This window comes from Diabrotica virgifera, chromosome 5 (genome assembly GCF_917563875.1).
Source record: "Diabrotica virgifera virgifera chromosome 5, PGI_DIABVI_V3a".
NCBI classification, from domain to species: Eukaryota; Metazoa; Arthropoda; class Insecta; order Coleoptera; family Chrysomelidae; genus Diabrotica; species Diabrotica virgifera.
In genome coordinates this window covers 257,256,539-257,328,627 of record NC_065447.1, presented here as the reverse complement: position 1 = coordinate 257,328,627, position 72,089 = coordinate 257,256,539, and the positions used below count along the sequence as shown (strand labels likewise).

Here is a 72,089-nt window from a genome sequence, read left to right as displayed (position 1 = left end):
ATCACCATCTGAGCGTCAGCGAAGCACATCGTATATATTGCCTGTGCCTGTGTATTGTGAATATAATAAGAATATTGAAAAATATAAACAGAAATAGAAAACTATATATTGTGTAGTTTTGTAATAAATAAATAAAAAAATATTTCCCCAAGGAACAGTGTAACAGTAAACCTTCTGTGTAAATTTTCTAAATTTGAACTTTTGTGAAAAATAAAGAAATATAAATACTCATATCAGTATGTTGTTTACATATTGAATTTTCATCACTACGGATTAAAATCCATTAAATATTTAAAAATGTTTTACATTGTTTATCTCCAGAGAAGTAACATAACAACGACCACGCAAAAGTACAATGTTTTGCAAAATCAAAGCTTTATGTTGCATTGCTAATTAAATCTGTCAGTCTTGTGCCATTTGTTTCAAACGAACTCCAACTCAAGTGTCGATCGATGAAAATCATCCAATGTAGCTGTGTATATTGAGAGTTAAATGCAATGCAGTGCCAAAAATAATAAGGATTAGATACTTATGTTGAATCTCCAACTCTACTAATATTAAAAGTAGATATAAATTGGTTTTTTGTGACGTCATTTAATACACTATATGAACTTCTTTTCTTCTTCTTCTTCTTCTTCTTCTTCTTCTTCTTCTTCTTCTTGCGACTAGGATTACTCCTGTTTGTCTGCCTCTTATTCTGTTTCAGTTGTTGTTGACTGTACATTGTCTTTCCACCTTTTCGGCGGCCTTCCAACGGGTATTCTGCTATACGGCCTGTTGTTTTTACAGATGTTTGCTAATATTCTTTTCTATCTCATTTATAATGGGACGCAAATAGTGGAAACAAGAATATTTCAATTTTGTTGTGTAAAAAAGGTTGAGCTAATATTGATTTAGTGTAAAAGTCTCCAACCTCGTTAAATGCCGTAATTCCATGGAAAATGTCTTCCTTATCATACCAACATACCGATGGAGGCTACGGCCCAATGCAATGAAAACCGAAGTATGATGTTTGTACCTAGATAATACCCAAACCAACAAAAAACTCTCCGTTCACTTTGAAAACGATTACTGACTCATAACTCAACACCAAAATATCATCTTGGAGTGGCTCTTGACAGAACTTTCAGTTTTAAATAAGACCTACAAAAAACGGCAGCAAAACTGAAAAAGCGAAATAATATAATCCAAAAGTTATGTGACACCACATGGGGTCCTCAGCCTACGTACTTAGATCATCCGCTCTCGGACTTGTATACTCGGCGGCTGAATATGGTTCTACCGTATGGCTCAATAGCAAACACATTAATATTATTGATACCCAATTAAACCAGACAATGCGAATGATCTCAGGTACAATTAGACCAACACCGAACTATTGGCTTTCCATTCTCAGTACCATTCTCTTAGAGAATATCGAAAAATCGAGGCTAACCATCGACTACCCATCCACCGTGATAAGCTTGATATCGAAATAAACAGACTGCGCTCCAGATATCCTCCATTGTTAAGGGTCACCTCCTTATATAAGGAACATTTCGACCGCATCAACGCTTGGAAGAAGACAATGGGAGAGCGACCCACCACAGGAAGCACACCAAATGGCTTGTATCGATCAGAAACCGCCAGGATTTGAACTGCTCCGAAATAAATGGACAACGCTGAACAGAATAAGAACAACCTGCGGTAGATGTGCTGACAGCTTACATAGATGGGAAAAAGCTCTTACTCCTGAGTGTGATTGTGGTGCCCAACCAGAGACCGTCGGTCACATTGTTGAAGAATACCCCGAAGGCCCGAAAGCAGTTCACTGAAGTTTTTGATGGTGACTTCCTGAATATGATTGAAAATATTTCAAATTATATTAATATATTAGATATTAGATGCTCGTTTGTAATACTACATGTAACGTTTTACATTATCTACTTTTAATTATTGTTTTTATTGTATCCTATAGGTACGTTAAATAAAAATACTGGCGATTTTCTTCAACTGCAATACCTGAATAAACGATTATTTTGATACAAATCATTATACTTACGGCATTCAAAACCAACATTACCTACGGGTGAACCTTCAAACTCGCACGTGAGCCTTAATTTATGGCTACGAAAGGTATAATTGTGTTTCCTTTTTTAAGTCGATACTCTTTTTATTACGTTACCTTACTAGGACAACCGGTGTCATTACATGTATCTCAAGATCTTGTTCTAATTAAATGATTCAATATAACATAAAAACTAAACAATACAAGACATTGATGGCGAGTTGACGGCGAGTTGGGTAAATAAGAGGGTATATATAAAATAATTATATAAATTTAAGGTATTGCTCGTTCAATGCACGTAAAAAGTCATTAAAATACTGCATTTATTTAAAATTAAAATTTCTGTTTTATTAGTATGTTCCTCCTCCTCCTCCTAAGTGCCTTCCCTATTGAGGTTGGCGACCATTATGGCAAATTTCTATCTGTTCTGGGCTTAATGAATTAAGTCATTCCCTGTTGTGTGGGTCCAATCTCTGATTGGCCTAATAAAAAAAAATCAAAATGTAATTCCGTACAGGTTGGAATAAATTTTATATCAAAGTTTAGGTGAATACAAAAGATATTTAAAAAAAGTATCCAAATCATATGAGGGGATCATTGTTTAAATAATTAAAAAGTGTTCATTTTTGCACAATATTTACTTTTTTAACTGCTGAGGTAATTTACATTTTACTGAAGGTCCTTAGAATTTATTCTACAAAACTGAAGGATAAATATTTTACTCAAGATTTACTAAATTAAATTTGACCCCCTATTTATTTAAATAATTATATATAAAATTTAAAAATCAAATTTGCAAATAAATATGATTTGCGTTTTAAACAAGCACTATAAGTTATTTAATTTAATAGGAGAAGTTGCGCTATTTTAGCGGTATTAAGCAAAAAAAATTGGTTAAAAAATATTTAATAATTTATGAGATATTTAATTTGATTTTTAAATGTTACTATATTTTCAATTGCAAAAACGCGGTTGTTACCAAAAAAGTAGAAATCTGTGTAAAACGTCATTACTTTTATTTTTACGTATGTTTTCGATAAATGTATTGATAAATTCAAATTTCAATTTAACTCCCCTCTAAAATGGCATTTGAAAATTGTTCTAATTTGTTTATAATTTGTTTTTTTGATAACGTCGCGGGGATTACACATTTTAAAATTCTGTTCAGATAATCGGGTTCCTGGGAATTTTTCACTAATTAACAAATTTTTGTCGTTTTATCTTTTTTCTTTTTTTTTTTCCTTATAGTAAAAGATATATGCAGTTTGCTTATAGAGGGAGTTTCATTAAGAATGTCCAATCTTTGAGTTTTAAGTGATTTTGGTTAAATCTTAATATTTTGAGGTCTAGATAGACAACTCAGAGATTGGACATTTTTAATGAAACCCCCTCTATAAGCAAAACTATATCTTTTACTATAAGAAAAAAAAAGAAGAAGAAAAAACGACAAAAAAATGTTAATTAGTGAAAAATTCCAAAAAACGCGATTATCGGAACAGCATTTCAAAATGTTTATTCCCCGCGACGTTATTAAAAAAACAAATTATAAAAAAATTAGAACAATTTTCAAATGTCATTTTAGGGGGTAGTTAAATAGCAGTTTGAATTTATCAATACAATTATCGAAAACATACATAAAAAAGTAATGAGATTTTAAACTTTAAACAGGTTTTTATATTTTTTTGGTAACAACCGCGTTTTTGCAATTGAAAATATAGTAACATTTAATAAACAAATTAAATATCTCATAAATTATTAAATATTTTTTAACCAATTTTTTTAGCCCAACTTCTCCTATTAAATAAAATAATTTATAGTGCTTATTTAAAACGCAAAAAATATTTTATTGCAAATTTGATTTTTAAATTTTATATATAATTATTTAAATAAATAGGGGGCCAATTTTAATTTAGTAAGTCTTAGGTGAAATACTTGTCCTTCAGCTTTGCAGAAAAAAACCCTAAATACCTTCATTAAAATGTAAATTCCCTCAGCAGTTAAAAAAGTAAATATTGTACAAAAATGACCCCTTTTAATTATTTAAACAATGATCCACTTATATGATTTGGATACTTTCTTGAAAATATCTTTTGTACCAACCTAAACTTTGATATAAAATTTGTTTCAACCTGTACGAATTTACATTTTGATTTACATGTAGTGTAATCTTATTTTACTAGACTAGATGCACTGTTTTATTGTTAGTTAAAAGCCTAGCCCTGTGGTTATAAGGCTCAAAGCATCTTAAACCACAGAGAAAATGTCAAAGCATATTATGGACTGCAAAATTAACCGAACACTCAGAATTTTCTAGCTCTTTCAGGACGACACACTCAGTGAAATACAGGTTAAAAATAAAGTAAATATATTTTGGAAATTTATATACAGTTCAAACTTAAAAATATCAAAATAAAATGTGTCTCTCTTCGTCCGGTTACGGAGAAAACTCCCTTGATGGGTGTTTGCAAAAGAAAAATAAAATTATATTTATTATTGTCAACAGAAAATATCCTTACACTTCACTCCAGTGTAAGGCACAAACAATCAAAATACTAATAATTACACGGACATCCATACAACTCCAAGTGGAGCTACCATAGCTATTCACTCCACTGCTACACGGTTTCAGTCTGATTACGTGCGGATCTCTTCAATACGAAGTCCCACCACTCAGGTTGGCCTACCTGTTCACTACACTGGCTGGCCAGAGAGTCCAGAGCTGATCGCCGCAAGACTGTATGTTTGATACCTGGAGGCCCGAAATACAACACCAACATCTCATTCATCTTCTTCATTCGCCTCAAAACCTCTGGTAGAGGGTAAAATGTAGGTCTCGGGGCGATTCTTTAACAGAAAGATCACGTGCAACATATATTGCGTAGTGTAGAGACTCTCGCCTTTTAGGTTCACCTCAAAACCTGGCACCTCAAGGCATACCTTCGGTTTTTCCTTTGTGTGTAAGGGCATCCTGTACGCCCATACAGGATGATGGGCGGAGCATTCTTTACAACGCAAATGCTTCAGTAAGTTTTCGAAGTAGAGTGTTTGATGCAATACAAAGATTTCGGGGGAAACTGGACCACCTTGTTAGCTTCAATGATGTCCATAGAAGCACTGTTTCAATATACCATTCGTAGACGCTTAAATGAACATGGAGTAATATCCAGAATACGTTCCACGGGATCTTAACGGATAGGGATATTAACAACCGATCATCGGAGACAAAACTTCGCACGCTCGCTCAACATCTTAATTGGGGTGTTGAAGAATGGGATGCGGTACTCTTCACGCAGGAATCAAGATTTGTTCTTCTTGTAGTTTCTTCTCCTATGGGAGGTTGGCTATCATCACAGCTATCCGTACCTTATTGGCGGTGGCTCTGAAAAGATCTACTGAGCTGCAACTATACTACTTTCTTAAGTTTGTCATCCAGGAAATTCTTCTTCTACCTATGGATATTTTCTTCTTAATTTTGCCCTGCATTATAAGCCTTAATATCTCATATTTTGCACCTCTAGTAATGTGGCCCAAATATTCCAGCTTTCTTGTTTTGATGTTCTTTATCACCTCGTAATTCTTTTGTAGTCTTCTTAACACTCCTGCATTCGTAACTCGTTGGATCCATGGTACTTTCAAAATCCTTCTGTAGCTTAAATGCTTCGAACTTTTTATGTTGTCTACTTTCAGTATCCAGCTTTCCATTCCATACAACAAAGTCGAGAACACGTAGCATCTTAAGGCTCTTATTATCAGCTCCAGAGGAAGGTCTCGATTAACAAACAGTTTTTCATTTTTATAAATGCTTTTCTTGAAATTTCGATGCGTGTCCTGATTTTTCTACCTTGGTCGTTTGTTTTCTGTTACCCAGGTTCCCAGATATTTGTAGTTATTCACTATTTCTACTTGTTTTCTCCCGATATCTAGTCTTACTACTGTGTGTTGCTTAGAAATAATCATGAACTTGGTTTTCTTAACATTCATTTGTAGTCCATATTTTATACTGACTTGATGTAATCTATTTACTAATCGTTTCAGTGCTTCTAGTCTGTCTGCAAAAATAGCAGTGTCGTCTGCGAATCTTATGTCGTTCAAGATTTTTCCATTTATTGATACACCCGGTTCTTCCTCTGATATTGCTTCCTTAAAAGTAGCTTCGCTGTACTGATTGTATACCAATGGAGACAACACGCAACCCTGTCTAACACCTCTTTTGATTTCTATGGTTTCCGTTTCGACATTTTCTATTTTAACCTTTGCTGTTAAATCAAGATTTAACTGAGACTTATCAGATGGGTGGCCTAGGATTTGGAGAAGAGCTGGTGAATGTGTTTTACTACTAGAGTTCAATTTGGTGGAGTTTGGTGAGTATGCGTGTATATGTATAATTCGTAGAGTGTATGTGCTTTAACAGGTTAACGAGTTCGTAATTATTATCAAGCTCAGTTGGGTCGCCCTGTATAGGATGATCATAATGGCGTTGCGCTATTCCATCAATATTTACTTTGAAAGAAATATACAAATTTGTTGATCTGTTTATACTTAATTTGCAAATATTCCTTCAACTTCTGATTCCAAGTTTAATTTATGTCAACAATCATTATACATATAAAATTGTTGTAATTATATAGGCACCTAATGGCATTGCAGATAATAACTGCAGTACTATCACGAGTTTGAATAACGAAGCTGGATTATTTTTAATTTAGTACGCAACTCACCAATGAAACCATCGTTTGTTATTGAAAATGCAATGAAAATTCATTGAAAACCTAACAAGCACGAAGGCTATTTGCAATGTATTGGTAAAATGCATTTTGTAACAATTAATATTCTGACCATTGTACATAAATGTTTCATCGTGTAACGAGGAAAATGTTCTTTATTTTTTAATTTTGCCTCAACCTTAAATGTTATTGGAAAATTTGTAGTTTTCTTTTCTTCTTCTTCTTCTTAGTCTTCTATCGTCCACGTTTGGACATAGGCCTCTCCCAACTCCTTCCATCGGTCTCTATCCTGAGCAACATATTTCCAATTCGTTCCGGCTACTCTTTTAATATCATCAACCCATCTCATCTGTGGTCTTCCTCTCGGTCGTTTACTTTGGTAAGGTCTCCAATGTTGTATCGTGGCATTCCAACGTTGGTCTTTTTGTCTAACAGTGTGGCCTGCAAAGCTCCATTTAAGTTTGGCAACTTTTGTTGTTATGTCCTCGACTTTTGTTTTTGATCTTACCCAGTCGCTCCTCTTTTTATCTGACAGTCGTATACCTAACATTGCTCTTTCCATAGCTCTTTCTGTTGTAGCTAGTTTATTCATATTTGCCTTGGTTAGGGTCCAGGTTTGACACCCATATGTCATGATAGGAAGGATGCACTGGTTGAACACTTTGGTCCTCAAATATTGATGTATTTTGCGGTTCTTAAGTATCCAACCAAGTTTTCCAAATCCTGCCCATGCTAGTCTTGCTCTCCTATTAATTTCCGCACTTTGGTTTTCTTTGTCAAGTTTCAGGATTTGGCCTAGGTAGATATATTCCTGGACTTTTTCTATCTCACTGCCATTTATAGTTATGCGTCTGGGGTCATCTGTGTTTGTCATTATTTTTGTTTTCTTCATGTTCATTTTTAGACCGACGTATTGGGAGCTGCCTGCGAGTTCCTCTATCATAATTTGCAGTTCCTCGAATGAGCTCGCTATAATCACAGTGTCGTCAGCGAATCTGAGGTGATTTAGCTTCTTGCCATTAACGTTAATGCCATAGGTTGACCAATTTGTCGTTTTGAAGACGTCTTCTAGTGCTAGGTTGAAAAGCTTTGGCGATATTACGTCTCCTTGTCTCACGCCTCTCTTAATAGGGATGGGATTTGTATTTTCGTCTAGTTGTACTATCATAGTTGCATTTTCATATATATTATGTAGTAGTTGTCTATATCTCGAATCTATTCTACAATTATTAATAGCTTGTTCTATGGCCCACATCTCGATACTATCAAACGCCTTTTCATAGTCTACGAAGGCAAGAAATACGGGTAGTTGGTATTCATTTGCCTTCTCTATCAATGTTCTCATTGTCAGCAGATGGTCTGATGTACTATATCCTTTGCGGAAGCCAGCCTGTTCCACTGGTTGGTAATTGTCCATTTTGTAGGTCAACCGGTTGTTAATAATTCTCATGAATAGTTTGTATACTTGACTGAGCAACGATATCGGTCTGTAATTCTGTAGGTCACATTTGTCCCCTTTTTTGTGTAAAAGTATTACTAGACTTTCGTTCCAGTCTTTAGGGATCTTGCTATTATGGAGACATTTATTAAATAGCTCTGTTAGTATAGGGATTGTTACTGTCTTGCTTGTTTTCAAGAGCTCGGCAATTATACCGTCCTGTCCTGGAGCTTTATTATTTTTTAGTTCTTTTAAAGCTCTTTCTATTTCGAATCCCTTTATATTTGGTAGTACTTCTGATCCCACGTTTTTTATTTTTCTTTTGACGTTCTCCTTTGTTGATTCATTAGGCTGGCTTTGCGAGCTGTACAAGCTTTTGTAGAAGTCTTCGACTATTTTTGTTATTTTATATTTGTCCTTCTCTTCCTTACTATTGGCGTCTTTAATTTTAATGATTTTTTGAACACCCAATGCGGGTCTTAGACATTTTAAGCCTCTGTTGTTTTCAATGACTCGCTCTATTAAGTTCTCGTTCCATTTTTGTAAGTCGCGTTTTAGTTCTTTTCTAAGTTTACTAAGGTTACTAAAAGTTTCTTTTAGTACTTCTAAAAATTGTACGAAGAGTATTATTTTATGGAAACTCGCTTGTTTTTCAAAGTAACAATTCGACAAAAAATTACGATTTTCACAATATATTTTTCTCTTCTCAACCAACAAACCCGCCAACTAGAGGGGAGTTCATTAAGGGGGGAGCCGAAAAAAAATCTATCCTTAGAAAAACTCGAAATAGTCAGATTAAGATAAGGTAGGTAAGTTAAGTACATGTAAAACAGTGTATATTTCAAAAAATTTTCGATGGAAATAGGTGAGGAAATGGGTGAGTCCCAAACTTTCACAAGAAAAAAGCGAATATTTCGCGTAATGAATGACATATCGAAAAACTAAAAAATACGTACTCAATACTTTTCAAAAATTTATCGAAAAATACCAAAACGGTAAATTTAATATTTTAAATACGAATGCCGCGATATTTCGCGAAAAAAACATCAGATCGAAAAACTGAAAAATACACTTATTCAATTTTTTTGAAAAATTTATCGAATGGCACCAAACACGATTCCCCACGGATGTGGGTGGGGGGTTACTTTAAAATCTTAAATGGAAGCTCCCATTTTTTTCTTACGAAACATGTCAATATTTACATGCGAAAACAGGAGATGACCCTAAAAATGATTTTTTGTCTCCTACAAAATTCATGAAAAAGCAGATAGGAGGTATTGTTACATCACCGACAATATTCCAGAAGTATATGTGGCCATACCAAATAATACATCCTTGATAAATATAAACATTTTTATTGCACAAAATCTTGTCATATATTTTTTTCCATAACCAGCACTACGATGATGATTCATTGTATTGAATTGTACATTACAATTACAATCTGGTCATTACTGACCAATGAGCAATTTTAATTTAACCTAAATTACTACTGTTCCTTGAAATGAAGAGCTTACCCCATAGCGTCTCTTATCTAATATAACAAGATCGTGCACTATTCTAACATACACAGGCACACAAGCACTATGCTCTGCTTTTCACGATCACGTATCACTCAAACTAGTTCAAAAAGCTTTGTCCTCTTCAATCTTCTAGTTTGCTCAGTAGTATCGAGGAGCTGGATTTCCTCAATATTCTTGTACTTATGAAGTTGTTGCTTGTGACTTACAACTTTAAAAACAAATCCAGCTGTAAAATATTTATGTGCCTAAAAGCTTTTGTATGCTTTCATTTTTTTCTTACGAAACATGTCAATATTTACATGCGAAAACAGGAGATGACCCTAAAAATGATTTTTTGTCTCCTACAAAATTCATGAAAAAGCAGATAGGAGGTATTGTTACATCACCGACAATATACCAGAAGTATATGTGGCCATACCAAATAATACATCCTTGATAAATATAAACATTTTTATTGCACAAAATCTTGTCATATATTTTTTTCCATAACCAGCACTACGATGATGATTCATTGTATTGAATTGTACATTACAATTACAATCTGGTCATTACTGACCAATGAGCAATTTTAATTTAACCTAAATTACTACTGTTCCTTGAAATGAAGAGCTTACGCCATAGCGTCTCTTATCTAATATAACAAGATCGTGCACTATTCTAACATACACAGGCACACAAGCACTATGCTCTGCTTTTCACTATCACGTATCACTCAAACTAGTTCAAAAAGCTTTGTCCTCTTCAATCTTCTAGTTTGCTCAGTAGTATCGAGGAGCTGGATTTCCTCAATATTCTTGTACTTATGAAGTTGTTGCTTGTGACTTACAACTTTAAAAACAAATCCAGCTGTAAAATATTTATGTGCCTAAAAGCTTTTGTATGCTTTCATCTGCTGCTTAGAGTAGTAACTGTGAGACTCCACCAGATATGTAGAAATATCTATAATAGTAATTTGGTGAAATGCACTTTACTGTAATAAAATCCAATTCTGACTGACTTGTATATGGATCTAAATCCCCAATTATTTTCAGCTTCAATAAATATCTGAAACAATAAAAGAAATAATATTATTGCTTGCAAAATTCATCATTATTGATAAATATCAGGGAAAAATGAACAGTAAATAAAAATTGTTTCCCCTACCTTTCTCCAACATCTGGAGTTTCCAATAATAATTTCCTTAAATAGTCACTTTGCATTGTGGTAAAGTTTATAAAGTTCACAAAAAACAGCAAACCTATGTTCAGTAGTGGACGCGTACAAGTTGATGATGTGCAGCTAAGGTACCAGAATCAACCTCAAGGATTCTGGTAGAGGTAAATGTTCACTGAATATTAGTAGTAAGAACATCAGCAAAAACAAAAATACCCTACTTTGCAAGTAGCAGCATATACCATCAGAAGTCTGGTATCAGAAGGTATCTGGTTTCCCTAAACGAGACATCTATAAGACCACATGGCTCTCATAGACCAGTGCAGATAGCTCTAAAATGGACCAAAAAAAAAATAAAAAATTAATAGCAGGATGAGACCAATTCCAAATGAAAGTACACATATTAGCTAACATGTGGAACATTTTTCACCAAATCTGGATGAGGGGAACATGGGTTGGGGGAGCGATTTTAGGGGTGAAAACGGTTAATTACGATTTGCGGCAAAACGGCACATCCTGTCGAAAAAAGTTAAATTGCAAAGTTGTAGGCTATAAGAAGATCTACAACTTTTGTAAATAAACATTTTTCACATAACCTCAAAATATCCGAGAAAATTGGAAAATTCGATGTTTTTGATTTTATTTTTTTTCTCACTGAAAAAAAATTTTTTTTTACCAAATATGGTGGAAACTTACCTCTTTATGTCCCAAACACGCTGGAATTTTTTTTGTGTAAAAATATTTTTTAAAACTCTTGTTTTTTATGTTTAAGAGAAAATGTAAGCATTTTTTCAATTGAAAAATCTCCCGAAATTTTTTTAGCTTTTTTAAAGAAGTTGGCATTTTTTTTGTTTAATGAAACCTCTATTTTCTGATGGTGTAAAAAAATATATACGTTACTGTGAAAAATTTTGTCACAAAAGGCAAAAATCGGAAATTTATTTTCAACCCCTCACCATTTTCAGATTCTCAGACGTAATATAAGTTGCATAGCTGCGGAAAGCTGCATAGAGGAAACTGCAGAATCTGTAAGCATTATCGAATTTGATGAATAAATGCCATCAAAGAAGCAAAAACTTAATTAATTGATGAAAAATTGGCCATTAAAATTATAATAATTACTTTCTTTTGTATTAAATAAACTTTTTCGTTAAAAAAGTTGTTGCGACTTTTAATTTGGTTCATGAGAAAAGAGTTTAAATAAAAATGTAGTTTATAGGTAAGTAGGCCGACTTTAAAAAATATATAGTTTAACAAAAAATAAAAAACACGCTTTAAAAGCACTAAAAATTTAAAAATAACTTTTAAAATTAAAGCTAGTAATATTTTATTTTTAAATTGTTAGTGCTTTAAAAGCGTGTTTTTTATTTTTTTAACTATAATTTATTCACAAAATTAAAATCACAGACAACGGCATTAGTGTAGTAAATTTTTAACAGAGGTTCGTTGGTTCCTGCTCGCTATGCAACTAATATTACGTCTGAGAATCTGAAAATGGTGAGAGGTTGAAAATAAATTTCCGATTTTTACACCATCAGAAAATAGAGGTTTCAATAAACAAAAAAAAATGCCAACTTCTTTAAAAAAGCTAAAAAAATTTCGGGAGATTTTTCAATTGAAAAAATGCTTACATTTTCCTTTAAACATAAAAAACAAGAGTTTTAAAAAATATTTTTATACAGAAAAATTACAGCGTGTTAGGGACAGAAAGAGGTAAGTTTCCACTATATTTCGTAGAAAAAAAATTTTTTTCAGTGAGAAAAAAAAAAAAATAAAATCAAAAACATCGAATTTTCCAATTTTCTCGGATACTTTGAGGTTATGTGAAAAATGTTTACTTACAAAAGTTGTAGATATTTTTATTGCCTACAACTTTGCAATTTAACTTTTTTCGATAGGATGTGCCGTTTTGCCGCAAATCGTAATTAACCGTTTTCACCCCTAAAAACGCTCCCCCAACCCATGTTCCCCTCATCCAGATTTTGTGAAAAATGTTCCACATGTTATCTAATATGTGTACTTTCATTTGGAATTGGTCTCATCCTGCTATTAATTTTTTATTTTTTTTTTTGGTCCATTTTAGAGCTATCTGCACTGGTCTATGAGAGCCATGTGGTCTTATAGATGTCTCGTTTAGGGAAACGTAGCACTAAACAATATACTTTCCAGCATCAATTTTCCTGTATATACAGTGCTTAAGGCGCTTGACTTAGAGTCCTCTGTATTTGCCCGTGCTTTTGTATATTCAATCCAATTTTAATTGGTTTCGTTACTTGATACATCTACTTTTATTCTCTTGTAGTCAATTAGATTTGCAGATTAAATTTGTTCCCTAGATTTTGTTGTCTGATTGAATCCAATTAAAAGAGAATATTTCAGTAAATCAAGTACAGTAATTAATTAAAATGAATCAATGCAAGTCCATTGCAATTGGGCCTTGTTATGCAAAAAGCAACCAACCCACATTTTTGAGGAAAACAAGATAATGTCACATATCGATTTAAAAATGTGTATTCTACATTGTGTAAAAAGCAACCAAGCCATTCTAAATATTAAACCATGAAAAATACTACTCCAAAGTATTTCTGTTTAATAATAGTTCACTTAAGATTTCGCATAAGACAACCAACCCACTTGGATTGTTTGTGTGTATCACTGGACTGAACATATTATTAAGTACATTGCACTGTCGAAAAGTACCAGCCAAGTGGGTTGATATTGTTATGCCGATTACGTTTCCTGGAATGTTGCATCTTTTTGTTTTTACGTGTAGGTACTGACCAATATTAGTTCGTGCTTAAATATTAAAATATTTGTTGTGTTATATCTATTATATTATGAAGAAATCTTTGAATCTTTAATGCGAAAAATATGTTTAAATCAAGAACTGTTAAAATAATTAAAGCGGCTCGCGAAATTGCAGAAAATGGTAAGTTTCAGGATTAAGGCTATGTTTATCTTACTTTTTAAATATTATGGTTTGTTGTTTTGACTGATTATCGCATATTTTTTATTTGTATTGATATTATGTTTAATAGGAGAAATTCTACTGTATGGTATTATTGAGTTGACTGAAATTATTCGGTTTTATTCATGGATTTTGTGGGTTGGTTGGATTTTGCGATTGCATTTTATTAGATATATTTCCAACAGCAAAAAGAAACCAACCCTCAATATGGCTATTTTTTTTGTAAAAATTTATTAGGATAATTTTGATACTACTCTGATAAAATTGCTCTAAAATTAAACTATTGATTAGTGAAGTTATCGTTTAAAAAAATACGACGGAAAATTAAATATTTAGAAAAACATAAAAAGTTAATTTTCTCTTAATTTACAAATTGAGGGTTGGTTGCTTTTTGTTTAACATGGCCCAATTGAAAATCATTGTTTACCCTTTTAAAGCAGTTTGTAGCAATTATTGATAAACGATTTCTGTAAACAGGGAAGAAAACTTGAATAGAAAAACAAAGCGATTAAATAACAAAAAGTTTTATTTAGTTTTTAAAAAATTATTTAAATTATGTACAGTGAGGTCAATGCTTATCGTACTTACAATATTAATTTTTCATATATAAATAGTATCACAGTATGCAGAATGTATAAATAAACTGTCTCGAAAACAACAGAATCTTGTAATAGACATGATAAAACATCTAGAATAATAATATATACAGTATATTTCAGTGTTCTATATACAGAGTGAGTTTTTAAGTTATTTAGAAAAAAATGGGTAATTGATTTAGAAAAAATGTAGGCAATGATGTTCTCCAGACTTGGATTATATGCCGAATTCTACAGAGTGATTAATAACTTCGTCATAACGCAAACAAACTTTTTTAAACAGGACACCCTGTATATATACAAAATTAACTTTTTTGTTTATTCTGTAGCCAGTATCTAATGGAATTTTCGACCAATGTTTCACTAAAAACTCAACCTGTATGAATATCAACACATCGTTAGAAATAAATAAACATACAAACATTTTGATCATTAAAGAAATCAAATGTAACCATCAAGTAATAGGTCATAATTACCTAAGCATCATTGTCTCCTAAATATGAAAATAAAAAAAATAGTTCTACAATGAGTATTATTTTAGTCATTTTCTTATCATCTGGTATTAGTCCTGTCGCCAGGGGGGTACAACGGCCTCCTGTATTCAGATGGACTTACCCAAGTTTTTATTATGTATTTTGGCCCGTAGAACACGAATTTTTTGGGTAACAGTTGATCCGGATGTCGATAAGATTGTTATAAACAAAGAAGTTGAGGAATTACATAACAGCGATTTCTCGCAAAACAAAACATGTTTTTGTATTTTTTGGGCCATTCTAACCAAAAAATGTTCCTACAAGTTTTTTCGTAGGATGCATAGTTTTCGAGATACACGCGGTTGAACTTTCAAAAAATCGAAAAATTGCTATTTTTGAACCCGAATAACTTTTGATTAAAAAATAAAATAGCAATTCTGCTTACCGTATTTGAAAGTTCAAGTCAAATTCTATCGGTTTCGAATATATACATTGCTAAAAATTTATGTGTTTATTGCTAAAAAAAGCTATAAACACATAGTGTTTCCCGTGCCTAATACATGCGTTTACATGCATGCTACGTAGAAATAGCCTCGCTTGCACTTGTACCTACTCTACTTACTCGTTCGATTTTAAATGGGACATCACTCCAGCACTAGGTGTTTATACTTTTGTTTAACAATAAAATAATAACTTTTTAGCAATGCAAATAACTAAAACCGATATACTTTGACTTGAACTTTCAAATGCGGTAAGCAGAATTGCTATTTTATTTTTTAATCAAAAGTTATTTGGGTACAAAAATTGCAATTTTTCGATTTTTTGAAAGTTCCACCGCGTTTATCTCAAAAACTATGCATCCTACGAAAAAATTGGTAGGAACACTTTTTGTTTAGAATGGCCCAAAAAATACAAAAACATGTTTTGTTTTGCGAGAAATCGCTGTTATGTAATTCCTCAACTTCTTTGTTTATAACAATCTTATCGACATCCGGCTCAACTGTTACCCAAAAAATTCGTGTTCTACGGGTAAAAATACATAAAAAAAACTTGGGTAAGTCCATCTGAATACAGGAGGCCGTTGTACCCCCCCCCCCTGGCGACAGGACTATATCGTAGCTTGTTTTAAACATATCCCACTGAGTGTGTAGCTTGAATCCACACAGAATGAAAAATCCTGAAATTCTACACTGGTATCGATACGTAGATGATTGTCTAGTTTTCTTAACAGGACCCTCCACATCAGCTGAGCTATTGCTTTCTAAAATTAATCAAATCCACCCCAACATTAAGTTCACTATGGAACTTGAATCATCCAATTCAATTAACTTTCTCGACCTCACCATCACCAGATTGAATGACCACTTCGATTTTAGTATTTATAGGAAACCAACACAGACTGATCATGTCATACCCTTGTCTTCAAACCATCCAATGTCACATAAATACTCTGCCTTCCACAGTTACATACACCGTCTAGAAACCATCCCCCTATCTCAATCTAACTACACTAAAGAACTCAACACTATCAAACAAATTGCTTTCAATAACGGTTACGAACCAAACCTTATAACCAAACTCCTTCATAAGAGACAACTGAGGGTTCTGAGGGAGGCTGCGTTTCCCAGGGATCTGACCACCAGACCCATTTATGCTTCATTACCTTTCCATCAAGAGAGCCTTTCCGGTGATATCAGTAATATTATCAAGAGATCAGTTGACAACATACACATCTCTTTTAAAGTTTCCAATAATTTAGGACAATGTCTTTCCAACTCCAAAGACCCTATCAACTACATGAATCGTAGTGGGGTTTATAAACTTCAATGCTCTGACTGTGATGCTACGTACATAGGAAGAACTTGTAGGTCACTAGCATCTCGTTCCCTTGAACACACAAAAAGAGAGAACACCTCCACCTTTTCTCAACATTTAAAACAAAACAGTCATACTCTTAACATTCCGGAAAATGTTTCTCTAATACACAACATACCTCAAAAGAATTTCTTAAGACTGGACCTATACCCCTTTTAACTACAGCTTTTTCAAAAATAAGGACTTTGAACCGATGAAACTTACAGATCATATGATCAATACATACGCGAGTAAAAAACTTGTGAAGAGGTAACAATTAAGTTCATTTTAAATGCTAATTAGGGGGTGTATTTCCGGATTTCTTACCAAAAGAAGGGAATAACTTTATTTTGAGCAAATATGAACCTACTTTTAATTAGCTATAACTCTGCTTCTGCTACGTATAGTTACCTAATATATACATCCTATTTTTTACTTTTTTACGTGCTATATTTTTGATAAGAATTTTCTTTCGACCAAATATTTACTTTTTGAGTTATTTGCGAAAAACCGTCTGAAAACGTGGTTATTTTGTCAAAAAATTAACATATTCACTCGCAAATAACTCGAAAATTATTAACTTGGTGATAAAACTGTATAGAACAAAAGTTACTTAGAATTAGTCATTTTATCCATTTCCGGACTTATTTGGAACATATATTTTTCACCCGCAAAAGGGAGGGCAAAAGTACACATCGGCACAGTATCACTTTTTTTCTTTGACTTGTTAGCTATGTGTATGCCAAATTTCATGTCAATCCAAGCAGTTCTTTAAAATTTAGAGGTTTTGCAATATTTTACCTTTAAAGAACGTACTATAATATGTATAAACAAAAAAATGATAGACGCTAAACCACTAGAAAAAAATAGTACATTGATTGGGAGTACGGTCTCAAAAGGAATTGTTTGGCATTCCTTTAACAAAATTCTTGTTAGAAGTATTTTTGATAAATTGAAAAGTGTTCTACTAAAAGAGACATCGAAAACAGACCGCAGCAGGGAAAAAACTGTAAATATTCTAAGCTCTCTACTATGGTCTAAAGCAGGGGTGGGCAAAAGGCGGCCCGCGGGCCGGATCCGGCCCTTTTGCTTACTTTATCCGGCCCGTTAAAAAATCCCGCAAGCTTTTTTTAAGAGCATAGGCGCAATGCTTTTTAAATGCATTAATTTTTTTCGAATCCTGAGAAAATTATACTGCCGAGGGTCGAAAGTCCCTGAAAACTTCTACAATGCTTATTTTAGTAAGTCGCAGGAGTGGACAAAAGGGAAAAAAATTAGTGTGATTTTTAATTTCAAATATCTCATTCCAAAGAAACTTTTTGTTTATTCTAAGGGACTTTTGGCCCTCGGTAATAATGTAATCTTTCCCTCTGCGTTTAAATTTTTCAAAAATATTTATTAGTTTTCTCACGATTCGAAAAAAATAAATGCATTTAAAAAGCATTGGTCTGAAATTTTGCGCCTGCGCTCTTAATCTCTTTTATGCAATTTTCTTGAAATCAACTGTATTAGTGTTTGTAGTGTTCATATAAATAATGAATCTCTATCTTCTGCTTTTCTTAAAAGCGTCTGTGTGTTTAACCCGGTCCAGGCTCGAATATTTTTCGGCCAGGGTGTTTGTCGTCTACAAGGACCCTTTTCCTTCGATTTTACCCTTCATAATCAGCTGCTGCAACAACTTACAACAACGTACTTATCATTTATTAGTATTTTCCTTTTCTCCTTGCTGTCCTTCTCCCTTTAATGATGGTCAAAGTTCTCTGTTCCTTTTCCATTCTGTGCAACACCATTTTGTTCGTAACATGATTGGTCCATGGTATTTCCAAAATTCTCCTAAAAAGCCACATCTTAAAAGCTTCCAGCTTTCTCACTAAGTCAGCATTAACAATCCAATAAAGAAGAATAGAGTAGACATAACATTTTTATTATCATCCCGGTTTTTTATAGGGTTCTCCGCCTTCCTGTTCCCAGTTTCCAGCTTCGTCCGTCGTTGCAGTCGCCAGGGTGAACGTTCCTTTCCGAACACTGTCTTCTGAATGCCACCCAGCCAGGATTGTTTCGGCTTTCCTCTCTTCCTTTTTTCCGTGGCGTTCATTTTAAAATTTGTTTTGGCATCCTGTCGTCGTCCATTTTTTCTACATGACTATACTATATCAGTTGACACCTTTGAATTTCGACTATGATGATTGACTTGACCTAACATTTTACCATGCGATATCAGATTTGTATATTGAATTTTTGGTTGCTCAGAAATTTCCTCATCTTCAAAAAGGCTTCTGTTGAATTTCTGAATTTAATTTTTTATCTGGATCCCTGTTAAGGCGTAATATAATGGACCATATTAAAAATTTCGTAATTTTACTGAGAACAAATTGTTCTCATGTACACACAAGTACGACAATTGATTATTACTATTATTTATTAACAGTCAAATGTATTTGTCCAAATGCTTTAAAATGATACAGTATTTATGTCAAAAAACTTTCTTGGACGGAGAAAAACCTCCACCAAAAACATTAGCGTGTGCGCAGCGTACATACTGGATATAGGTCTCCGGCCCGGGAGACATTTTGAAAATTTCATTTTGGCCCGCGTTTAAAAGTATTTGCCCACCCCTGGTCTAAAGACATTAGACAAACAACAAAGTAGACAATCTATCGAACCTTGGTAGGGCCTATTATGATTTATGGTAAGTAGTAATGGATTATCTAAAGAGAGCGTGTGGTATATCCAAAAAATCACATCAGGAATGAAGATATTATAAGGAGGACAAATACTGTATATTCCAGTATAGATAGAATTGAAACGACACAACAAGTGTGTTGTGGTCACGTAAACTGAATGAATGAAGATAGATGGGCAAAAATAGCTTTAAATTACATACCGCAACAAAGAAGAAGAAGGGAAAAACCTTCAGTTGCCTGGGAAGAAAATGTATGGCACATAATGAGAGATAGAGCCTTAAAAAAAGACGAATGGATGAACAGAAAACAATGGTGGTTGAAATGCGAGGAGCGGCAGAGGTTGTAGGAACCTCGCTTATAGATAGATAGATAGAAAAGTGTTCTTTGCAATCAGCAGTGCCAAAATAGGTTAGAATACAAAGGCAAATACAAAAAAATGTAACCTATCTTGTAACTTCTATAAAGAACAAGAAGTTGACTTGAACACAATAATTTGTTCGCCATAACACAATTTTAACTATTACTACATTCCCTTGTCGATTTGGTATGTTTGACTCCCTTAAAATAATCTTGGATCTCCTCCAAGGTCTTTCCTTTCGTTTCAGGAACCATAATGAATATTAAAACAACAGCAATGGCACAAATGGTAGAGAAGGAAATAAACGGTACATGCATACCGTAGTGATCTCTGGTAACTTGAAAGAACTTTGACGTGGCAGTGGCAATAATAGCAAAGTAAATCTCAGCAAAGCCCAGAGCAATTGATTTAATATCAGCGTTAAACACTTCGCTTAAAATGATGATAGGAATACCTTGGAGACCGATACTGAAGAAGATAATGTACACCAAGAGAGCAATGACTGGAACCATCGCGAAACTGCTAACATCTATTACCGTTTGTAAGTAGAAGTATATTCCCTCTACCATTAAAGTTATTCCTACTCCAGCTACAGATATCAATATCAAGGGCCTTCTTCCGATTTTATCAACGACGGTAGATGCTAGTATTGTAACTACTAACTGCGTTAGGAAGAACAGATTGGAAGCAAGTTTAGCAGACATAAAATCTCCGGAAGTGTTAAATATGTTCTGAGCATAGAAAGATATCGCTGAGTTACCAGAAAACTGTTGTGTTCCTCGGCATAACATCATTATGAGCACAGCTTTTCGATTTCTCTTTAGTGTGAATAGATGTAGCGGATTTATGCGCGCTTTTGTAAGGTCGGCCTTGACTGCTTTATCTATTCTGTTCAGTTCTGTTTCAACGTCAACGTCACTTAATCCTCTTAAAATTTTGAGGCTTCTCCTGGCACCTAAAAATTTTTTAGTATGTACTAAGGTCGTTCGAAAAAGTTTATATCTTTTAATATTTTACTTTCTATTACTCTAAAGTATTACAGAAATAAAGAAGGTTTACTTCTAGGAAAAACAACAGAAAAATTAAACTGATGGGAGGAATACTTCGTAGATCCTTTAAATTTAAATGCAGACCTAGATGTCCTAGAGGTAAATGAGAATTGGCAAGAAGATGAAAAAGGGACGTGCAAGGAACCAACTTTGAATGAAATCAAAGAAATAATAAAAGATCTAAAAAATAACAAAAGGGTAGGGGAGAGTGGTACCCCAGCTGAGATTTTTAAGGAAGGCGGGGACAGATTTAAGGGAAGAATATTCCGCTTGATATTAGCAATTTGGTAAAAGAAATAAATACCGAAGCAATGGAATAGCTCTGTTATACTTTGATGTATGCAAGCAAAATGTGGATTATGAACCAGCAGGAAGAATAGCAAGTAGAGATCTGGAAATGAAAGGTAGTCAGAAAAATTATCGGAAAAATACAGATGGCAGATAATATTTGGAGAAGACCAACAAATAAAGAAAGAATGAGGATATATGCAACCAATGCACACTGTCGGTAATATCGTACGGTTCCCAAACCAGAACTTTGGCTAAAAATTCTGCAAATAAATTGAGAATAACCCAAAGAAATATGGAAAGAGCCATGTTAAAAATAACAAGAAGAGATATGGTACCAAATAGGATAGTGAGAGAGAGGATCAAAGTGACAGATGTCATAGAAAAAATTGCACAAGCCAAATCTAGATGGCCTGGAGATGTAGCACGTTTAAATGATAATAAGTGGACCAAGAACTCATAGAATGGAGACCTAGAGAAGATAAAAGACACCAAGGTAAACCACCTAAAAGATAGATGGATGACTTGAGAAAAATATTGGGAAATTGGATACAGAAGACACAAGATAGAGAACAATGAAAAAATATGGAGCCAATATCCAACATCTGTTGAGGAGTGCTAACGATAATGATGGAAAACCAATAGTTACGGCAAAAATACGAGCATAAATAGCTGGATGGCTAGATGAAGAATGGAGAAATGGAGAAAAATGGTTGGAAGCTGTAACGCAAGACTTCTCATAAATAGGCATTATAGATTGGAGAGCAAAAGCTCATTGGCCGTAAGATATAAATTTAAATGAACTGGCTAAATAGATCACGAGACTAAGGCCAAAAAATACTTTACCTACCTTCTAAATTATTCTTGACTATGTAATAATAAGGAGACTCGGGCATCCACATGAACGTTAAAATCAATAGTACAGGTATAGCGCCGCCTACAATTGCGGTGTGTTGTATACTCAGATAGGATCCAACGAAGTTTACTCCTAAAATTCCAAAAATGAATGAAATACTGGTCCACGAGGCAAACATGCCTCTTTTATTTGCATCTGATACCTCTCCAGTGTACATTGGAACAGAAGAGAAGCTCCAACCATCTGATATTCCAGCGATGAATCTACATAAAGAAAATACATGTTATAATAAATATTTTATTAAATAGTGGTTGGATAGTGGTTAAAGTGACTATAAAAAAATAATTTTTTGTCCATTTCCTTGAGCTAGAAGAATATATCCTTTTGGAGACTACAAACAGCAGAATTATATCTATTTTTGTAAGATGTATTATATTTATTTTTAGGTGTCAACACCATGCCTTCTCCATTTATGTCCATTCAGTGCTTTTTTCCTTAAAATATTAGGTGATTTTGAACCATTGAAACCTCATAGCAGGATAAAACTTCTACTTTTTCTGGTTTAGATCCCACTACAGATTTTCTGCTCAACATCGAGTTACTTCTATACCCTTTGTATTTACGAGCCATAAATCCTTTAGGTGCACAATAGTGGACAAAGGCTGTATACTCTCAGGTGCTCCACATTCTATATTTCCCCACATTCACAAAGTGCGTCGTTATCTGTCTTAATATCCCATTTCATGAGGTTCTCTTCTGAGATTGCCCAGTCCAGATTCATTCCATTAGGTGGTTCTGGGTGAAGGGGGAATAGTTTGGGTGGTTCGTCCCTGACGATTCTCACAAACCTTTTCCTTGATTTAAGCCGGCTGATTTTTAGAGGTTCGTCAAACCCGTATAACTAGTGCCTTTCATCGAAAGATTGGCCACATATTGTGAGGCGCATCTACGGTCGTCTCCTGCTACCCGTATAGTAAAGGTCAGGGGTAGATTTCATGCAGCCAGTAGTTCTACATGTTTCATTTAATGCCGTGATGACTTATTGGGCGTGTCTAGATCTACCCCAGACAGGGGACAAGCTTATTCCCTTTCTGAAAAACATAAGGACTAAGCTGTTGACTTTAAGACCTGTGGTCTGTTGGTCTGTGTCCATTGAACTGGCAAGAACCACAAGTTCTTATCGAGCAGGGAACCATGTTGCCGTTTGAGCACTCCTTACACATTCAATCTTTTAACATCGACTTGGAGTCGCAAAAATATCATATAAGTATCATGTAAACCATATTTCTCGACGTTACCAATTTCATAAGGTTGCTAGTTTCATGTACTAAGCAAAAGCAGAACGCACTGAAGATGATCTGATCTAGATCGAAAACGTTTTGCGAATCCTTTTGGATGACTATTAATGGTTTTTAATAAACTTTTTTTATACCATTGTAGAAACGAAGTTTTACTTCTGTATGATTTTTTAATTATGGTATACAACTAGCTACTGGGATTATCCCATTGATTTTGTTAAAATCAAAAATCTTGTCAAAATACTGATTTTCATGAAATAAAGATTTTATATTAGATTTTGTATTGTACTTCCAAAAAGATGAGTATTTAAAAAATCTTTGATTATACAACTAAATTTGTAAATTTGTGATAAGATACGTCATGATGGACCTTCACCTTAAGGTGATACAGTAGCGATCAACAGGTAGCCAAAACGCGTTCCAAGATTGCGGCTGTAATTTTGAATATTTTTTCGAGATATTTGGCACAAGTATTCGTAATATAATAAAGAATGGCGGTACAGAGCCCAATTTGAAAAATATATTAATATGTGGAAATTACTCTGTAATTAAATACAATATTAAAAAAACAAGCCTGTACCAAAATTAAGAAGAACAAAAAAATACACTTTCTTCAAATAAACTTTTTTATCCGATGCCTAGATTTTGTGTCATTTTGGAACTACTAATGAAATAAAAAATTTTAGTTGTTCCAAAATGACACAAAATCTAGGCATCGAATAAAAAAATTTATTTGAGGAAAGTGTATTTTTTTGTTCTTCTTAATGACGGTAGAGGCTCTTTTTTTTAATATTGTATTTAATTGCAGAGTAATTTCCACATATTAATATATTTTTGAAATTGGGCTCTGTACCGTCATTCTTTATTATATTACGAATACGTGTGCCAAATATCTCGAAAAAATATTCAAAATTACAGCCGCAATCTTGGAACGCGTTTTCGCTACCTGTTGATCGCTACTGTTTCCTCTTAAATCTTGAGACTTATCTCAATAATATCTTGCGATATTATTTTCTAAACCTGTTGGCCGATTTAACTGATTTTTTGAACCTGTTATAGCCTGATTCTTTAACAATACCACTGTAATAATATTGTTGCTAAACAGGTAAATTTTCATTGTATACCAGGTGTACCAATTAAACTGTGTTTTTTTCTCAAAGTTTGCATCACCCTGTGGAATATTCTAGCATTTATAAAATACTGGAATTAAAACCCAACTATAGCCTCAGGGTTTCTTAACAATTTGTTTTTTTATTCATTCGTCTATGTAGGATAATAAAAAGGTACTTTAACAACTAGACATGTTCTTCATCAATACACGGTGTTTCTAAATAAGTGCGACAAAGTATAGGGGGTAATTCTGCATGAAAAAAATAATGACAGTTGGCTTTATAAACGTATATTTCGTTTCCGAGATACAGGATGTTAAATTTTTCCTTACAAACTGACGATTTATTTATTGGTTTAAAACCAGTTGAGATATGCAAATGAAATTTGGTAGGTTTTAAGATATAGTTATTGCGGATTTTCTGACATAAAATTAAGAATTTAATATTCACCATTGGCGTACATACGGGTAATAGGATCGGTCATATTACCCGTATGCGCATCAATGGTGAATATTAAATTCTTAGTTTTATGTCAAAAAATCCGCAATAGCTATCTCTTAAAAACTACCAAATTTAATTTGCATATCCCGTCTGGTTTTAAAGCAATAAATAAATCATCAGTTTGTAAGAAAAAATTCAACATCCCGTTTCTCGGAAACGAAACATTTGCGGACAAAGGTTTATTAAGCCAACTGGCATTATGTTTTTATGGATAATTACCCCTTAAAGTTTGTCGCACTTATTTAGAAACACCGTGTATTGATGAAGAACATGTCTAGTTGTTAAAGTACCTAACTTTTTTATTATTCAACATAGACGAATGAATTAAAAATCAAAATATTAAGAAAACCTGAAGCCATAGTTATGTTTTAATTTCAGTATTTTATAAATGCTAGAATATTCCACAGGGTGATGCGAACTTTGAGAAAAAAAACACAGTTTTATTGGTACACCCGGTATACAATGAAAATTTACCTGTTTAGCAACAATATTATTACAGTGGTATTGTTAAAGAATCAGGCTATAACATGTTCAAGAAATCACTTAAATCGGCCAACAGGTTTAGGAAATACGAGTCATCAAAAATGACCAGATTCTTAGGTGAGCCAATTTCTATGCACGTAATAGGTCTGGATCCCGCGTATGAAAAAAAAGTTGATTAATAGCAAGCTGAAAATTTGTTAATAGCTTAAGAGTGTCTAGTCATTTAAACTTTGATATATGGGAACACTAGAACAGGAGTAGTTTTAATTGTGGAACAGGTTAAAAATTTGGAACGGTCAGACCACGAAAACGGCACATTTATTTTGTCCGACAGAATAGACTTAAACTCTCCGAACAGAGATTAAACTCTCATGCAAAAATCAGACTGCTATTTATCATCTGTCATAATTCCTGTCATTTAACATATTCTACATGTTCCACCCATTAAAACGCCCATTTGGTGATAAATAGCAGTCTGATTTTTGCATGAGAGTTTAATCTCTGTTCGGAGAGTTTAAGTCTGTTCTGTCGGACAAAATACATGTGCCGTTTTCGTGGTCTGAGCGTTCCAAATTTTTAAACTGTTCCACAATTAAAACTTCCCCTGTTCCAGTGTTCCCATATATCAAAATTTGTCCGACTAGACACCCTTAAGCTATTTACAAATTTTCAGCTTGCTATTAATCAACTTTTTTTTCATACGCGGGATTCAGACCTATAAGTTTAGTTTTATCATATAATTATTCCTAAAGTGTTTTTTCTTCAAACGTCAAATAATGATGACATTACTTATCTAACTTGATCCTGTCAAAGTTTGATGTCTCCGCCGGTAGCAGTTTTTTTTCCCATTTCTTTACGGCGGAGGGAAAAATGTTGTCATGGCAACAATATGAAACATGTCACAAAGCAACAATACAAATGTCATTAACAACAATTAAACATCATTTTTATTTATAGTAATATTAAAAGTACAATTAGTTAATGAGGCATTTTCAAAATTGAAACCGTGCAAAAATGTTCCCGACTGTTGATACGCATTGGTAATTGTTGATGATACTGATGGTCGAGCACAACTTTCAGCAATCATTCCCGATGTTGGCGAATCATGACTTAATTATTTTAATTTCTAACATCTAGACGACTTTGATAGTTGTCACAGTTAATTTCGAGTAAAAATAGCGTATGAATTGTACTATTTCTGGTTGAAAATTGCTACGTTTGAAGAAAAAATAGTATACTTTATTCGGCAAAGAAGCGACTTTTCTTGACTTGCCCTTTTCTTACGCGCCTCACTTCGTTCGGCGCGTAATATCGGGCGCGTCAAGAAAAGTCATGCTTCTCCGCCTCATAAAGTAATATACTATTATTTTAAAATTTGTTGAGAAATGGCGAAAAACTACTCTGTCAAAAGAGGAGGACTGTAGAAGATTCGCATTGATGTGATGGATACTTATATATAAAATATTTACCAGTACATATACGTAGCAACCCGACACCTACAAGAATAATAATTGACGACCTAGAACTGGAAGGTGTCGACACCTTCATATACATAGGCTCGCTGCTGACTAAAGAGAACAATGTCAGTGAAGAAATTAAAAGAAGAATCAACAAGAAAAAGAAACAATTTTTTGCTGTAGCCCGAAAGAATAATTAAAAGAAGAATGGCGCTCGCCAATAAGTGTTACTATGGCTTAAGAAGACAGATGGCCTCAAAAGTACCTAGAATAATTAAATTGACCGTCTACAAGACACTAATAAGACCAATGCTAACATATGGTTCAGGTTCAGAAACTTGGTCACTTGGAAACGCATAATGACCAAGAACTGCTCAAATGTTTCGAGCGAAACATTCTAAGAAGAATATATGGAGGGAGAAAAGAACAAGGTTTGTGGCGCAGGCGTTACAAGTTTGAATTGTATGGAAGTTTTGGACAATCTGACGTTGTAAAATTCAATAAGGTGGCAAGCCTTAGATTTTAGATGGATAGAGAATGTAAGCAGACGAGAGGAAGATCCCATAGTCAGACAATTTTTTGACCGTAGAGTGGCGTAGAGGGCCGATAGAACAACGAACAAGAGGAAGACCGAGACTTAGGTACCAAGACAACTTAGAGAATGATTTAACATCTATTGGAATTGGAGCATGGAGAAGAGTTGTCGGATAGAGGGGCGAATGGAGGAATGTTCTAAAGAAGGTTTTTATTTCACTGATGATGATAATGATGATGATGATAATGATGATGAGCATAATTAGAGTAAGTGGGATATATGGTTAGATAGTATATGGGATAATGAACATAGAGTTCAGTGGAGAGATTCAAGTATAGTCCTGAAAGAAACAGATAGTAAAAATAGAAAAATCAAAGAAGCCGCTCTAATTATGCTAAATGAAACCAATTGTGTAGCAAATTCCTCGGTAGTATGCAGTGGGATGTGCTTACCCATACTAAAAGAGGAAGTCAATAGAAAGAAAATACCACGATTAGTAAGTCATTAATATATCGAGTCATTAACACAGATTAACATATTTTATGTTTTATTTATATAATATCTATGTATTATTAATATTATTTATAATTTAAAATGGCATATATGTATACATTAAAATCAGAATTTGGTATTTGTTTTGAGAGTAAACTAAATGTAAGCCCAAATACTTACGATGTCGGGATAGTATCACGAGGTTTTTTCCTGGTTTTCCCTCGTGATTTACTATGGAATCTCTAGCGCGAGAATTTTACTGCCATCGTTGCATTTGGTTGTCTTTTTAAAGACAGATCACATGCTATGATTTTTTGTGGCGGATATTCTTTAGTTGGGGTTGATTTCATGTAATCGAATGAACTATCTTTTAGTAAAGTCGTCCCAGGAACGCAACTCATCAATATTGGCAATATCATTTTAAAGTCTTCTACTTTAAAATGTATAATACATCAGTCAGATTAAATAAATTATTAAAAGAATTTTTTACTAAGCAACAACATTTTTGTTTATTTAGTATTATTTTGTATTTTGACAACGACACCCGACTTGGGCGTCGAAACGTTAATAAATTCATTTTTTTTGGTAAAAGTGTGGCTTATTTTCCGTTAAAAATACTTCATTATAAAAATGCTACAAGGAAATAGCTTCAGAACAACATTCTGAAAAGCAAAATACACAGTTTTAGAATAAAATCGCCATCTGACAAAAGATGGGAAAGTAGACTTAACGCTATGGAAGCCTTAAGCTTCGAGTTGATATTTTAGATTTTTAGATGATAGTGTGTTTGACATGGACTAAACCATTTGCCACAGATTTTTAAATGAATATGTTATATTTAAGGATTGAAACCTAATTGTAACAAATTTATATTATATGCCCCGATGCATATAAGTGATTACGTATGAGTTCGTCGTTTATTGTTTTATGATTGAGTGGCAATAGGTGGGTTAAGTTTACTAGAAGTTGCACATTACTTTTTACCAGGTTTTCATAAAATATAACTGAAAGTGATTTATTTTTAATACATCCAAACAGGATATGATTAATATCACACTGGGAAATATTATTCGAGATTGGAAATATAAATAAAGCTCTCAAAGAAATTACTGATTGATAATATAAAATATTTGATATTAAAAACTCGTCATCAAGCAACATACATCTCCAATAAAGTACAATTTCTAAACAAAAATCTTACCTGGCAATATACATCATAGGGACATTTCTTGCAAAGTATATCATAATCCACGCCATTAGATAAGGTCCTGATGTTAATAATATCATTTTGTGTCTTCCTATTTTGTCCACTAGCAACGGATTTGTAAATGAACCAACAAAACCACCAAATAATGGCATGGTGGCAAGCCAAAACCCTTGATCTTCGTTTATGGGAATAAGTGAGTCCTCGGCTAAGAGTCTGGGTAATGTTGGTGACGGCCAACCATAGTGAAAACCGCTGGATACTGGTGCTAATATAGCTAAAAATTTAAAACAATAAACGTCTAGTATACCTATTATAAAAAAATATTATAATAGGCTTCACGTAATTAACAACACGTTAAATGTCAAGAATATAAAATGCCATCTGCTTCATAGACTATCTGGTTCTTCAAAAAAAAAAATACTGCTAGCTGCCAGAGACTTACGACAAGCTCCACAACGAATGAAACAACATTTACTGCTTCTTAGAACGATATTGTGGAAAAACTTTAAACAAGAATTTCACACTCTCAAATTCTAAAAGAAACTTCACCAATATCACATAAAGCTGTTGAAGCTGAAAACGGGCAAAGTACGTGGAAATTCTGAATGGCACATCATATAAACTTAAGAAAAGCCAACTAATATAAAAAACACCAAAGAAGAGGAGATAAAAATTTAAAAAAAAATAGACGCCAAAAGGAAGAATAAGTCTGTAAAGATTATGATGGATAGAAAACGAAAGGGTGTTCGACATATTTCAGAAAGCAGTGTTGCACTGAAAACAGAAACTGTTTGCTTAATTCGTAAACACATGCATGTCTTTCCGGCAAGGCCTCATCATGACCACTCCACCAGAAATTCAACTTTTGATGTCTATTTACCAATCCCGTCCTCTGAGTTTGTAAAGAAATCTATATTATATTCCGCAAAAAAACTATACAACCATCTCCCTTTACAACTCAAATCTGCAACATCTTTCCCCAAGTTCCGTAAAATGACAAAAGCTCATCTATCTAAAAAAGACCATATTATTCAGTAAAAGAGTTTCTTAAGACTAACTAAGAAATTACAGAAATGTGCAAGTAGCCAAACTTATATATATTTGGGTGTCACATGCAGCAGCTTAAACTTATTAGTTACTATGTCTGTATTTTACTTTGTTGTATGTTCAGTTTGCAAGTTCTATTAATTTTTGCAATATATCGGTTTTGTTTTATTTTCTTTACTTTATTAACTTGTATTTTTTTATATTTAATTGACGATTTATCAAATTTCAGAAAATTGTATTTGTTATTGTTATTGTTATTTTTTATTTTTTTTTGTCCATAAAATTTGTATAATTTTCAGTGACAATAAAGCATATTTCTATTCTATTCTATATTAAGGATGAAGAAGAACCACTACTGATGAATAAGAAAACGAACAAAACAACTGAACTTAGTGTGAGGAAAATTACTAAGCTATCCAATTTACTGACGACTGGTTACAACTTATCATTTGTTCATTTTGGTTACATTAAAATAGTACCAAACTTGATAACATGTCGTGTTCTAAATGTAGCCACAAAAAGAGAAGAGACGAAAAGAAGAAAACTAAAAAAAGGGTGGAGTATACTATTAACCATGTTTTTTTTTAAATTTTATAGGATTTAAATTTGTCAATTACTTTGTGTTCCTTTAATACTGAAGTGATTAAAGGCTGGTTTTAAATAAAAAAATCGAAAAACATCCACTAGTTTGATTTTTGTAGTGTCTGAAAAAACTACAGCCATTTTCCCCAAACTTCATCATCAACATCATCATCATTGGCTCGACAGCCCTTTCTGGGTCTTGGCCTGTTCCAGGATTCTTCTCCACTCTGATCTGTTTCGTGCTTTTTTTCTCCATTTTTTTATTTTTAAGGTTTATATATCATTTTCTATTTGTTCTAAATATCTCAGCTTCGGTCTTGCTCTTGTTCTTTTTCCTACTGGCATCTGTTTGAATATTTTGTTTGGTATTTCGCCTTCTTCCATTCTTTCTACATGTCCCATCCATCGCAGCCGTCCTATTTTAATGAATGTTATGATATCCGAATGCTGGTATATTTCGTATAGTTCAAATTTGTACCTTCTTCGAAAAATTCTATTTTCTTTTGTGCCCTTATACATATACGTGTCGCAAGATTTTTGTTCTCCATACCTAATATACTATTTTTTGCAATTTAGACCTTTTTTCTTAATTATATTAACAATACATAAGTTTATCAATCTTTGTAATACGTCATTTTAAAGCTTTTTCCATTCTTTCGAAGATGTTTGTACTATTGTAACCAAAAGGTACACTGTTTTCCATTAATTTGAGAAAAAACGGAAAAAATGCCGGTTTTGACATTAAATTGTTTATAAATACAAATGGCCGCCAGATCCTACGCAGGAAATAGTTACAATTTGTTCTCATAAGTATTACCTGTCAAAAAAACGCTTCAGTACTCTGGCTGTTCGAGTGTCACGAACAGGGTATATTTTTGCTTTATTACTCTGGCCTAAATCTACGCCGCAGAGAGTGGACTCCGAAAATCGGAGGCAAAGTCATGAAGAAAGATTACAACATTTCCAACGCTGCCAAACAACTGAACGCCAAATTAGCTCCCAAATTCTCCGGTCCATATACTATTCACAAAGCACTATCCACAGTAATTTTTTAGTTAAAGGACGCAACGGGAAAACAATTAACAAAGTTCACATTAAATATATGAAACCGGCTCACGATAGTACATGATTCCTCTCCCTTAACCAAATCCCGAACCACACACTCACACTCATCACATCAGTTATACAACGACACGGCTGTATTACATACACATCAAAATGGAAGTCATCATCGAGATCTCAACAGTTTTGAACCCGCCACAGGACAGCGCTGTAAGAACGCTGCCGCCCACTTCAGGACGAAACGCCAGGTCAATATGGAATCAACACCAGGAAACGATACAGACGTTAGTGATAGTGCTAGTGCATTAAAGGATATTCGTGAGTTTAATTTTTAGAAAGACGTTTTTTTCTCTTTTGTTATAAGTTGTAGTTAGGAATATAGCTAAAATTTTGTTCCAATTCTTTTTCTTTTTAGGAGAGGGAGGTGTGACGATAATATAATTTTATTGTCTAGAGTACGCCAATGAATTTAGTAAAACGTGTTTTTGTACCCTCTCGGACTATAGAAAAGTCAGATCGAAGAGTCTAGTTGATTATTATTCTTGCAGCGTTGATCGAAGAATAATAAACAACAGCGAGGTATAAGAGGTGAGTTTATGTAGGTAGTAGTTCCCGACCATTTTCCGCTGTCGTTTTGGCGTGCTGAGCGAATCCGACAGCTTTCCTCTTACCTATCATTTTACCTATCCTTATACGAGTGGTGATCGTATATCCCTAATATGTCTTTTCATCTGGCGAGCTGAGCGAGATTCCCTTTTTCTCCATTTCCTTATACATTCTTGTCGTATTAATAAAAGCAATTCCTATTTCAAGCGATCGTAAAAATCATTCATTCATGTACAAAATATCGTCACATCGCACAGTGGTCCAAAATCCCGAAAAGCTGGCCAAAATTAAAAAAAAATTCAACGTTTCGAGAATATTATTACATTTTCTAAAAGAGAATTAAATTCCCTATTCAGTGTTGGCAACCCTAGAGCTATATCTCCTATATCTGAATTTCCAGTTCAGTTCAAAGTTGACCTTCGTACGGAACAAAAGCGCAGTTAAGAATAATGGATATTTCATACGCGCAGTCTTGTGCGTGTATCTCGAAAACGAAGTGCGCAAATTCAATTCTGCAAAATGGATGATATTCGTGGAGCCATCCTTAATAAAAGACGATAATATAAAAATATTTGTATATGTGTTACATTTAGTAGATTTTAAGTTGAAGTTAAGTAATAAAAAAATATATATTTTGAAAAAATTAAATTTTCAGATAGCCAAATAGTTATATATTCCATCGAATTCCAAGATGTTACTACAAATCTTTTAGCTTATATTTCTCTCTTTAAGATTAAAAAAAAATAGCTGCCACTATCTGCCCCTTTGGTTTTGCGAGAATTTTTGGTTCAGGCGCTCTGTACTATGAGTTTCAATATGAATCGTTATCAACGCCAGATCATGTCGCAGCACGCAGGTAGTTGTTATGACTGTAGATCTTTAGTTATTTCAGTATCGTAGGGTAAAATCGTAGATAAAAGGGTCAGGTACAGTATTGTTGGAAAATAAAATAAAAATTAGTTGTGACTTTCATATGATTAATAATCGAATTTAACGTTGTAATAAGAAATTGACGGATTGCATCCGCCATTTTGTTTTTGAAATTTCGATTTCTGATTCGTAATCAGCAACCCCAAAAAACCCCCGGATATCAAATTTCGACGGTGTGAAATATTTAAAATATATAAACCCGCACATATTACATCCGCCATTTTGTTTTTTGCAATTTAGATTTCGGATTCGTAATTAGCGACCTGAAAAACCCTTGGATGTCTAATTTCATGCAAATCAAAAAACGCTTCCATATTTTGGCCATCTTTTCGGGTTTTTGGACCACTGTGGCATCGGCCCGAACCGAAAGCTCGATGTGTAGAATATAAATATATTTTATTAGGGAAATTAACGAGTAATTAAGACTAATTGTCTTATCTTTTTTATGTTTTGATTCCAAATAAAAATGTATTAAAAAAGCGAACTCTTTTCTTCGACTAAGTTAGTTACCTAGGACCTAGAGCAACAACGCAATGACATCGTTACAACATTAAACACTAGAAAGTGAGGGACTGGAAAAGAAAAGCACAAAATAGAAGTCAATTGAGAAATATTGTTCATCATCTCCTTCAGAGTAGTTAATAATTTTTTATAAACCTAAGTTTGAGTCTTATGATTAAAAAAAAATGCCCTAAGTCTTAACGAGCTGTTGTGCGTATCAGTAAAATAAGAAAAACATAAAGTGTCGTAATAATTTTTATATAACAGAAAATATATTGAGAAAATCTTACTTACCAGAAAAACATGCTAGATATTGGTACAGAGCACTTCCGCTTGCAGTTGCAACAACCATTTTACTTTTTTGTTCTAACAAACTCTAAAAAACAACACATTAACAATCGAGACGATTATTGAGTCGCACAGACATGCACAGCAACTATTAAGAAATCTTAAAAAAAATAAATTCCACTTTAATACAATAGTTTTAATTGTATATAGTGATGCGAGTCTTTTATCATATTCTGATAATCGATTAATAAAACCAAATCAGTTATAATTTGAATCGAAATAATAATCTCATTAAATATGAGACAATTCCTTGTCCAATCAGAATTTTATCTGAAGTGTCGGAGCATTTTACAATTTTAACTTATCATATAATAATAGGTATATAATGTTGTACGCATTCATTTTATAATATAAAACAATAATGTACTTACATAATATAATGCACTTACCGCTTATAATATAAGTGGTAGCTTATCTAAGTACTTTAGTGTTTTACTTAGTAAAAAAGAGTAAAATATTTAGATAAACTACCGCTTATATTATAAGTATTTACTTATTAAGCTACTACCGCTTATATTATTATAAATATTTTTTACTTAGTAAAAAACTTAGTAAAGTACTTAGATAAACTACCGCTTATATTTACTTATTAAGCTACTACCGCTTATATTTACTTATTAAGCTACTACCGCTTATATTATTATAAATATTTTTTACTTAGTAAAAACTTACTAAATTACTTAGATAAACTACCGCTTATATTTACTTATTAAGCTACTACCGCCTATATTATTATAAATATTTTTTTACTTAGTAAAAAACTTAGTAAAGTACTTAGATAAACTACCGCTTATGTTATAAGCGGTAGTTTATCTAAGAACTTTAGTGTTATGTGTTCTATTTTTAATTTTTGTTACCATGTCAGCTGTTCCAATACTTTCAAAATCCATATCTGCTGGGTGTTATCAAATTTGAGTAAGCCTATATTATCTATTGTAATTACAATTATTACAATTTTAAATTATCAAATAATATATAATGTTGTACGCATTCATTTTATATAAGAGGTAGTTTATCTAAGTAATTTAGTGTTATTTGTTCTAGTTTTAATTTTTGTTACCATGTCATCTGTTCAAATACGTTCAAAATGCAAATCTGCTGTGTGTTATCAAATTTGAGTAATATAGTCTAATATATCGTTTACCAGTGGCGTGCGGTGACTGTTTCGAAAGGGGAAGCGATTCAATAAGGATATAAAAATATTTTCTTAAGGGTCGAGGGTCGAGCAACTTTCCACCTGATAACACTCTGATGCGCAGGGGCTCTCTATCAGCAAAGTACTTAATTATGTGAGACGTCCTGCGTACAAGGACTCACACACTAAATCCGTGACGCGTGAATGCGTGAGGCACTCTATTCCCGCTATTTCTAGTGACTAGTGATCTATCATTGATCTGTATTGCTAGCTCGGGCCTTGAGTCCTCGCGCCGGGCTTGGTTTTCTAAAGAAGAATCCTATTTAAAAAAAATATACTCCGAGGCATTTTCCACAACACACAACTTTCACTAAAATGACACTTATTTATACTCGAGGTCTATTCTCTTATCAACTTCTGATAATTGTTGAATGCAGTCTTTTTTAATGGATAACTTTCAAAGTCTGTCTTCGCTTGTTGAATTTCTTTTAAACTCTTAATTTGAAACTTTTAATGCATCTTAATACAGCAAAACTTCGTTCAGCTGATGCACTTGTGGCTGGGATAGTTAGTAGTACTAATTCACACAACTTGACCACTTCACACAGCGACTTGTTTAAACCAGTAGTTACAAAAAAATCCCAGATTTCTGGGTATTTCTTTATCATTCATGTCAGTTGTTTCATAAATGATACTTAACTGAGAATGCAAAGCTGGGATATCAAAAAATTTTCATTATTTAATCGTAATGACATAAATTCCTCTGTGGGAAATTTTTATGAATTATAATTAGAAATATTAAGATTATATATAATTCTACAAATTTTAAATCGTTAAAATTTTGAAAGCTAGAATTCATTTGTTGTAGAATATTATCAAATGGTCTCTTTGTTTCCTCTGTTTTCTCTGTCTCTCTGTCAAATTATCAATCCCCGAAATTATCAATCTTCATTATTTTTCTTTCATGTTCGAACCCCGTATGTTCAGTTTTATCCCAAATATTTTTAAACTGCTCTCGTTTTTTTAATTATCGTATTAATAAAGTCATCAATTTGTCTTATACAAAATGCAATACCATTTGATTTCTGTAAAATGTCAAATAAAAGATCAGTAAAAGGAAATATCTCTGCAAAAAATTTAAATCGAAATATTCTTTAAGCGAATGTATGTAATACCTAAGCACCCCTTAGCAGCAGTAACAGTCGGAGCATCTCACTTTCGGGAAGGCGATAAGACGAGCGCTTCCATGGCATACCAAAATTCGCGCGACTAGTGGGTGCGGTCATTGAACCCTGACCAATTTTAAAAGGGACAACTGCATGACAAGCGGCGATTTTGAGATGCGCTTCTGCCAGGAGTGGACCAAATAGTTGAATTGTGTGCATATTGAGTTCGTTCGTACGCGATTAATTTTTAATATTTTTCAATGCCTATTGGCTAGGTAATATGTAGATTATTTGGATTAGGGAAAAAATTTTTATTATTAAATATTAATTAATAATATATTTTCTTATATCGACGAATAAATAGGGAAGCAGCGCTTCCCCCGCTTCCATGGACCGCACGCCTCTGTCTTTTACTAAGCCTTAAAATAAATTCTTGGAAACGACGCACAGTAGAGACAATGGTAATGCAAACATTTATATTATTTGCCATGTAAAGATTTGCAATCAGTTGATAATTCAATCAAAGAGAAATTGACATAAGCGAAGATTACCTACCAGTGCTGGTAACTTTCTAATTATTTTTAAATAAAATTAGTATTTAAAAGATTTTTTCTACAACCATGTTAAAAATGCAATTTTTAGCACTTCATAGGAGCGTTAAAAATGCTACTTTAAAGCACTAGTGCTTTAAAATTTTTAAGGCACTGCAGTTAAAAGTGAATATTGTCAAATTGTGAAACGTCAAAATATTTATATTTCATTTATTAACATTAATATTAATAGTACAACTTGCGCAATTTGAAAAAGGTGGTTTAATAGTTATTATGATATAAGTGCTAAAAGTACACGTTTAAGGCACGCATGTGAAAGTTTGCAGAATGAGCGAAAGCGAGTTCTGCAATTCACATGAGTGCCTTAAAAATGTACCTTCTTTTTAACACGCATATCATACAATATTTTTCTACAAACAAGGACAATATCTACAAAAACTTTTACTTGAACTTGACTGACATTCCATTTTAATATTTTTTTGACATTACATCAAAATTGCCAATATGGTCAATACGAACTGCAATGCCTTAAAAATTTTAAAGCCCTAGTGCCTTAAAGTAGCATTTTTTACGCTCGTATGGAGTGCTAAAAATTGTATTTTTAACACGGTTGTATAAAAAAAGGTTTTTTAAAGTTTAATTTAAACCGTATTATTGCATTTTTAACACGTTTGTAGAAAAAACAAATTTATGTAACGGTATAATATTTTCGCTAAGAATTTTTAGACATTCCCCTCGAGTGTGGACAACCAGTTCTACCTTTTACGGGTCATAGGTTTATGGTTTCAGCAATTAACAAAAATATTGTATTTTATAAATTTATAACGTTTGTAGAAAAATATTGTATGATATACGTGTTAAAAAGTACATTTTTAAGGCACTCATGTGAATTGCAAATTGCAATCTGCAAACTTTCACATGCGTGCCTTAAAATTGTACTTTTAACACTTATAAATAACTATTATTAAGTTCTAAACAATGTACTTGTTAAATCTGGTAAGTCCAAAGGTTTGTGCTTCTTAGGTCATTTATCAATCCCCCACTTACCGACCAACGGCTTCGGGCGGACGAGTTGGTAGGTCGTAGGGCATTTTTTTGTCCTGGGGCTAAGAAACCGGCCCCAAAGGCGGAAGAATCAATGGTTTGGTCAGCGACATAAGAATATAGAAGGCAACGAGAAACCACTATATTAAAGATCCCTATGGATATCTCTAGTACAATCATAATGGCTGTACAAATCAATACAAATTCGCGTACTGATCATGTACATCGGAAACCAAGATCCGGCAAGAGAGGTCATTCCCATGACCACAGGGCCGCCCACGTCGTTAATATGCAAAATCCCTGTGAAATACCCAATAACACACCTTTAAGAAAAATCCACACGAATTGTCTGAAGAGGATATCCACTTGGAACGGTAGGACGACGGCTCAATCAGGAAAAATCCAATGCGCAATCAAAGAAATGGAACGCATGAAAATAGCAATAATGGACACAAGCGAAATGAGGTGGCCTGACTCAAGTTATTGTGACATATCAGAAAATGGTAAATATGAAAATGGAGTTGGAATTATCACACGTAAAAGTATAGCCAAACATGTCAACAACTTCATACCAGTGAACGATAGAATCCTCCTGATGCCTAATAGAGCGCCTCGTGGTACCTTGGGACTAGCTAACCCTTCAGGCTGGATGACAGCAGAACTTTATTTACAAGTAGAACATTTTATCAAATACAGCAGCAGTTCCAAAGAAAATCCGTCACTGACATTTGATAACCACGAGAGCCACGTCACAGTGGAAGTAATCATGAAGGAAGTAATCGAGAAGCAAGTGTCCATATTTTAACGTTGCCCCACATTGTAGCAACAAACTCCAACCCTTAGATGTGGCTGTCTTTGGGCCTTTCAAGGCATATCATTATGGTGCATGTGAGGATTGGCTAATAAATCACCCAGGAATGCCTATCACAATATACAATATCGTTGAGTTGGCTTGTACAGCACACGATAAAGCTCTCGTACCTCAAAATATTCGGTCAGGCTTTGAAAAAACAGGGATATGTCCCTTCAATCCAAATGTTTTTAGAGAGAGCGACTTTCTTGTATCGGCAATGACAGATCGTCCTATGGAAATTGTAGAAGAGGAGTCCTTCAGCAACGTCCTTCCAGGACCATCGGCTGTAAACTCTGTTCCTCTAGACCCTCTATTCCTCTAGAAGTACTGAAACACTCTCTAAAACTACCAAAGAAAATAAAAATTTCATTTCACCAGAAATATTGCAAGAATATCCTAAGGCCAAGGCAAGAAAACTTAATAGGAAGCCGAGAGAGAAGAAGAAAAGCAGTATCCTCAAAAGCACGCCTGAGAAAGATGCGCTCGAAGCAAAACGGAACCAGTTGGTTTCTTCGACAATGAAACAGAAAGTTAGCCGTGTTGTGGACATTGAGAGTTCTTCTGGTGAAATTGAACCAGTGTGTAATTTGGGAGATAGCGATGATTATCGGATAGGACCAGTGGATGATGAAGCATTTGACTGCAATCGTGACCCTGTAGAGGGTGATTATATTTTAGTGAGATTCAAATAAAAGTCCAAAAATATATTTTACGTGGGACTTGTATCGTGCAACAATTCAGAAGTAGAGGTAAATTTTATGCGCAAAACCAACAAAATGTGCCTCGTATTTTGTATTTTCCACTGTTCCTGATATTGCTTTCGTGAAGAAAGAAGATGTCAGATTTGTTCTTCCAAATTCAACGCCATTTCGCAAATTTGAAATAAATTTTGGTCATCTAGACGTTCGCTAATTAGTCTTCATTTCAGACATTAGCTCTTCTGTTTTCTTGGGAAATATTTTCGGAAGTTATATTGACTATTTCTTTTTATTTTTCTTATCAAACTATGGAATATATAATGTGTCTCACTGTGTACTAGTAACATGTCTCAATGTATACCAGGGGTGGTACACACTGAGACATGTGCAAGGTTGTTTTTAAAGTTACATAACTTTTTTGAATTAAAACTACAGGCCTTTATATTTGTGGAAGTGATATAGGTCTGGATCACGCGTATGAAACAACAAAGTTGATTAATAGCAAGCTGAAAATTTGTTAATAGCTTAAGGGTGTCTAGTCGGATAAACTTTGATATATGGGAACACTGGAACAGGGGCAGTTTTAATTGTGGAACAAGTTAAAAATTTGGAACGGCCAGACCACGAAAACATCACATATATTTTGTCCGACAGAACTTCCAATTGATTTGTTACCCTTTCATTAAACTCTTATGCAAAAATCAGACTGCTATTTATCACCTGTCATAATTCCTGTCATTTGATATGTTCTACGTGTTCCACTCATTAAAATGCACATTTGGTGATAAATAGCAGTCTGATTTTTGCATTACAGTTTAATGAAAGGGTAACAAATCAATTGGAAGTTCTGTCGGACAAAATGCAAGTGACGTTTTCGTGGTATGTCCGTTCCAGATTTTTAACCTGTTCCACAATTAAAACTTCCCCTGTTCCAGTGTTCCCATATATCAAAGTTTGTCCGGCTAGACACCCTTAAGCTATTAACAAATTTTCAGCTTGCTATAAATCAACTTTTTTATCTACGCGGGATCCAGGCCTAATACATAAAATACCCAAAATCCTTATGGCTGAAGCTGTCAGTTCTTATCGATGATTAAAAAAATTAAATCGCCAATAATTCATATTTTTCTCACTGTATACCACCTTCCCCTACAGTAATTAATTAAAATGAATCAAGGCTAGTCCATTGCAATAATTGAAAATCATTGTTTACCCTTTTAAAGCAGTTTGTAGCAATTATTGATAAACGATTTGTGTAAACAGGGAAGAAAACTTGAATAGAAAAACAAAGCGATTAAATAACACAAACTTTTATTTAGTTAACGTTTTTAAAAAATATTTTATAATTATGTACAGTGAGGTCAATGCCTATCGTACTTACAATATTAATTTTTCATATACAAATAGTATCACAGTATGCAGAATGTATAAATACACTGTCTCAAAAACAACAGAATCTTGTATTAGACAGGATAACACATATAAAATAATAATATATACAGTCTATTTCAGCGTTCTATGTACAGAGTGAGTTTTTAAGTTAGTTAGAAAAAATGGGTAAATGATTAAAAAAATGTAGGCTATGATGTTCTCCAGACTTGGATTATATGCTGAATTCTACAGAGTGATTAATAACTACATCGTAACGCAAACAAACTTTTTTTAAACTGGACACCCTGTATATATACAAATTTAACTTTTTTGGTTATTCTAATGCAATTTTCGACCAATGTTTCACTAAAAACTCAACCTGTACGTATATCAACACATGGTTAGAAATAAATAAACATAAAAACATTTTGATCATTAAAGAAATCAAATGTAACCATCAACCAATTGGAACTAGTAAGTCATAATTACCTAAGCATCATTGTCTCCTAAATATGAAAATAAAAAAATAGTTCTACAATGAGTATTATTTTAGTCATTTTTTATCATCTGGTATCGTAGCTTGTTTTAAATATATATTAATAAACTGCTCGTCAAAAGTTAGGGATATAGAAAATTCTGCTGAATTTTTATAGTAGATTTTTTCGTGAACAGATGAACGGATTCCGCTAATTTTTTTTATTATTTTAGACATTTATTTAGTATTTACAGAGTTATGCAAAGGTTTACTCAACCTTTTTTTTGTACTTATACGGGGTGGAAGAAAAGAAATGTTTTTCTTATGTTAAGTTTGAGACGCCCTGTAGGGATGACGAGGTACAAATGGGAGTAGATATCGAAATCGTATTGTAGTCTTATGTTTTGTAAACATTTTGTTTTTTGAATGTCCCTAATATGTTTAGAAATAAAAAAAATAGACGGTTTTGTAATTTAACATGTGTTTTAACCGAAACAAAAGTTTGAGACACCTTGTAGTGAGAAAAAGGCAAAAAGGTGAGTATAGCTCGATATTTTGTTGTAGTCTCATATTTTGTGAATATTTTGTTTTTTAATTTCTCTGATATCTTTAATAATAAAGAAACTAGACGATATTACTCTTTAATATGTGTTTTAACTGACGAAATGCGTCACATCACACATGTGAAACATAGAAAAACATATTAAAGAGTAATACCGTCTAGTTTCTTTGTTATTAAAGATTATTATCAGAGAAATTAAAAAAATAGAATATTCAAAAAATATGAGACTACAACATAATATCGGGGTATACTCACCTTTGTGCCTTTTTTTCCCTACAAGGTGTCTCATACGTTTGTTTCGGTTAAAACACATGTTAAATTACAAAATCATCTATTTTTTTTGTTTCTAAAGATATCAGGGACATTCAAACAACAGCATGTTCACAAAACATAAGAATACAATATTATTCTGATGTATACTCACATTTGTACCTCGTTCTCCCTACAGTTTGTCTCAAACTTAACACAAGAAAAACATATTTTTTTCTTCCACCCGGTATAAGTACAAAAAATAAGTTTAAGTAAACCTTTGCACAACTGTGTAAATACTAAAGAAAAGGCTAAAATAAAAAAAAATAGCGGAATCCGTCTGTTCGCGAAAAAATCAACTATGAAAATCAGCAGAATTTACTATATCCCTAACTTTTGACGAGCAGTTTATTATATTGTATTATATATATTATATTTATTTTTAAAATACCATTGTTTAAGTCAACAAATCAAATTAATTTTTTGTAGTCTGTGGAGCTTGTTTCAGTACTTAATAATTCCATCTCATCCTTCACTTAATTATTTATCACTGTCTTTTTATTCATTGCTATTTATCTGTACTCCATGGGTATTCTGCTCTATGTATGTTAATTATGGAGCAGTTTTAAGAGGTAGTCTTCTTGTTAATTACTGATTAATTTCTTCTTTTGTCTGCAATCGTTGGCATTTTTCGGGGGAGAATATTAATGTAATTTTATATGCTATTTGTTCGTTTTTTACTGCTTTTTCTAAATCATCATGTCTCTTCTTTTTTTACTCAATCACTGCTTTTGCAATTATTTTGTCGGCCCTATTTAGCTACATTTTATACTATCCCCCATAATTTGATATCTTACAAACTTGTTGGTTTGTCTTTCTTTAGTAATATAATAATTATTTATTGATATAATAACAGAAAACATTAATCTACAACACTGTCTTGATTTTCACAGAATATTCTCAACATGATAAGTATCATCTACATATACAGCATCTTCCTCTAAACAGAAGTTCTAAAGTAAATATTTATGTATGCAAACAAGTTCTTAAAATTCCCAAAAATGTATGCAAACATAATTTCCATTGTTTCCTTATCTATTTAGTTACCTCCCACCAGACAACAAACAACATTTAATACTATGTATTTATACTAAATAAGAACTATAGCGACTGTCCCTTGGTTTATCTCAAACCAGGTCATCTACAGTGATCTAAAAATTCCTACAGTGAAACAAGTGATCGCGCAGTGTAGTGATAAATATCTAGCGTCTTGAAGTGCACTCCAACAATCTTGTAATCGGTCTCCTTGACAACAGTGTACAAAACAACAGACTAAATTAATATTCGTAGTCCACTGGATTTACCCTATAGACAATAGACAACAAGTAAAAGTTTAGAATAAGTTTAGATTAAGTAGTGAAGTAAATAGATATAAGTCATACCAATGTATATCCAGAAACATTCAACCAATAGAGTTATAGCCACTGGGCGATCACTCTTAATGTTTCAAATTCTGTTCAATAAAAATGCTTAGTGTTTATAGTTTGAAATAAACAGATGGCGTTTGTAACAATAAAAAAAAATGTATTTATAAATTGAGAACGACTAAAGGACTAATTTTTTACTTTATGCCAAATCTCAAATCGAGATTGAACTCAGGCCACTCTTAGTCCAGAAAGCCACTGCGCATCCGCTAGGAGAAATATTCTGAATCGGATTTTTTGCACAATCTTACTCAAAAACTGTTGCCAGGACCAAAAGGTGGTCAAAAATTTTTTAAACGTTTTTTTTTGTTTTTTTCCTAAAACTATTTTTTTTTTGCATGGAAAAAAGTTTTTTTAGGTTTTTTGGATCATTCCAAACAGAAAAGGTCTTAATGACTTTTCTCTAAAAATGATAGTTTTTGACATATAATCGATTAAAAATTGTAAAGTTGTGAAATCGGCCATTTTTAACCCTCAAAAACTATGTGAAAAACTGAAAATTTGAATGTTGCCAAGGTAGGTAGATATTCTTTAAACATCTATTGATGAAATCCCGAAGAGTTTTTTGCAATACAATATTCAAAACTCCTTTGTTTTTTAATTGCTAATCAAGCGTGCGCGACACTATTTTCCACCGACAGCAAATGAAATTAATAAATTCGTTATTTCGTAAACCGGCGACTTTACGGAAAAATCCCGAAACATGTATATTTTTATTTTTAAGTTATGATATTGTGGCATATATGGTATACTAGTGACGTCATCCGTCTGGGCGTGATGACGTAATCGATGATTTTTTTAAAAGAGAATAGGGGTCGTGTGGTAGCTCATTTGAAAGGCTCTTCAATTCTCTATTCAGTAATGTAAACATTTACATAATTATTTATACAGGGTGTCCTTCTACTTCTTTTGTTTGTCAAATAATTTAATTTAATAAAAATTTTTTGGACACCCTGTATAAATAATTATGTAAATGTTTATATTACTGAATAGAGAATTGAAGAACCTTTCAAATGAGCTAGCACACGACCCCTATTCTCTTAGAAGAAGAGAACATAGAAGGTAGCAAAGAGGAAACGAATGCGCGCTGTAGCGATCGTCGGTAGGAAAGATCGTCTGCAAAGCTGTATCAATAGCTGTGGTGATGTTAAGAGAGCATGGGTTCCTAAGAACTAGTGTCGGATTGACTGAAAGATTTCCGTTAACGGCTAGTTTGCATCAAAGCTCTTCACTGAGTTCCTACCTGTCTGATCTTGTTATGGATATACTGAAGAGAAGGTAAGGGAAGGCCCCCTTTGGTCATTGCTCCTTTCGGATGATATAGTGGTAATGGATAAGAAGTTGGAGGGATTTAGAAAGGCTATGGAAGAGGGAGGACTTTAGATTAGTAGGTCGAAAACAGAGTATATGTGAGTGGGAGTAAGAAGAAGGGTTGGGTCTGTAAAGAGGGTTCAGAAAAAGAAGATGGAAATAGCTGAAATTAAAATATTGCGGTAGATGTTGGGTAAGAATATGTAAGAAGAAGGTAAGAGAAGGAATAGGATGCAAGAAAATGTCCTGGTTCCGGAGTTAATAGAAAGTGTGATCGCTATCACCCATGGGTGGATTTTCATCTGCAGAAGAAGAAGTTGGATAAGACTAGAAGAGACAAGATGATTAGAAACAGAGCCAGTAACTACAGTCTCCCAAAAAGGTTCCAGAATAAAGACTATAATGGTTTGAACTACCATTGAACTTCACTTATCGCTCATTGCTGGTCCATTTTACAGTGGAGTAATATTTAAAATTTATTTTCTGAGGAAGCTGTTGTATAGCGCATGACAAATGACAAGTACATAGTTGATATTCCGTGAAGATAGTGTTGTGATGCTTTATTGTATTATTGAACTTGAACTTACATCAAGTGGTTGCTAATTCAATACAAAATTATTGTTGTCACTTGAAAACGACCTGGGCTAATGTTCTGGCCTCTAAATACTTCCCTATCTCTTATCTGATAATTATATTCTATTTTAGATTTTGGTCCTTGATCGGTTCCTGTATACTTATAAGTATCATGTTTTATGGTGAAACCATTTGTTAGTTTGAGCAAATACTATTGACTGTAATACATACAACTCTTGAAATTTCCCATTACATTTGAGGAAGCAAACAATATAGCGCCATCTAGTGGTGTGCGGTGATAACGAGAGCAATCTAACCTTACATTTATAAAATTGCTTTATTATTGTTTTTGTGTAAGTTTTTGAACTATTTTTATTTTAATTTAATTTAGCAAAATTAGCTCGTTATTCAAAAATTTATAAAATTAAATTTGAATGTTTACATTTTACATTTTCAAAACGTAGTTTGGAAAAAAAATATACTAAGGTGTATTACCAACAGAAAATGGGGTGCAGACCCCAAAACAGCTTTATTGTTCTACAATGCTTGTATTCGGTCAGTCGTGGACTATGGGTGTTGGATATATGGATCAGCAAGCAATACGAATTTAAAAATATTAGATCGGATACAATACAGATGCTTGAGAATATGTTTAAGTGCAATGGTATCCACTCCAACAAACGTTATGCTAGCAGAGTGTAACGAAATCCCATTAAATTTACGTAGACAATTTTTAGCTCAAAAATACTGCATAAAGCTAAGAAACACTGAGTCAGACCTTTTAACAAATCTGGCTTTATTAAACATGGAAAACTTAACTAGCAAATATTGGAGAATAAAAAATTCACCACCACTAACAGATGCATTCATTGAAACCAGGAATTATACAGATTTACACAACAGTAAATTATTACCAATTTATAAATTTCCGTATAAAACTTTGATTAAAAAGCCAAGAATCATAATTCCTAAATATACAGAATCAAATCATTTAAATAATATTTTACTAAAATCTATACTGAGCGACTTTGTGGATTACACAGTAATTTACACAGACGGTTCTAAAAATCAAACAGGAATAGGATGTGCTATGTATGTGCAAAATACCCATCAACATAATAATTACAAATTATCTAGTATTAGTAGTATTTTTCCAGCTGAGATTATAGCCATCGAAAAAGCTCTAGAATGGGCCAAAGAGATATTGAAAAAGCTGTGATAATAAAAGACTCCAGATCTGCAATATATGCAATTGAAAACACTGATTTTAGTTCATACAAATCAAAAATTTTATGTAATATAAAAAATAATTTGTCTAAAGTGGAAGTAGTATTTATATGGGCAAAAGGGCATGCCGGTATACTGGGTAATGAGAAAGTGGATGAGTTGTCCAAAGAAGCAATAAAAAATGGTGAGATTCTAACTCAGATCTTATCGACAGATGCAATAAATGACGTCAAAGCCAGAATAAATAAAATATGGAAAAAACAATGGAAAAATATTTCAAGCATATCAAAAAATTTATATTTTTCTTTACATCAAGAACTTCCTCCGCCACCTGAATACATATTTAAGTATAACCTGCCAAAGCAAGATATTTCTCCTATCGTCAGATTAAAAACTCGACACGGAAAATATGAGACACATCTGCACAAATTAGGAATAGTTAATTCATCAGTCTGTTTTTGTGATAATGTTTCGATTAGAGATTTGAACCATATTTTCTTTAAATGCAAAATTAACGAGAGATATACAAATCAATTATATTACAATTTACGACAAACACAAGTTCATTTTCCAATTAGTATAGGATATCTAATAAGTTGTCATAAAATGGAAATATTTAAATTACTCATTAACTACTTGAGCGAAACAAATATAGTCATTTAAGTGAAATAGGTATAAATATAACAAAACTAATAAATTGAGGTAAAAATAAAATAAAAATCTGTGGCTAACGGACCCGCATCCAAGCCATTTTTTCTGTCTCACACACACACAAAACGTAGTTTGACTTCAAGCCGACAGTGGCGCTAGCGAGCTAGTGGCAACGTGCTTCCAGATTTTTGTGTGAGTTGGATGTATTGCAGTCAATAGTATTTGGTTTGAGAACATTAATAGGTATTTCTAAGGGGTTTGTCATTTATATGACAGCTTGTAAATTTTTGTAAAAAACATTGATTTTCGATGTTTTCCCAATTAAAATATAAACAAAAAAGTGATAGACGCCAAACCACTAGAAAAAAATAGTACATTGATTGGGAGTACAGTCTCAAAAGGAATTGTTTGGCATTTCTCTAACAAAATTCTTATTACAAGTATTTTTGATAAATTGAAGTGTTCTACTAAAAGAGACATCGAAAACAGACCGCAACAGGGAAAAAACTGTAAATATTCTAAGCTCTCTACTATGGTCTAAAGACATTAGACAAACAACAAAATTGACAATCTACCGAACCTTGGTAGAGCCTATTATGACTTATGGTAAGTAGTAATGGATGATCTAAGGAGAGCGTGTGGTATATCCAAAAAGATCACATCAGGAATGAAGATATAAGAAGAAGGATTCTTCTTCTTGATGTGTCTATCCGTGACGAATGCTGGCGATCATCATGGCAATCTTTACTTTATCTGCAGAAACCCGGAAAAGCTGCACAGATGTTGTGTTGAACCAGGTTCTGAGGTTCTTTAACCAGGATGTTCTTCTTCTTCCTGGACCTCGCCTTCCAAATATTGTTCCTTGCAGGATGGCTTGTAGGAGGGCATATCTGCATTCATTTCGCATAATGTGTCCAAAGTATTCCAACTTTCGAGATTTGATGGTGGTCAGTACTTCTCAGTTCTTCCACATTCTTCTAAGAACCTCCTCATTTGTGACCCGATCAGTCCATGGGATTTTAAGAATTCTCCGATATAGCCACATCTCAAATGCTTCCAATTTTCGGCACATATCCTCGTTCAAGGTCCATGATTCAACACCATAAAAAAGGACAGAGAAGACGTAACATCTCAGCATTCTTACATTTATACCAAGAGAAAGGTTGTGGCTCTTGAAAAACGCCCCCAGACGGTTGAAGATTGATCTAGCTTTTCCGATGCGCGCTCTTATTTCTTGGTTGTTGGTCCATTCTTCATTTATTATGGTGCCGAGGTAGTTGTAGTGCCTCACTCTTTCTACAGGGGTTTGGTTGATATAGAGTTGACCTTCTGTTATCTTTTTCTTGCTGACGATTATAAGCTTTGTTTTCTTCACGTTTATATTGAGTCCATATTGTTGACTGTAATACGTGATTTTGTCCATGAGAACTTGTAGGTCTTCTAGGTTGTCCGCAAATACTATCGTGTCATCTGCATACCTGATATTATTTAACCGGTACCCGTTTAGTAGAATCCCTTTTTGAGATTCGTGCAAAGCTTCGATAAATATTCTTTCAGAGTAAAGACTGAAAATTAGAGGGGGGGGGGAAATGCAGAATTTGACATATTCGGTGAGTTCACCGTCAACTCTGAGGTTTACAGTCTGATTCCAGTAAAGGTTTCTAATTATTTTCATATCTTGGATGTTAATTCCTGCTTCTTTTAGTATTTGCATCATCTTGGCGGGTTGTACTCGATCAAACGCCTTCTCGAAATCAACCAGACATGCGTATACGTCGCAATTTACGTCTCTGCATCTCTGGAATAAGACTTGTATTGAAAACAAAGCCTCTCTCGTACTAACAGCATTTATGAACCCGAACTGGTTGGGCGAAATTTGACTTTCACATAGCTTGTAAATTATCGTATGGATTACCTTTAGGAACAATTTTAGGAGATGACTCATCAGGCTTATCGTACGGTATTCTTCGCACTTTTTGGCTCCTGGTTATTTGGAAGTGCAATAAACACAGACTTCAGTCATTCGGTTGGTATTTGTCCAGAGTTGTATATGTTGTTGAACATCTTTGTGATTATTGCTATTGATTCGTTGTCCATCAATTTGAGTAGTTTTGCTTGTATATTATCGTGACCTGCTGCTTTGCCATCCTTTAGCTGTGTTATGGCAGAATAAACTTCCTGCTGTAATATTCTTGGTCCATCATTTACCTCTCCTTCTAGCTCATGGGTATTATCTTTTTGGTCTTCAAATAGTTTTTCTAGATATTCTTTCCACGTTCTAATTTTACTCTGTTTATCTAAGATGATGTTTCCGTCAAAATCAGTTAGATTTGCTCTCTGACTCCGTCTTAGTCTACCTGTGAGTTCTTTAACTTTCCTATGTACATTGTGACTATCGTACTTTGATTGTAGAATCTCAATTTCCTGGTATCTCTCCATTGCTTCTTTTTCTTTCGCTTTTCTAATTTTCCTTATTATTGATTTATTGATTGTTTTTTATGTGTCGGGGTCATTTTTGGCATTTCTTCTTTCGTCCATTAGTTTCAGGATCTCATCTGTCATCCATGATTTCTTCTTGGTTAATTTATCTGCCTGTAAGTAAGTGTCTATCCTTTACATTTTGAACTATTTCGGTCATCTGTTTGATGTTTGATCATTTGTTCTTCGTTAGATGCATCTCTAAATGCAGTCACTTGTTCGTTTAACGTAGCTTGGACCCTCATTTTCGTGTCATTGTCTTTTAGCATACGTAGGTTGTATGATTGTGATTTCTTTTTCTGCACTATTGTGAGTTTGACGCGAAATACTCGCACCAGTGGAACGTGGTCCGTCTCTAAGTCTGCTCCAGGATAAGTCTTGACAGATGTAAAGCTGTTTCGGAGTCTTTTGTTTACTAAAATGTAATCTATTTGATTTCTAATAATTCTCCCGGGTTTGTCTTGAGGGGATTTCCATGTGTACAGCTTTCGAGGTAGTAATTGGAAAAATGTGTTAGTGACAACGAGTTCTGAGTCTTCTGCGAATTTTTCTAGGAGGTATCCTCTATCGTTTCTGACTCCAAGTCCATGTGCGCCAATGTACTGCGTCTTATCTCCAGCTCCAATCTTGGCATTAAAGTCTCCCATAATGATAAGAACTTCCTGTCGTGGAATTTGAATAGTGGAAATAGAAGGAGGATAAATATTGTGTATTCTGTGTGGTGTGGTCACGTGAAACGAATGAATGAAGAAGGTTTGGCCAAAAATAGCTTTAAATTACATACCGCAACAAAGAAGAAGAAGGGCAAGGCCTTTAGTTGCCTGGTAAAAAAAATATACGGCACATAATGAGAGATACAGCCATAAAAAAAGACGAATGGATGAACAGAAAACGATGGTGATTGAAATGAGAGAAGCGGCAGAGGCTGTAGGAACCTCGCTTATAGAGAGATAGATAGAAAAGTGTTCTTTGTAATCAGCAGTGCAAAAATAGGTTAGAATACAAAGACAAATACAAAAAAATGTAACCTATCGTGTAACTTCTATAAAGAACAAGAAGTTGACTTGAACACAATAATTTGTTCGTCATAACACAATTTTAACTATTACTACATTCACTTGTCGATTTGGTATGTTTGACTCCCTTAAAATAATCCTGGATCTCCTCCAAGGTCTTTCCTTTCGTTTCAGGAACCATAATGAATATCAAAACAACAGCAATGGCACAAATGGTAGAGAAGGAAATAAACGGTACATGCATCCCGTAGTGATCTCTGGTAACTTGAAAGAACTTTGACGTGGCAGTGGCAATTATAGCAAAATATATGTCAGCGAATCCCAAAGCAACTGATTTAATATCAGCGTTAAACACTTCACTTAAAATGATAATTGGAACACCTTGGAGACCTATGCTGAAGAAGATAATGTACACCAAGAGAGCAATGACTGGAACCATCGCAAAACTACTAACATCTATTAACGTTTGTAAGTAGAAGTATATTCCTTCTACCATTAGAGTTATTCCTACTCCAGCTACAGATATCAATATCAAGGGTCGTCTTCCGACTTTATCAACGACGGTAGATGCTAGTATTGTAACTACTAACTGCGTTAGGAAGAACAGATTGGAAGCAAGTTCAGCAGACATAAAATCTCCGGAAGCGTTAAATATGTTTTGAGCATAGAAAGATATCGCTGAGTTACCAGAAAACTGTTGTGTTCCTCGGCATAACATCATTATGAGTACGGCTTTTCGATTTCTCTTTAAAGTGAATAGATGTAGAGGATTTATGCGCGCTTTTGTAAGGTCGGCCTTGACTGCTTTATCTATCCTGTTCAGTTCCGTATCAACATCAGCGTCACTTGATCCTCTTAAAATTTTAAGGCTTCTCTTGGCACCTAAAATTTTTTAGTAAGTTTTAAAAAAGTTTATGAATTTTAATATTTACTTTCTATTAGTCTAAAGTATTACAGAAACAAAGAAGGTTTACTTCTAGGAAAAACAACAGAAAAATTAAACTGATGGGAAAAATACTTCGTAGATCCCTTAAATTTAAATGCAGACCTAGATGTCCTAGAGGTGAATGAGAATTGGCAAGAAGATGAAAAAGGGACGTGCAAGGAACAACTTTGAATGAAGTCAAAGAAATAATAAAAGATCTAAAAACTAACAAATGGGTAGGAGAAAGTGTTACTCCAACTGAGATTTTTAAGGAAGGCGGGGACAGATTAAAGGGAAGAATATTCCGCTTGATATTAGCAATTTGGTAGCAATAATATTTGGAGAAGACCAACAAATAAAAAAATAATGAGGATATATGCAAACAATTCACACTGCCGGTAATATCATATGGTTCCGAAACCATAACTTTGACTAAAAATTCTGAAAATGAATTGAGATAACCCAAAGAAAAATGGAAAGAGCAATGTTGGGAATAAAAAGAAGAAATCTGGAACCAAATAGGATAGTGAAAAAGAGGACCAAAGTGACAGATGTCATAGAAAAAATTGCACAAGCCAAATGGAGATAGCCTGGATATGTAGCACGTTTAAATGATAAAGGTGGACCAAAAACAAACTCATAGAATGGAGACCTAGAGAAGATAAAAGACACCAAGGTAAACCACCAAAAGATAGATGGATGACTTGAGAAAAATATTGGGAAATTAGATACAAAAGACACAAAATAGAGAACAATGGAAGAATATGGAGCCAATATACAACAGTGGATACAAGAGGTTGAAGAATGATGATGATGATGATGATGATGATGGAAAATCAATAATTACGGCAAAAATATTAGCTCAAACAGCTAGATCGCTAGATGAAGAAGGGAGAAATGGAAAACAAATGGTTGGAAGCTTGTAGGGCAAGGCTTCTCAGAAATAGGCATTATAAATTGGAGAGAAAAAGCTCATTGGCCGTCAGATATAAATTTAAATGATCTATAAAAGTTATTTGGTTTTACCTATTCCATCAATTGGCTGGCTAAATAGATCTGGAAAATAAGGCCAAAAAATAATTTACGTACCTTCTAAATTATTCTTGACTATATAATAATAAGGAGACTCAGGCATCCACATGAACGTTAAAATCAATAATACAGGTATAGCGCCACCTACTATGGCAGTGTGCTGTATGCTCAGATAGGATCCAATGAAGTTTACTGCTAAAATTCCAAAAATGAATGAAATACTGCTCCACGAGGCAAACATGCCTCTTTTATTTGCATCTGATACCTCTCCAGTGTACATTGGAACAGAAGAGAAGCTCCAACCATCTGATATTCCAGCGATGAATCTACAAAAACAAAATATGTGTTATAGTAGATAGGATTTTTGTTAGGTACTTTCATTTATCATACACAACATGTTAAAAATGGTCATTTTGTAAAAAAAGTTCATCATGGACCAACAACCAAGAGATAAGAGCGCGCATTGGAAAAGCTAGATCAGTCTTCAACCGGATGGGGGCCTTCTTCAAGAGACACAAGTTCTCTCTTGGCATAAAAGTAAGAATACTGCGATGCTACTTCCCTGTCCTTTTTTATGGTGTGGAATCGTGCACCTTGAATATCGGAGAATTAAAATCCTTAGAAGAATAAAGAAGAACCTTCATCAAATCCCCAAAGTTAGAATACTTTGGACACATAATGCGAAATGAATCCAGATATGCCCTCCTAAGAGCCATCCTGCAAGGGAAAATATTTGGAAAGCGATGTCCAGGAAGCAGAAGAATATTCTTGTTAAATAACATTAGAACTTGACCATGAATGATCGCCAACATTCGTCGATAGGCACATCAAAAAGAAGAAGCTTTTGAGATATTACAACCTACTTAAATTAAACCTGTAACTTCAATTTTCATAGCATTATATTCAGGGCCGCGCCAAGGTTTTCCAGCGCCCCGGGGCAAACAATTTTATGCGCCCCTTTCCTCCTTCCTTTATAAGTAGTTTTTTGTAGCTTAGTGAATCGTTATACGGTATACCGACAAACTATTTTTTATAGGATATTAAAATATCATCATCATCATCACAATCTAACCGTTATCATCCCCTGCTGAACATAGGTCTCCAAGTTTCTCCATGTTTCCCTATCTTGAGCTACAAGCTATCCAGTTCCCAACAGTTCTCTTTACATCGTCACTCCAGCACGTTGGTGGTCGATCTTGGCTTCGTTTATCCGATTGTCCGCCCGCGGTCGCATATTCCAATAATCTTCTGTTGGTCTAACTGTTGTTCGGTGTTCTTGCCACATGACCTGCACATCTCCATTTCTTTTTTACTACATGTTCTACTATGTCTTTGATTTTTGTTCTTTCCCTGATATTATTTGGTATTCTGTGTTCTTGTGATTCTTAACATTGCCCTCTGTTTAACCCTTATTTTCTGATCTTAGATTTTCAGCAGCAGGAAAGTAATATACTGATAAGTTATTATGAATAATACAAATATTTACAAAAAACAACGATTACATTTTATCAGAGAACAAGCAAATATATAATTATTATTATAGTCCATTTGCTCACGGTTTTTGCTCCATATTTTAAAGAACCGCTCTAGGATTGACATGAAATTTGGCATACGCATAGCTAATTTATATCTAACAAAGAAAAAAATTGATATTTCGTTGTCGGGGATGAAAAAATATACGTTAAAATTAAGTACGGAAGTGGATAAACTGACTAATTCTAAGCAACTTTTGTTCCATATACAGTTTTTTCACTAAGTAAATATTTTTCGAGTTATTTGCTAGTGAATATGTTCATTTTTCAACATAAAAACCACGGTTTTAGACGGTTTTTCGCAAATAACACAAAAATGTGTATTTTATTAAAAAAATTGTTCTTAACAAAAATATAGCTTATAAAAAATTTTAAAAACTTGTGCACCCATGGAATCGGTAGATACGGTAGAGGAAGAGTTGTAGCTCGAGAAAAGTGGGTTCTTATTCGTCAAATTCCAAGTCGAACATTTCAACGTGAAGTAATAAAAAAATGAAGCACTATTCGGGCAAAACTCGTTATAACTTTTTTAAAATCTTTAGAAAAATCTTTATTTTTGTTTTTAAAGAAAACAAGTTTAAGCTTAAAAACAAGCTTAAGCCAGTATAACGCTGAAAATAAAGTTGGTTCCTTTTATTTTTGGTAAAAACTTCGTAAAAATTTCCACTTAATTAGCATCCCAAATGAAATTAATCGTTACAGCTTTACAATTTACTTCACTTATGTATATTTATATGATCTAGAAGTTTCGCCATTTCAAAGTGCTTATCTTCGAAAAAAAAATCGTTTTAAATAAACAAAAAATAATTTGAAATTTTGAAGAAAATGCCTTCGTTTAATGAGAGAAATAACGATTCGTACACTTAGGGGATAAAAGTATTTAATAATAACTGCTATTTTTATATCTACCTACGATTGCTAAATTTTAAATTTTACAAGATAAGAAAATATTACTAATATTTCTGGTAATTTCGGTATTGTCAAATTTTTTTTTTTTCGACACCTGCCGGCGCCTTTTTGGTTCGGCGCCGTGGGGCCCCTCTCCGCTCTTATGGACGGCGCGGCCCTGATTATATTCACACTTCCTCCACTCTTCTCTCAGGGACTCACTCAATAACCCTTTACGTTCAAAGATGTGTCAAGGGTATATTTTAAAAGAGGTTCTTTCGTAGTTTAAGGTAGTAACAATTTAAATGTTAAATTATTAAATAGTGGTTATGTAGTGGTTGCAGTGACTGTAAAATAGTTATTTATGAAACAGTTCGTGAACTATGCTTTTTGCGAATGCACGCGATGTTTAAAGCACGATCAACAGTGTAGCGAGCGCTATACATTGCGTAAGTTCGCAAAAAGTACTTCACACACAGTTTCATACAATATTTTATCTACGATAAACAGATAAAAAAAACTGTAACTCTTCGTCACTGGAATTCATTTCTATTCTAAAATTTTTAGAACTTTGACATTTAAAAATTCTAACTTCTTTCAAACCACAGAACTGCCAAAAATTTTGTTGTAATTTATTTCTCATTATGACGTCACCATGACAACGCGAAAGTTAAGGATATTTGATTATATGAAAGTGTGCCAAAAAACAGTACGAAAAAGTAAATCCCATTTAAAATACATTGTTACTTCACGCACACTTTAAACCCTTCACGCACTGCTATCTATAATGACAGTTTTCACAAACTAAAAACTTATACGCAATATGACATAGAGTAGATAAAATGTATTTTTGTCCATTTCCTTAAGCTAGAAAAGTAGTCCTTGTGATTTATTTATTTATTTTTGGGCATTAACACCTTGCTTTTCCATTGATATCTATTCACTATTCAGAGCTTTTTTTCTTTAAAACATTATCAATATTTGCTTTCTTATATGTAATTTTTAGCCGTTCGGACATCAACAGCAGGTTAATAAAGAGCCAAAGTGTTTAATAAAAATTGTGATTTTAGCGTAAAAAATAAACACAACTAAGGAAATAATAGTCAATCTCTTGTCATTCAGGAACCGATCAAGACACTTATTTGTGCCAAAAAAATCTGGTAAATTAGATAATGTAACAATTTTAACTATAATTTTAGGTGCAATCAGATGTGCATTTATATTAATAGACGTACCTACTTATTATCAAACAATCATCAGTATTTTTTTTGATTTAGTGATAAGATACACTCCATACTGGATAGTAGAAAAATTTCGCATTTTTCATATTTCATTTTTGAGTGTACTGATATTGTGCACCCTCAAAACACAAAATTATAAGGGTCATCTTCTATTGATATTACATATTTACGAAAATATTATAAGTACATGGGTTTTAAATCAAAATTCTTTGGCGATAGAAGGTTGAATTGGGAATATGAGAGTTAATGAGGACTTACACCAATGAAGAAGTACTAAGAAGAATAGAGAACAGCAGAAAGATGCTGGATTCCATCACAAAAAGAAAACTGCAATACTTGGGTCATATAGGTAACACGTGGAGACAGATATAAACTCCTAAAATTAATAATGCAGGGAAAGATTCAAGGAAGGCGCAGTATAGGTAGAAGAAAAATGTCCTAGCTGAGAACTCTCAGAGAATGGTTTGGATGCAGCTCAACTTAACTCTTTCGGGCTGTAGTGACAAAAGTTAGAATAGCAATGATGATTGCCAACCTTCGTCGCAGAGATCGCACGTAAAGAAGAAGAGGACTTACAGAATTCTTGGCATGCTTGACACCACCGATGTTTTATGCCATGTTTAACGTAACATTTTTGTTCTTCTATTTTACCACAGTAATTTAAGTATACTCGGTTGCCTATTATACGAAGTTCTTCTAGAACTGACAGGTTGGTTCTGTTTTCTGTCAAGGACATGCATAGAATTCTTCTTTAGACCACATTTCGAAAGCTTCATTATTATTTTAACCTTCCGATGACCAACCTTTTTTTGTTACACGGATGACCAGCGCGGGTAAAAAATGACCCCAAGTCAAAAATGACCATTGACAAAAAAAAATAAGTTGTTTTAAGAAATAACAATGTATTCGTAATTTTAATATTAGTATTGTATCAATAAATAATAAATAAGCATTAGTAAAATATATTTTAATCACAACTGAACCAAAACAGGAATCATCATTCTGAACATAGAACTAAAGAAATTTTAATATATATGTTACAGTTCAAGTTGATTATGACGAACTAGAACTGGAAGGTGTCGACACCTTCATATAGCTGGGTTACAGATAACAAGGTCAGTGAGTCAGTGAAGAAATTAAAAGAAGAATAGTGCTCGCCATTAAGTGTTTCTATGGCTTAAGAAGACAGATGGCCTTAAAAGTACCTAGAAAAATTAAATTGACTGTGTATAAGACACTAATAAGACCAGTATTAACATATGGTTAAAAAACTTGATCACTTACACAGGATGACCAAGAACTGCTCAAACGTTTTGAGTGAAAAATCCTAAGAAGAATATATGGAGGGATAAAAAACAAGGTTTGTGGCACAGACGTTACAACTTTGAGTTGTATAGAAGTTCTGGAGAACCTGACGTTGTAAAATTCATTAAGGTAGCACATCTTAGATGTATTTTGCATGTAATCAGGCTAGAGGAAGATGCCATAGTCAGAAAAATTTTTGACCAAAGAGGGCCGATAGGACAACGAGCAAGAGGAAGACTTAGGTAGCAAGACAACTTAGAGAATGATTTAACATCTATTGGAATTGGAGCATGGAGAAGAGTTGCCAGAGACAGGGCACGAATGGAGGATAGTTCTGAATTGGAGCATGGAGAAGAGTTGCCAGAGACAGGGGACGAATGGAGGATAGTTCTGAAGAAGGCTTTGATTTCACTGATGATGATTTTGATGAGTACTAAGCGTAGGCCTGAACTTATAAGCAAAATACAAAGTTTTATAATTAAATCGTAATCTGGCAAAATATGGGAAAGTAGAGTTGACGCTATGGAAGCCTTACGTTTCGAGATTGATGAGATGATAGTTGATATTTTAGATTATAGTTGATATTTTAGATGATGGTGTGTTTGGCATGGACTAAACAATTTGCCACAGATTTTTAAATAACATATTGTCATATTTAAGAATTGAAACCTAATTGTAAAAAATTTATATTATATGTCCGGATGCATATAAGTGATTACGAGACTTAGGCAAATATGCAAATAAAAAAGTATGAAATATGCGCATAAATATGCAGTATTTTATGCAAAAATATGCAGTATTTTATGCAAAATATGCATATTTATCTAGAAAATATGCATGTAATAAAAAAGATTTACAATATTTTTTTATTTATAAAAATACTTACAATATTATAAATACATAACATATACTTGTTATGTTAACTAGTGGACATTTTTTTCTTACTTCCTCCGCAACTCTGTTTATTCCATGCGCTAAACAAGTGACACGTATTAAGTTTGGATAAAATATTTTTAAATTGTGTCCTGCTTTCACCACATATGGTGCGGCATCAGATAAAATAAGCAATATTTTATCACTAGGCACAGCAGCAGGAAGAAAAAAGTTTGCTAATTCTTCTTGTAAAAACCGTCATATTGTTAGAGCGTTGGATTTTTCCACTTGCTTACAGGAAATTAAATACGATTTTGGAAAGGTTTCATCGCTAAGTACACCAATCAAAAAGTGCACAATGTATCTTCCTGACGAGTCAGTGGTCTCGTCAACACATATATAAAAGTAATTATTACCTATTTCGGCTTTTATGTTGTGGATAAAAAATTTACATTATTTCTCTTTAGAGTTCGTTCACTGGGAATCTTTTGTTTGCAATATTTTTTAAAAAAGGACTAAAGTTTTCATTAGATAATTTTGAAAGCGGTAAATTAGAAGATACTAATGCACGACACAAGTCTTCATTAAAAGTTTCTTGTTCGGTTTGTTTTTTGGAACTTGACTGAAAGCACTTAGACACTGAAGGTTGATATTTTTCACCGGATGTGGTTTTTACTTTTTAGCTAAATGTTTGCGGTTCTGACATGCTGATCTATTTGAAATTTTTTTAGGTGAAATCTAAAAAATAATATAAATATTCTATAGTTGTACCCATTTTTAAAATCTAAGATTGTAGAAATAAACTAAAAATGAACCGTTTTTGCATAACAATTAAAATATTTAAATAATTAAATCAAATAAAAATCGGTGTAGTAATCTTGAAAATGTCAAGAAATGACTGTGCAAGAAGGAAGAATCCCCAAATATTTACAAGAGGCTCTTGGTCTTTTCTGTTTACATTTAAAAAAAATACTGTGAGCATAAATTAAAAGCACTTAATTAATTAAGTCCAATATATGATATGTTTTTGTTTTTAGCAAAATTAAAGCAAACTATGCTATTGTTAGAAAAAAAATGTTAGCGACCTTTCAGTAGACTATTGAATGATTTGAATTTTAAATAGGTATCCTATTTTTTATTGCAAGGAGTTTAAAAATTGCTTGAAAAAAGAAAAAATACATTGATTTATTGCAACATTACCTCCAATTTTAAAATCTTTGTTTGTACCACCGTGTAAATTTTTAAAATAAAATAAAAAATAATACTTATGTACTTACGGTTTTGCCACAACATGAGCAATAAGCTTTATCCATATCCATAGATAGCTCTTTGTAAGGTTTTATCCAAGTTGAAACATTGCCTATTTTCGGCATTTTCAAAGCACAATAATTATTCACAATTAGAAATACACGTTGTTTACGCCTCCAATTTTACAACAAAAATGAAACCAAGTGAAACTGACCGTCAAAAGAAAAATTTTTACCTACGGACATAAACTGGCAAACACAAACCCTTAATTCCAGGACAAAACGTGACAAAACTATAAGCCCCTGTCTTTTATTAGTTACTATACCAAGAATTTGAATACCAAGTGATTATAAAACAAAAATAAATATTGGCATTTTCATGATCTCTGAGTTTGAATAAAAAAATATATAGTAACACCAAATTCTCAAATTATATGCACTTTATGCTCATTTTTATAAAAATATGCCAAATTTGACATTTTTGCATTATTTATGCATTATATGCAAAATATGCAATTTGCATATTTGCCTAAGTCTAGTGATTACATATGAGTTCGTCGTATATTAATTTATGATTGAGTGGCAGTAGGTGGGTTAAGTTTACTGGAAGTTGCACATTACTTTTAACCAGATTTTCATAAAATATAAATGAAAATGATTTATTTTTAATACATCCAAACAGGATATGATTAATCACACTGGGAAATATTATTCGAGTTAATGTAAATAAAGATCTCAAAGAAATTACTGATTGATAATATCAGATTTGATATTAAAAACTCGTCGTCAAGCAACATGCGTCTCAAATAAACTACTCAAATAAAGTTCTAAACAAAAATCTTACCTGGCAATATACATCATAGGGACATTTCTTGCAAAGTATATCATAATCCACGCCATTAGATAAGGTCCTGATGTTAATAATATCATTTTGTGTCTTCCTATTCTGTCCACTAGCAACGGATTGGTAAATGAACCAACAAAAGCACCAAATAATGGCATGGTGGCAAGCCAAAATCCTTGTTCTTCATTTATGGGAATAAGTGAGTCCTCGGCTAAGAGTTTGGGTAATGTTGGTGACGGCCAACCATAGTGAAAACCGCTGGATACTATTGCCAATATAGCTAAAAATTTAAAATAATAAACGTCTAGTATACTATAAAAAATACTATAATTTTAATGGGTTTGACGTAATTAACAACACGTTAAATGCCGAGAATATAAAATGCCATCTGCTTCATAGGCCTATCTGGTTCTTCCAAAAAATACTGACAGCTGCCAAAAACTTACGACAAGCTCCACATCTAATGAAACAACATTTACTGCTTCTTAGAACGATATTGTGGAAAACTTTAAAAAATAATTTCACACTCTCAAATTCTGAAGCAAACCTTTGCCAAACGAAAACATCGATGAAAGCTGGCAAAAACACAAACATAACATAATCAACGTTGCAACAGAATCACTTGGAGAGAGAAAAGTAACGATTACTCACATATTTATTAAAGAAGAAAACTCCGTGGTTTAGAGAGGAAGTGAAGATAAAATGTGAAGAAAAGAAAAACGCCGTTTTACAATACAAAACAAAACAAACACAACAGGCATACAACCACTACAAACGAATCAGAAACGAAACGAATACTTTAGTGAGACAAATAAAAAGGGAGCACTGGCAGAGTTTCTCAAAACAGATGGAACACGACACTTCTACGGAACACAAAAAGAAGTATGGAGAATGAGCAGAGGGCAAAGAAAGGAGATGAACGAATTAATAAAAGAGAAACACATTCAGAAGGAAACATGGGCAGACTACTTCCGATCTCTATTTGCTAAAGGCGACGATAATGAACCACCAACACCTGAAGTTACGACAAACGAAGAACTAAACATCGAGAAGGGAGAGGTAAAGAAAGCATTAAGAAAATTAAAAAAAGAAAATCTCCAGGAGAGGACAAAATATCGAACGAACTCCTAAAGTACGGAGGACAAGATCTAACTAAACAACTATTAAAACTAATACAAAAAATAATAGAACAAAACAGAATAACACAAGAATGGAGATCAAGCACTAATACCTCTCTTCAAAAAAGGAAACAAATCGGACCCGGAGAATTGTAGAAGAATTAACTTATTAAACACAACATTAAAATTAACAACCAAAGTGACAACAAATAAATTGAATGAAATTATACCATTAGCAGAAGAACAACAAGGTTTTAGGTCGCGAAGGTCATGCACTGAGGCTATATTTATAATGAGGCAAGTTCAAGAGAAATCGTTGGAATACAACAAACCGGCATATTTATGTTTCGTGGACCTTAAGAAAGTATTTGACAGGGTCACATTAAAGGACGTCCATTTGTTATGCTCGAGAGAGGTAATACTAATCTTTCAAAGTGAAGATGATTTACAACGTATGCTGCACCAATTTAACATAACCGCCAGAAAATTTAACATGTTAATTTCCTCAAAAAAGACAAAATGCATGGTTATAACAGCAGATCCAATAAGATGTAAATTGGAGCTGGAAGGTCAGATAATAGAACAAGTGATGGAGTTTAAATACTTAGACATCACACTATCTAGCTACGGAAGGCTCGAAACAAAAGTGGAAGATCAAGTGAATAGAGCAAACAGAGCCGCAGGTTGCCTGAATGACACAATATGGAGAAATAAAAATATCGGAAAAGAAATGAAAGGCAGAATTTACAAAACAGTCATCAGACCAATAATGATATACGCGGCAGAGACACGACCCGACACAGAGAGGACAAAAAGATTGCTCGAAACAGCGGAGATGAAAACCCTTCGAAAAATCGATGGTAAGACTCTATGGGACAGAGCTAGAAGTACAGATATACGACGGAGATGCAAGGTGGATAAAATTAGTAACTGGGTAAGAAACAGAAGAATAGAATGTAATGACCACATAAGCCGAATGACAACAAATTGGATAGTCAGGACAGAGAGAGACGGTTCCCCAATAGGAAGACGATCAGTGGGAAGACCACGAAAACGGTGGAACGAGAACTTACTGGAGGCACATTGAAAAAACAGACAGTCATGTCTATACAAAAAGAAGAAGAAGAAGAAGAAGAAATTCTGAAATAAATTTCACCAATATCACATAAAGCTGTTGAAGCTGAAAACGGGCAAAGTACGTGGGAATTCTGAATGTCATATAGACATGATGAAAAGCCAAATAATAGAAAAAAACACCAAAAAAGAGAAGATAAAAATTAAAAAAGAAAAATTAACGCCAAAAGGAAGAATAAGTCTGTAAATATTATGGTGGCTAGAAAACGAAAGGGTGTTCAGCATATTTCAGAAAGCAGTGAGGATGAAGAAGAACCAATACTGAATAAGAAAACGAACAAAACAACTGAACTGAGTGTGAGGAAAATTACTAAGCTATCCAATTTATTGACTGCTGATTATAATGTATTATTTTTTCATTTTGGTTGCATGAAAACAGTTACTCCAGGGAAATAAGGCAAAAATATACCATGTTCGGGACACTTGAGCAGCCAGGTTGCAAATGGGTTTTTTGGGTACATACTATATACCTAATACATTATACATACAAAAACGCCCGTCACAGTTCGGACGAGAAATTTAGTTATTAACAAATAAGTGTCAAAAATGGCAGCTTTTTAGTTTAAATCGCTACGGGTAAAAATGGGGTAATTAAATATCTTATGTATACTGTTATTCTCGTAGAAGATGAGCCATGGTTTAAAATGGCAATTTTTGAATTTCGGTTCGATCATTTGTTGCTTCAGAAATTGCAAAATAATACTAAAATTTCAAAAATAAAAAAATTGCTATAACTTTTGTGAAAATGATCTTAAGACTTTCATATTACACGAAAAGTTGAGACAGACAGTCCACATAATTCACAAACAATTTTAAGACGATTTGTCAATTAGTTTAAATTTTATTCAATTTGTTTATCCCAATGAGCTTTTTTTTTCGCAATAATATTGTTCAGAAAATAGTAACGTAATAGCAATTCTGTGAAAACCACATAAAAGGAAAAAAATCATAATTTCAAAGTATTTAAAAAAATCATTAAAAAGTCATTTTTATCATTCCGAAAACATTTTACTAAAGTAGGGTCATTTTTAGTTCATAAACAATTTGAATAACTTTGTTAATGTTGACTATAGATTAAAACTACTTTGGGATTTGAAAATCTGGTATTTTTATACGAATTTTCAAAAAAACACTTTTTGTCTAAGTTAATTACAGTCAAAGTTGCCACTTTTTTTATTTAATTGACAGCTACTTTGTTTATAAAAATTAAGCAACCCAACCAGCGCCATTTCGAAGCTGAAGGTATATAGTTTATGTGTAAAAGTTTGAGTAAACTTTAAACTTCAACAGAGTTGTTAATAAAGCTTTAAAAATAACGTTCTAACGAAATCGATTTGTCGTCGATGGAAATGAATTATTAAAATACGTGCACTCAAAAAATGAAACTGATTCTTCAAACATATGCTGCGATTAATATCTCCAGAGCTTGTCTTGGATTTTGATCATAATTTTTTTTTAAATTGTATGTACTCGTAGTCTTGTAGAGTACGTTATGTACGTAAATCCCCACCTAACATTTCAAAATGTTAGGGGGAGTTCCCCTTCTCACTCAGGGATATGAAAAATAGATTACGACCGATTCTAAGACCTACCGAATATACATATATAATTTCATAAAAATCGGTCAAGCGGTCTCGGAGGAGTATGACAACTAACACTGTGACAGGAGAATTTTATAGATGTAAATATATAGATGGGTATTAACAAATAGGGGTTGGTGATGGAAAAGTGTAAATTAAGGGCTGTATGTATTTTTAATCCTACATCATATAAAACTAAGATAGACAATTTTGTCCAAAAAAATTAAAAAAAATGTCAGGGGGGCAACCCCACTTATAACTTATGCATATGAAACATAGATTAAAACCTATTCTCAGTCCCATAGGATACACTTGTAAAATTTCATAAAAATCGGCCAAGCCCTTTCGGAGTAGTATAGTAACTAACACTGCTACAGGAGAATTTTATATATATATATATATATATATATATATATATATATATAAAAACATGAGATGTAGATCCTTGAAACACACTCAGTGATCAAAAGATCCAAGGTTAATGGTTTGACGACCACTCGTACGAAATCAAACAGATGAAATAGAGAATGTGGAAAAATCCCCTTACGAACAATTCACACATCCACCATTTCGGGTTGGGAAAAATTTTTTGAATAGAATCAAAGATCCAAACACCAGTTCTTAGAAATGTGTTTCGCCCTCTTCAACCTCTCTGGGCTTATCAATAAAGATGAGAGGTTGAATATCTTTAGACACATTCCAATCAAAAAACAACATTCGAGACCTAGACATAGACTTGCCGTAGATTTACGCACCTTCTATGTCTAGGTCTCGAATGTTGTTTTTTGATTGGAATGTGTCTAAAGATATTCAACCTCTCATCTTTATTGATAAGCCCAGAGAGGTTGAAGAGGGCGAAACACATTTCTAAGAACTGGTGTTTGGATCTTTGATTCTATTCAAAAAATTTTTCCCAACCCGAAATGGTGGATGTGTGAATTGTTCGTAAGGGGATTTTTCCACATTCTCTATTTCATCTGTTTGTTTTATATATATATATATATATATATATATATATATATATATATATATATATATATATATATATTGAAGTAACTGTGAATTAAATAATAAAAGTGGCTACCTTTGACCGTAATTAACATAGGCGAAAAGTTTTTTTTTGAAAATTTGTGTAAAAATACCAGCTTTTGAAGTTCCAAGGTAAATACAGTCAATATTAACAAAGCTATTCAAATTGTTTTCAAGCCAAAATGACTCTACATTAGTAAAATGTTTTCGTAGTGACAAAAATTACTTTTTAATGATTTTCTTCAATAATTTGAAAACAAGACTATTGTTCTTTCATGTGGTTTTCACATAACTTCTATATAATTATTATTTTCTGAACAATAACATTACAAAAAAAAGCTCTTTGGGATAAACAAATTGAATAAAATTTAAACTAATTGACGAATCGTCTTATAATTTTTTGTGTAATATATGGACTCTTTGACTCAACTTTTTGTGAAATATAAAAGTCGTAAGGTCACTTTCGCGAAAGTTGTAGCAAATTTTTTATTTTCAAAATTTTAGTTTTATTTTGCCATTTTCGAAGCAACAAATGATTGGACCAAAATTAAAAAACTGCCGTTTTAAACATTGGCTCATCTGCTAAAAGAAGAATACTATAAATAAGATATTTAATTATCCTATTTTTACCTGTAGCGATTTAAACGAAAAAACTGCCATTTTTGACCCTTATTTGTTAATAACTAAAATTCTCGTCCGAACTGTGACGGTCATTTTTGTATGTATAATGTATTAGGTATATAGTACTCAAAAAACCCATTTGCAACCTGGCTGCTCAAGTGTCCCGACAAAAACCTTATTTCCCTGGAGTAAATACCAAACTTGACAACATGTGTTCTGAATGTAGCCACAAAATAGTTCAGAGAAATAAGGAAAAAAAATATCCAAATTTTTTGAGTAGTATGGATATCTATATTAATAACCTATATGTTTCCTGCAGCCGATTTTGGTGATATACATAGTTATAAACAAATGAAAATCCAAAAACGGTAAATTTTCGCTGTTTTCATCTATAACCAAAAAGTTAAGTATTTTATTTAAATTTGAGAGTGAGAATCACATAAATCGTATAAAAAACGTCAATATGGCGTTCGCTGAATATGTTTATCCTTATTGGTTACTTAGAAAATTGCAAAATAAATCATAAATTTTGAGTTTATATAAATATTCATAACTTATGTAAAAATTCACTTCTTAAGAACGTTCTTATTATATGAAATTATGAGACTTCTGGTGCTTAAATCATACCCTAAATTTCAAAGCAATTGGTCTAATAGTTTAAAAGGTATTTAATTTGTTTATCCCAAATTAATTTTCTTTTGCAACGCTATAAGTCAGAAAATGAAAAAGTTACACTAATACTTTGGATAATTTATGAAAGAGGAAGATCTATACTATTAATTTAATTTAAAAAATAACAAAAAATAATTCTAAATACTGCAAAATTATTTTGCAAAAACGTGTGAATTAAAAAAAGGGGGGGCTAACTTCGACCCTAATTGTCCTAGGACAATTGTTTTTCTTTCTAAATGTGTATAAAAATTCAGTCTTTCCAAATATGAAAAAATAATTTTTGTACGGGTAACGGTTAAAAAGTTATTCTAATTGTTTATAAGTAAGCAAAAAATTGACGTGTTTTTGCAAAATAATTTTACACTGTTTAAAATTATTTTTGTCATTTTTTTAATTAAGTCAATAGTATAAATGTTCTTCTTCCATAAACTGTCAGAAGTCTTACTGTAACCTCATAATTTTCTGACTTACAGTGTTGCAAAAAAAATTAATTTGGGATAAACAAATTAAATAACTTTTAAAATATTTGACCAATTGCTTTGTTTAAAATATAATTTAAGCACCAGAAGTCTCAGCAATTCGTGTAATAAGAAGGTTCTAAGTTAATTTTTACATAAGTTATGAATATTTATATAAACTCAAAATTTATGATTTATTTTGCAATTTTCTAAGCAACCAATAAGGATAGACATATTCAGCAAACGCCATATTGAAATTTTTTAGACGATTTATGAGTTTCTTACTCTCAAATTTGTTTAAAATGCTTAACTTATTGGTTGGAGACGAAAAAAGCGAAAATTTACCGTTTTTTGATCTTTACTTGTTTATAACTATGTATATCATCAAAATCTACAGGAAACATAAAGGTTATTAATATAGATGTCCATGCTACTCAAAAAATTTGGTTTCGGCCTGGAGGGGGATGTGTCACGAGAAAAATCTTATTTCTCTGGACTAAAAAGAGAAAAGACGAAAAGCAGAAAACTAAAAAAAGAGTGGAGTATATTGACCATCTTTTTTTTTAATTTTACTGGATTAAAATTTGTCAATTACTTTATGTTCTTTTAATACTTAAGCGATTAAAGGCTAGTTTTAAATAAAAAATTCGAAAAACTTCCACTAGTTTGATTTTTGTAGTGTCTGAAAAAACTACAGCCATTTTCCCCAAACTTACCCTAACAAAAACCGTTGAATGTATATCCTGAGAAGGTCCTAAGGTGATATGCATAGTAGGTATATCCTATTATAATTCTGCGAGACAACTGTTCAAAAAGAAGCTACTATAACAATATTAGAATATGCAACACATGCCTGAATCCTGGAGTAAAGAGAATAAAGAAGGAATACTAATATAAAACAGTAAAAATGACAAACAGAATCAATTTGTCAACTTTTTTTAAAATACTATTAAGAAAAACATATCGAAATTATCTTTAATTAAAGGAGAGAGGTGAAAAGTTCAAAACAAAGAGGTGAGGTCGTCCTAGCAAGAAGCTAAGGAGAGAGAAAAAGTTACCAAAGTCACTGTAGTTGAAAGGCAAAGATGTAAAAGGCTCGACACAGGGAGATCCATTATTCACTACATTATTCATTATTCAACTTAGTGTTAGAAACTGTAGCCATAAAATGCAGCATGAAGGTGGAAGAAACAATTATGAAAAATGAGTACAAGTACAAGGCATTTATTGCGGATGATCTAATACCGAGATCAGCCAGAACCGCGAAAGAATTAAGAAGAGTGGTGAAGAAAATTATTGAAGAAGCACAGAAATTCAGGTTGAAGCTAAATGAGCACAAAATCAATTGCGGTATATGAGGAAAAGTTATAATTTTAAAAGGTTGAATAATTTGGAATACATGGGTGTAGTATTTATTAAAAATGGAAAAGAAAAATGGAAGCCCGATACCAGAATAGCAAAGAGGAATAAAAATTATGCAGTTTACGAACTCAGATAAATGCCAATTACGTTTCTAAACAAAGCAAACTCCAAATAAATAACACAGTAATATATGCCTGCGAGACATGGACATTAGAAAGAATGGCAGTGAACAGAATGCCTAAACTAGTTATGAGCAGAAAAATAATTTGTCCCAAACGAAGAGGTAGATCAGAACGAGGTGTATTTATATAAAGTGGAGGAAGCCATTAAATACGAGAAAGTGAGAGACTGGAAAAGAAAAGCACAAAATAGAAGTGAATGGAGAAATATTGTTAATCATCTCCTTCAGAGTACATAGTTAAGAGTTTTTTATAATTCCTAAATTTGAGTTTTGCTTAAAATAATTGTAATTATAGTCCAGAGAAATAAGATTTTTCTCGTGACACATCCCCTCCAGGCCGAAACCAAATTTTTTGAGTAGTATTGATATCTATATTAATAACCTTTATGTTTCATGTAGCCGATTTTGATGATATATATAGTTATAAACAAATAAAAATCAAAAAACGGTAAATTTTCTCTTTTTTCGTCTATAACCAAAAAGTTAAGCATTTTAAACAAATTTGAGAGTAAGAAACCCATAAATCGTCTAAAAAATTTCAATATGGTGTTCCCTGAATATGTCTATCCTTATTGGTTGCTAGAAAATTGCAAAATAAATAATAAATTTTGAGTTTTTTTAAATATTCATAACTTATGTAAAAATTAACTTAGAACCTTCTTATTACACGAATTGCTGAGACTTCTGGTGCTTAAATTATATTTAAATTTCAAAGCAATTGGTCAAATAGTTTAAAAGTAATTTAATTTGTTTATCCCAAATTCATTTTTTTTTGCAACACTATAAGTCAGAAAATTATGAGGTTACAATTAGACTTTTGACAGTTTATGGAAGAAGAACATTTATACTATTGACTTAAAAAAATGACAAAAAGTAATTTTAAACAGTGTAAAATTATTTTGCAAAAACACGTCGATTTTTGCTTACTTATAAACAATTTAAAAAACTTTTTAACCGTTACCCGTAGAAAAATTATTTTTTCATATTTGGAGAGACTGAATTTTTATACACATTTAGAAAGAAAAACAATTGTCCTAGGACAATTAGGGACGAAGTTAGCCCCCCCTTTTTTTAATTCACATGATTTTGCAAAATAATTTTGCAGTATTTATAATTATTGTTTCTCATATTTTTTTAATTAAATTAATAGTAAAAATCTTCTTCTTTCATAAACACACCACATGAAATAAAAAGTATTAGTGTAACTTCATCATTTTCTGACTTAGACGTTGCAAAAAAAATTAATTTGGGATAAACAAATTAAATACCCTTTAAACTATTTGACCAATTGCTTTAAAATTTAGGGGATGATTTAAGCACCAGAAGTCTCAGCATTCGGTGTAATAAGAACGTTCCAAGTTAATTTTTACATAAGTTATGAATATTTATAAAAACTCAAAATTTATGATTTATTTTGCAATTTTCTAAGCAACCAATAAGGAGAGACATATTCAGCGAACGCCATATTGAAGTTTTTTTATACGATTTATGAGTTTCTCACTTTCAAATTTGTTTAAAATACTTCACTTTTTGGTTATAGACGAAAAAAAGCGAACATTTACCGTTTTTTGACCTTCATTTGTTTACAACTATATATATCATCAAAATCGGCTGCAGGAAACATATAGGTTATTAATATAGATGTCCATACTACTCAAAAAATTTAGTTTCGGCCTTAGGGGGTTGTGTCACCAACAGGATATTTTTTCCCTTATTTCTCTGAACTATTACTTAATCTTATGGTTTTACCTATTTAAAAAAAAATGCCCTAGGTCTTAACGGCCTGTTGTGCGTATCAATAAAATAAGAAAAAAATAAAGTGTCGTAATAATTTTTATATAACAGAAAATATATTGAGAAAATCTTAAAACTTACCAGAAAAACATGCTAGATATTGGTACAGAGCACTTCCGCTTGCAGTTGCAACAACCATGTTACTTTTTTGTTCTAGCAAACTCTAAAAAACAACACATTAACAATCGAGACGATTATTGAGTCACGCACACACATGCACAGCAACTATTAAGAAATCTTTAAAAAAAAAATAAATTCAACTTTAATAAATAGTGACGCGAGTCTTTTATCGTATTCTGATAATTAATTAATAAAACCAAATCAGTTTTAATTTGAATCGAAATAATAATCTCATTATAGGAGACAATTCCTTGTCCAACCAGAATTTTATCTGAAGTTTCAGAGCATTTTACAATTTTAAATTATCATATAATATATATTGTTGTATGCATTCATTTTATAATATAAAACACTAAAGTACTTAGATAAACTACCGCTTATATTATAAGTAGATACTATTTATATCTACTATTTATACTATTGTACTGTACTATTTATATATAAGTTTATCAAAGTACTTTAGTGTTATTTGTTCTATTTTTAATTTTTGTTACCATGTCAGTTGTTCCAATACGTTCAAAATCCATCTCTGCTGGGTGTTATCAAATTTGAGTAAGCTTATATTACACTGGTTAACACAATACTTGTTTCCTTAAATTTTTTTTCTCTTCTTGGGTATTTCTATGGGCCTGACTATGAAAAAATTCGTTAAGATTTCTAACAGCTTTACTTTTTGAAATATACAGTTTTATAATTTTGACAAAATAAATGCAAAAAATTAATATATAAGTCAACAAAATCTTTATTGAACAGTATCAAATGATCTTTTATATGATTTTCTTGAATGAACAACTTCAGGTAGATCTCGTTTCAAATTCCAGCAGTAGTCTGCCATCATATGTGAGTCCCACCTTCCCTGATATCGCTCTTCCATTGTCCGAAGATCCTGATGAAATCTTTCACCCTGCTCCTCACTAAAATCACCCAGATTTTTTGGAAATCGGTCCAAATGTGAGTGTAGGAAGTGGAGTTTTATGCTCATGTTGCACTTTAGCTCTTGCAAGTTCGATAGCATACACTTGACAAGATCGACATAGTCGTCGGATTTCTTATTGCCTAAGAAATTACTTATAACCGAAACGAATGAATTCCAAGCTTTGGATTCGACTTCAGTCATTGAT

At 33.0% G+C, this 72,089-nt stretch overlaps 2 protein-coding genes across 3 annotated transcripts; both read right to left on the bottom strand.

Annotated features, from left to right (window-relative positions):
• Positions 1–14,360: 14,360 nt before the first annotated feature.
• On the bottom strand, positions 14,361–35,147 carry LOC114324837 (facilitated trehalose transporter Tret1). 2 transcript variants are annotated; one of them, XR_007698387.1, is made up of 6 exons: positions 35,026–35,147; positions 34,115–34,196; positions 29,087–29,366; positions 22,005–22,273; positions 19,389–20,772; positions 14,361–17,805 (listed from the first exon to the last, which is right to left on the bottom strand). XR_007698387.1 is itself a non-coding variant. In XM_028272713.2 (5 exons), exons 1-5 carry the CDS (start codon positions 35,056–35,058, stop codon positions 19,973–19,975), a joined length of 1,464 nt encoding a protein of 487 aa, XP_028128514.1. In that variant the 5' UTR covers positions 35,059–35,147; the 3' UTR covers positions 14,361–19,972. The 2 variants fall into 2 exon arrangements, 1 of the variants encoding a protein (XP_028128514.1); XM_028272713.2 differs by having other exon boundaries at positions 14,361–20,772.
• Positions 35,148–40,909: 5,762 nt separating this feature from the next.
• Positions 40,910–71,610, bottom strand: LOC126885326 (facilitated trehalose transporter Tret1-like). The gene is made up of 5 exons (XM_050651873.1): positions 71,463–71,610; positions 70,930–71,011; positions 60,900–61,179; positions 53,027–53,295; positions 40,910–51,894 (listed from the first exon to the last, which is right to left on the bottom strand). The coding sequence occupies exons 1-5, from the start codon at positions 71,493–71,495 to the stop codon at positions 51,095–51,097; spliced, it is 1,464 nt and encodes a 487-aa protein (XP_050507830.1). The 5' UTR covers positions 71,496–71,610; the 3' UTR covers positions 40,910–51,094.
• Positions 71,611–72,089: the final 479 nt, after the last annotated feature.

What these genes read in the sequence shown, in the direction of transcription:
- LOC114324837 (XM_028272713.2), bottom strand. Translation starts at nt 35,058, where the DNA reads ATGGATTTTGAAAGTATTGGAACAGCTGACATG. An exon ending in CCTATGATGTATATTGCCAG is followed by an intron (nt 22,274 to 29,086) that starts GTAAGATTTTTG and finishes TTCTTTATGTAG; the next exon opens with ATTCATCGCTGGAATATCAG. An exon ending in AGTCAAGAATAATTTAGAAG is followed by an intron (nt 20,773 to 22,004) that starts GTAGGTAAAGTA and finishes AAAAATTTTTAG; the next exon opens with GTGCCAGGAGAAGCCTCAAA.
- LOC126885326 (XM_050651873.1), bottom strand. Translation starts at nt 71,495, where the DNA reads ATGGATTTTGAACGTATTGGAACAACTGACATG. An exon ending in GTATTGGAACAACTGACATG is followed by an intron (nt 71,012 to 71,462) that starts GTAACAAAAATT and finishes GTTGTTTTTTAG; the next exon opens with AGTTTGCTAGAACAAAAAAG. An exon ending in ATATCTAGCATGTTTTTCTG is followed by an intron (nt 61,180 to 70,929) that starts GTAAGTTTTAAG and finishes TTAAATTTTTAG; the next exon opens with CTATATTGGCAATAGTATCC.